Source organism: Erpetoichthys calabaricus, chromosome 13 (genome assembly GCF_900747795.2).
Source record: "Erpetoichthys calabaricus chromosome 13, fErpCal1.3, whole genome shotgun sequence".
NCBI classification, from domain to species: Eukaryota; Metazoa; Chordata; class Cladistia; order Polypteriformes; family Polypteridae; genus Erpetoichthys; species Erpetoichthys calabaricus.
This window is the reverse complement of record NC_041406.2, coordinates 267,047-327,994: the sequence shown is the minus strand read 5'-3', so window position 1 is coordinate 327,994 and position 60,948 is coordinate 267,047. Positions and strand designations below refer to the sequence as shown.

General features: G+C 56.9%; 2 protein-coding genes across 2 annotated transcripts; one reads left to right on the top strand and one right to left on the bottom strand.

Moving 5' to 3' along the window:
- Nucleotides 1-1,481: 1,481 nt before the first annotated feature.
- Nucleotides 1,482-15,371, top strand: azi2 (5-azacytidine induced 2). The gene is made up of 8 exons (XM_028817841.2): nucleotides 1,482-1,640; nucleotides 4,004-4,233; nucleotides 4,452-4,568; nucleotides 6,002-6,101; nucleotides 7,490-7,611; nucleotides 11,281-11,330; nucleotides 13,317-13,447; nucleotides 14,927-15,371. The coding sequence occupies exons 1-8, from the start codon at nucleotides 1,604-1,606 to the stop codon at nucleotides 15,214-15,216; spliced, it is 1,077 nt and encodes a 358-aa protein (XP_028673674.1). The 5' UTR covers nucleotides 1,482-1,603; the 3' UTR covers nucleotides 15,217-15,371.
- Nucleotides 15,372-15,732: 361 nt separating this feature from the next.
- Nucleotides 15,733-39,807, bottom strand: cmc1 (C-x(9)-C motif containing 1). The gene is made up of 4 exons (XM_028817842.2): nucleotides 39,727-39,807; nucleotides 28,194-28,286; nucleotides 16,427-16,517; nucleotides 15,733-15,871 (listed from the first exon to the last, which is right to left on the bottom strand). Exons 1-4 carry the CDS (start codon nucleotides 39,767-39,769, stop codon nucleotides 15,751-15,753), a joined length of 348 nt encoding a protein of 115 aa, XP_028673675.1. The 5' UTR covers nucleotides 39,770-39,807; the 3' UTR covers nucleotides 15,733-15,750.
- Between the last annotated feature and the right edge of the window lie 21,141 nt (nucleotides 39,808-60,948).

Here is a 60,948-nt window from a genome sequence, read left to right as displayed (position 1 = left end):
CTCCTTTAACTCCAGTGGTTTTCTGGGCGCCGAGGAGGAAGAGATCCGACGCCATGACACGGAGCAGTAAACGCGTTTGCCAATCCCTGCAGGTCCTTCTATTAGAAGTGCCCCCTAAGTGGGTCCTCGTCTTGTCCGTCTGCAGCAGGAGTCAAACACGACCGTGAAGCTTCAGCCGTAATCAAACGCTGACCTCCAAAATGTTCACCAGCGCCGCTTTATTTGAACCCTGGCTGTGCCCGCTGCCCAATCCAGGGGGTTCGTCGTGTGGTGGGTGCGGGCACAGACTCCCAACCTGCTACTGCTGTGCCCTCATCAGACTGGCATTTCCCAGTTTCAAACGGCCAACATGGAGCTCTACCCTCTATCATTTCATGTGAATTTCTTTGTGATGAAATGCCAAGTCCACTTTCTAACCCCTCTCGTTTGGCGCACGTCGTGCTCTTCACACACTGGCGACCCCGACTTTAAACGAAGTCGCCCGGCCCTGTCCTGGAGGCGCTTCTTCCTCTAAACGCTCCCTGGACGTGACTTCACCCCAATGTCTCCTGCTCTTCCTCCTCAACGCCCCCCCCCCCCCCAGTCCGTCCTTCGGCAGGTGATCTTCTGTTTCTAGAAGCGTCCGCTCTCCACACACACCGCCGTCCACATGTTTGCCGGTAGTTGAATTGAACGCAGTGGGTGATAAAGCCGAGTGGCGCTGCTACCCTCCTCTCTGTGTCGACCGTCTAGACAGCCCCTAATGCCACCACCCTCCCTTCCCAACTATGGCTTGCAACTGCACCTGCTCCCTGTCCTGGGACCTGAGACGAGGGCCGGGCTCCTTCATGTGTGTCACTTCGGAGGGTCCCTGGGCACCGCCGGTGTGCCTCTGTGTTGCTCATGGGGTCTTGAATGAGGCCCATTACCTACACGGGTGGCACGATTACCCGAGGGTGATCCAACTCACAGGAGCCTCGTTATTGACGCCCACCTAACACCTGGCGGCGGCAGTCATTTCCAGAGGGAGGTCTGCCTGGGAGGGTTGCCAACCGGGACCCCGAGCTGATCTGTCGTGTGGCAGGAGCGGCAATGCGCTGCTGCCCCCCCCCCCCCGGCTCATGTGACTTCCGGCTCCTCAGCACGGCTCCAGAGGTGGATGGACTCCTTTAGCCCTCGATGCTTGCGGCTACCACTTCAGCTGAATCCATCGGACAGGCTCTGTGCAAGTCTTCTATTACAGGACGGAGCAGCTGAACTCACGTGATTGTTTAATGGCTTCTTCCAATCATCGGTCCACATTTACAAACATGACGGCTGAATGTGCCACAAACGCAGCCCGTCGCTCGCACTTTTCCTGCCGCCATTTGCTTTTCCCACAAGCCGATCTGCGACCTCGTGAACTTCCTACCTCGCGCTGACGTCACTCGCGCGGCGGCGCCGAATGGCTGGGCGGGACTTCCGGCTCACTTGCCAGGGAAACTTCCGCCGATGTGCGTCGTTTACTTCCTGCTCTGTGGGGCAGAGACCAGCGAAGCCGTGTTGGTGAGGCTGTGAGGATGGCGGTTCTGCTCTGGCGATCCGCGTTAAGAACGCCTGCTGCCGATGAAGAGGTGACGAGTCGATGAAACTTCAGCAGAGCGAGAGCAGCGCGGCCGCCAGTAAGTCCCGGGCAGGGGAGGCGTGTGTGAGCTACAAAGAGCGGGAGCGGAGAGTCCGAGGCCGCGGCCGGTCGGTCGGTTAGTTAGTTAATGGACGGAGGACGAGCGCAGGGGGTGAAAGAGGAGCAGAGATTCCTTTCGCTTTCAGTTTCCTCGGCCGGAAGGACGGACGGCTGTACGGTTTGTTTTGGAGCTCTGGGGACCCGAATGAGCCACGGTATCGATGAGAGGCCGCGAGCTGCCGCGCGGGGCTTGTCTTTAAGGTTTCACCCGCCGTCTTGCTCTTTAGTGACGCGGCGTCTTTTCAGTCGGTCGGGCAGGCACAGTCCAGGGTCCTCCGTCCCGACTGTCTTTGCGCCCTCTCGGAGCTGTGTAGTCCTCTGGTCAGTTTTTAGTGGGCTTCGCCGGCTCAGTCCCGTGGAGTGTCGGGTTTTTGGCCCAGTCAGCCGTCGCTCTTCCTTGGCCTCGCCACAGCAGGTGCGCCTTTCCTGGTGTCCGTCCCGAGAAAACAGCACCAGGTTTGCGAAATGCGTGAGTGTGTGCTTTTCGTTTTCAATTCTGCCAAGCTTTCCTGATGTCACGTTGACCTTCTGGCGTTATTTGTAAGAGGTTCGTCCTGATCGAGGTGTTCGCTTTAAACCTTTCGAGGACTTTGTGTCTTTTAAACTTTTCTTAACTAGCGAGCTGTGGGCGCTGCCAGTCTAATCAAAGGAATCCACGTAACAAACAGTGTCTGCAGTGCACCATCTATTGGAAAATATTTTGTGATGCATGACATTTGTCATTTCAACAGATGGCACGTCAGACATTTACGGTAATAAACTCACCGAGTAGCTGCCTTAGCGCATAATAATTGGCGGCCTACCGGTCTGCCTGCCCCCTCAGCACAGTTAATTCAGCAGAGTGTCACTGCCACCTAAGGGCATCACCCCTGACGCGCTCACCCCAAGGGGTTTATTATGCCTTGTATGTACTAAGAACACGCAAAGCAGTTTTCAGTCTAACAGGTGACCTGTGCAGCTGGCACAGTAGCCTAAAAAAGGACAGATAGAGAAACTTGTAACCCCACTGGAGCCCACCGGCCGCTCGCTGATGGCCTGACTCTGCCCAGTTCTTATTCCCTTGGCTCATTTGTGGCTGCACCCGAGTCTGTCTGCTCTGCTTGCTGTCTGATTTTCAAAAGAAGGGGACAGAAGGGTGAATCAGTTGGAGACCACTAAACACGTGGTGGTCCATTTTCTGTAAATGCTCATCTCGCACTTCTGGCCTTCCCTGAGTGCACAAAACGAAGACCACGAGAAGGACGGCAAATTGAACAACGAGAAGTAAAGTGGCTGACCGCTGCAAGGACTGGCAGCCTCACCCTGTGACCAGACAGTGACACGCTGAAGGCTGAGGTGACAGGATTTGTGGAACTGGCTGCTGTATATAGCGCCTTTCAGTGATTAGATGGTATTTGTGGCTTGGCAGGTGACTGACGTGCTGAGAGCCATTGGGTTGTTGGCAGTGCCCTGCCTGCCTGCCAGGTTCTCTTTCTTAGCAGAACACCAGACTGCTGGCCCTGTCTGCCTGCCTGCCGTCTCCTCCTGCGTGGGCTCGTTTGGTTGGCACGTTTCCTTCTCCGTTACTCCTGCGTATTTCAGTCGTCGTCTGGGTGGCGACCGGTGAGCTACACAGATGTGCCCTCCCGGTGTCCCTGCTGCCAAGTCAGGTCACGTCAGCATCTGGCACTCAGACGATTGAAAGTGCTGCTCGTGCCTCAAGGTGGCGCTGTGGGGTTGTTGTGACAGGGACCCTCGCTCATGTGATGGCAGAGCAGAGGTCATCATCTAGCAGTGTGTGGGTATGAAAGTCCAGAGTGGCCACCAGGAGAAGCGTGCCAAGTGGTGTTCTCCCTGCCAAGTCACCTGTCAGCGGCACACTTCTGCAGGCACCCCCATAAACCGGGCGTGTGACGTCTTGTTGTGTTTATCGTGAAGCCCGCGTTCTCCTTTTTTATTATTATTATGATTTTAATGTTGCGGCGCACACTCCCTGCCAGGCCTGACTGGGCGTGACGTGTGCTTATTTTACTTGACGGTCCTTGGCACCTGTCATCGTACCTCTGTGGTGTCTGCAGCACCTGCCCTTGATAAAGAATGTAAACGGGTGACAGGTGGCCTCGCAGCAGGCTGGCAGTTCAAGGCGAGGGGCTGACGTGCAACAGAGTGGCACCTCCAGGGTAGAGGGCTGATGCCGTTGGGTGGGTCGTCGTTAACGCCGTGTTGACTCTGATCCTGTGGTCATGCCCGCCTTCAGCGGACGGCCCACCACTGGTCGTGCTGTGACCTTCCTTTCTGTGCTTTGTCTTTTGAACTCGGCAGTCATGGAGTTTCTATCGCTAGACGATGACATCTGCATCCTGAAGCACGAGACGGCAGATGGCCTGCTGGAGCCGCTGAAGGAGAGCCCGGTGTCCCGCAGCTCGGGGGACGAGTCCATCGCATCCCACTTTGCACTGGTGACGGCCTATGAGGACATCAAGAAGCGTCTCCAGGTGGCAGAGAAAGAAAACACGGCCTTGAAAAGGCGGATATGGCAGCTGGAGCACCAGGTAAAGCAGCCAGCCAGGCTGGCACTGCCCCCAGGCCACACTCTGCCCTGCACGTTGTTACTGTCACTCCTGGCTATTTGGCTGATGGCTTTACGTGAGGCCACCTGTGACATGTGACAGGCCCCGACAGGTAGAGTGGCCTGCTGGGCGTGGGGGGCGGGGTTTGTATCGGATTGCTGAGTTCTGATGTCCCCATTTTATGGTGTGTCCCCCCCCAGGTAATCCTCTCGGATCAAGCCGTCTCCGAAGGACCCGCGTATGTCAACAAGGCCTTCCTGGCATTCCAGGGAATCTACGTCGAGAAAGCTGACCTCGAAGTGGAGCTGGAGAAGGTGGTGAGCAGTGGGTACAGAGTGGGGTGGAGGGCACCGATGTGCCAGCTAGAGCCCAGAGAGCAACTGTGCCACTCGCACTGGAATTGGGTTCAAGTCCACTTTCCTGATGAATGTGCAGGGTGAGCCAAAGTGAAGCACCCCCTTTCTCAAGGTCATCGGGCGAGGTGGGTGGGGGTCCCTGTCGTTTTTAGTCGGTTGCACGCCTTGGTCCAGTGGGCACGGTGCTGTTGCTGTCGAAGCGTTCTTCAAAAACAACGAATCCATCGTCACTACGCCACTCGCCTTCCAAACGCACTTCGGCCTTCCGCCTACCGGTGACGTCCCAAATCAGAAAACCATTCTAAATGTAGACAGACGGGTACAACATTGAACAGAACATCTCCAGGCTGTCCTCAGGCCGCACCAAGCAACGAACGAGTGTCTAAAACCGTCCCGCTGTAAGGGCATCCATTCTGCAGTCGGCTGGACGTTCAGCACCTGTCTGCCTCAGGCCTTTGGTTTTTCATGAGGACCTTCATTTCCATCCATCCAAAATGGTGGCAGTGCAGGAACTCACCGAGAGACTGGGAGAGGTGTAGAGAGTTGTGTGCCAACGTTCTGCCAACCATTCATCGAGATGCCATCATTGTCATGTAACATCACATCGCCATTTGAATAGTTGTGTAAATAAGCAAAACTTTGACTACTGGGCTGAAACCGACCCTCGTGAAGTTCATCAGAGACCCCTGCACAGTGAGCACACGGGTGACAGTTTAGGGCGCCGCTGCACAATTTGCCATTGTAGGCCCACAACGGTCACCGTCACTTCAGAACGTCACATTGAAATGCCAGAGAACGGATGTGGTGGGCGCCTGGAGCAGCAGCAGCTCATATGGACAGCGTGCTGATCTCCCTCTTCTGTCATGTCGGGTGGTCTTCACGTTCGCCTGATCTTGCTAAACACCCCCCACCTCACGCGAGTCTCACTGATGATGCCCACCTCCTGGAAGGCGTCATTTGTAAATCACTCGTTCGCTTTGTGGGCCCTTTCTTGTGTCGCCGTGTGATTAAACGTTTGAGATGCGGCACCACTTGTTTTTGGCTCACCCTGTATACCCTCAGACCTCTGCGTTTGGCCAAAGCGGCCAGATAAGAGTGGCAGAGCTGGCAAAGGACCCTCAAAAGCAGCCGTTTATCGTCCGTCTTTTAAAGACGCAGTGGTGGTCTGCCAGATCTGCTCACTTGGGATGCCCATCTTGGGGTCGTGGGGCCGAATGCAAAGGCACACAAGCAGTTAGGACGGTGCGCTGTGGGGAGGCAGTGTGCGCTTTGGTTTGTTGTTGAGAAATGGCGGGCTGGGGGCCCCCCGGTATGGAACGCCCCCCGGTATGGAATGCCCCCCCAGTATGGAACGCCCCTGAACTGATGAATTTGTTTGTGTCTCCTTGTGAAAGAAAATGGAGAAGCTGGCGCTGGAGCAGAGCCTGACGGAGCAGCTGCAAGTGAAGGAAGTGGAGCTGCTGCAGCTGCGCTCGGAGGTGGACACTCATCAAGGTACAGCCATTGTGTCATTGGCTCGCAGTTTTGACCCTAATTCTTTTGGGGGGGGGGGGCTGTTCTGTGACAATCCTTCCATGTCACGGGACAGGACAGTCTGCTCTGCCCTTTTCATGCCAAGTATGGGAGCTGCACGGATGCCCCTCCCAAGACAAACACCCGAGCTGAAATCCTGAGAGTCGAGGGCTGGTGGTCTGAAGCCCACTCGGGTGGTCTCTTTGCCTTTCTTGCTCTAGTGACGTGCGTGTGGTCACTCAGTCAGGGTTCACCTGAAGCAACTGAGGACGGGTCTGTGACGGTGCGGCTTGGCTCCCTTTGAACCCGACTGGTCGTAACTGGCTGAACCGGTGGATGAGGAGACTGGCGCATGGCAAGGGGGTGGGCAAAACAAAGAGTGCCACGATTGCAGGGGCGCCATCCACAGTAAATAAAAACCAAAGGGGCCAGTGGAGATTAAAGCGTGGTGCCAGCAGTCATTGGACCTTACCACTCATTTTACTGCAGGATGGTCCCAGCCCACCTCTTCCTTCCCAAGGCTCACCCATTCAGTAACTCGCACACACAGCCGTGGGCTTCGTCACCTGAGCCCCGTCATAGCCACCCACATGGCTCTGGCCAGACGGAGAGACCCACTCCTCCGTGGCCGTGCCCGCTGCACTCAGTTATTCAGTGGGGCTAACCGGCCCCTGGAACGCCGCTCCTTGGCAAGGCCCAAGCTGGCACTTGGTTGGCACGGGGCTCCTCTCACGGGTCTTGAGGCTTCCTTCCCCTCTGACCTGAGCATGCTCTTTGTATATCTGCTCTCTGATTGGGCGCAGGTGTGAGGAGCCACTTCCTCCGTGGCAGCATACAGCCTCCTGATTGGCCCATGCGTGAAGCGCACCCACTTGAAGCCTGCAGCTACATGGGGCAGCACAGTGCCACAGACCACCCGTCACAAGGTCCCCAAAGACTTGTGATGTCTCGACACCCACGCACCTGCAGCCTATCCCACCACACACGGGCACTGGTGTTTAATTGGCTCGAGCCTGTGGCCCCGGTGCCCGTGGGTCTTCTGTGGATTTGTACCGTTAACACACCAGTTGTGGACCCCCATCAGGTGTCTTCCCATTGGAATGATTGCTGGTGCTCGTCTCCCCAAAGGGGCCTTCAGGAAAGGGTGGTCTTCCAAATAAATGGCCATAGTGACACGGAGATGGTCATTGACCGTGACAGGGTGCCTTTGAAGATGGCTCTGTGCTCCATGTTGATTGGCACACGTGACAGTGTTGGCTGTACGAGTGCGATGAATGACCGATGCCATCAGGTGACACCGGCCCCCTAATTGTAGCCTCATGGGTCTCTATGGCGGGGCTCTCCTCTCTGAACGTGTGCCTGTCTTGCAGTGATGACCAAGCTGAGTGTGGCGCCGGACCCCGAAGTGAGCAGCGAAGTGAAGGTCCACGCCCTGGAGCAGCAGCTCGACATTCTCCGAGCAGAGTGCAGCCGACTCCGGCAGAAAGCCGAGGTGAGTGGGTGGGCAGCAGGGGGGTGCATTCACTGAAGGTGCCCAAAGCAGGGTGGTGGCATGGCCTTCACCAAGGCCACGCATGCTCTTGGTCCATCACATGTGGGCCAAGGGCTCTAGCCGTTAAAGACGAGCAGGGCATCGCACCCCGTTGGCTTGTTGAGTGTGCAGGGCAGCGCGTCTGGCACTGAACAGCGGGTGATGCTGATAAATGCAGGCCCTCGAGCTGCTACTCCCTCTGTGCCCACTAGGTGGTGCCCAACTCCACACAAAAGGCCTGCATGACGATGCCTCCTCCTCATCCTCGTTTTGAGCAGATGTGACTTTCTTCTTTGATGTTTCTAGTTGTTCAGCAGTGCTGTCGTGTGCCCTCAACCCACAACGTGTGACTGGCACAGCCCGCAGCGCTGAATGCGGACCCAGTGCTAGAAGACCAATCCTGACTGAGAGAAAAAGGAGTCTGAGAAACGGCAGCATGTTAAGAACACTGGGGAGGGACCACTCAGGCAGCACAGGTGTGTGCGGGAGGTGGCAGTGCCAAGCAGGCAGACTGGCATTTGTGAGTGGCTTGTAGTGTCCACTGCCTGCATGAGGCCAGGCCCATCAGGTGTCACTGCGAGTGTTGCTCTCTTACGCAGTGCATTCTGGGTGGTGAAGTGCTGAGTGCCTGCACTGGTAGTGCCACAAAGCAGGGCAGCATTTTAAATCAAGCCTGGTGCTTGTTGTGCCCCACCTGGGCAAGATTTCTCCAGGAGGGGCTTCTCAGGCCTTGGCTTTTGCTTTACAGTCTTTGCTGTAACCGAAGCCAGTGGGGACACCGGGATCTCCGTGGTGTCCACTTGGCCGGTCAGCTGTTGGTCACTTTGCCCCTCATGATTTGGTTTTTGACTAAGAAGTTAAAGAAGCCGTTCAACAAGAAGGCAAAGGCAGACGGGCTCTGAAGGTGCCCTTTGTGCCACCTTTCCTTGGGGAGGACTGACGTGCCAGCTGGAGAAGCGCTTCGTTCTCGGCACCGACTCCCAACGTCCCTTTGCATTTCCTGTCAGGCCACTAAAGAAGGTTCCAGAAACGGTGCCCCCTGGACGCTGTCCACTTGGTTGGTCCTGCTCCAAGGACTCGGGCACAGGGCAGGCCATGATGAAGCGAGCCGTGTCTGGAGCTCCTTTTTGTCTCCGTCTCCGCCAGCAGGTTTCGGCAGCGCTCCCTGGAGACCCCCGAGTTGACGCTGGGCCCTTTAAGGCTCTTTGTCATGAAGTGTTGATTTCTTCGCTCGTTAACCGATTTACAAATGCAGCTCGAGGTGCTTATGAATGCAGCGTGAAAAGCAGCACATGGCGGCTGAATTTGTTACTTTACATAACCTGCGTGCCGCCACGGGTGGCACAGCCCTGCCCGGGTGCCGCTGAGCTCCTGCTGAGCTGTCGGAGGTTGGTGAGGAGCGGCAGGCAGCTAGGTGACCTAAATGGATCGGTCTGGCCCCCCAGGGCCCCCTGCCATTTTATTGGATGCGCTGACATCAAGAGGTTTTGCCCCCATGAATTTGTCGTCTGTAGGGCAGGTGTCTATGTCAGCAGGGTCATCACTGGCACAGTCGGTCACTTGGCACTGTGCCCAGTGGAAGGGTCTGCAGTATGAGAGCTGCCATACAGACCATTTATTACATCATGACCAGGCATGTGATGGGCATCAGTACTGGCACCATTACCACCCTGACTTGGGACTCCACTGTTTGGGTATCTTGCCACAGAAACCCAGCAGTGTGAGAAGGGCCTGACTGGGTGGCATCTTTAAGTATGGCACGAGCACAAAGAGGCTGTTTAATTCCTGTGGCAGGAGCTTGGGACGTAACTGACGTAGCCTGCTGCTGGAAGTCTTTGCCCTGCATTTACAGGTGCCAGCGGCAGCAGCGCCCAGACACACGGTGCAGGATAGTCGGAAGAGGGTGGCTCAACGTGAGCACCAGGCCTTTCAAAATGGGCACCCACTGCCCAGCTGATTCATGTCCTTGTGGCAATGCCAGGGTTTCTTGTGTGCCATTCCAGACTGACCCTCATTCACCAATTGGGCAGTTGTGCCATTTCAGAGTGGTGTGCATTTGTCTGCATCTTGTCGACAGCGCCACCATGTCGCTGATTATGGACCTCCAGCACCCACCCTTACACCAAGCGCAGGGTGGGCACTCGCCCGGATGGCATGCACTTGTTTATTTGGGCTCACTTGGCACACATCCTGTTTGGATGTCCTTTGACTGAAGTTAGAGATTAGTGTATGCCCGCAGTCATGCCTGGCCCAGTGCCTCACATCATATTTAAGTCAAGGGGCAAGGGGAGCACTGTGATGCCAGTTTGTCTGCCCGCTTCTGTCCCTTATAGATGAGCGGGTCATATCTGAGGTAGGCATCGCTGTCCACATGGTGAGCCCGTCCAGCTCTGGTGGCACAAAGTGGGCTTGCAAGCAGTAATGTTGGCACCATTGGACTGGCATTACTTGGCTGGGGATCTCCAAAATTCTTGTGTTAAGTCTGACCAATGAAAGACGGGCACATAGCTAATGAGGTGCGATCCAGCTGGCCACCCCAAGACTACAGTGCCCCCTGGTATGCCCACTGCTCCAGCCTCATACCCATATGCCAACAGTAGGCATTCAGGTTTGTGGGAGGTGCCAGCTCGTGTGCATGCTTGCTTTTGATGAAGCTGTGAAGGATGCCTGGCATTGCCCTTTTCATCTCCTTGCCCTCAGCTGCCATAGTTCAGAGCGTCTCGAGTTGCCCCCCATTTCTTCTGCTCAAGCAGGCTTTGTCTCAAGTGACCAATGCTGGCTGCTCAGTTTCATGGGTGTGCTCTGTGAATGGGTGCCCAGCTGATATTCATTAAAAAATAAGAAGAGCACACTGGCAAGAGATGCCCTGCACAGGTGGGAGAAGGAGGTGGGTGGAGAAATGCCATATATTATATCATTGCAGGGCACTTGGTATTTGCCAGGGATTTGTGCTGTAGTGAGCGGATGCAGCACCTCCAGGCTGCTAGGTGGCAGCACTTGATCACCAGATGGGCAGAGTTTTCCTGTTGTATGGCAGATTGTTGGACGACTGCTGACTCGGGGTCCCTAGGGGCTGTTGTAGCCTGGCAGGGGGGATGCTGTGCTTCTGTCCTTGTGCTCCTCCCTCTCCTGTGTCCGCGATGCAGCTCTTCGTGTGTCCTGACGTCCACCAGCGAGGCTGGTCAAGCCCCTGTGCCCTCTGGTGGACGTGCTGTGGTCGTTCTTGATCGCTGGTGTGAAATGCCCTGCCCACGGGTATAAATGGGCACCTGTGTGATGCAGGGACTGGGGCCAGGAAAATGCCAGTCCACAATCGAGCGATGGCTGCACCTCACCCAAGACACACCCTTGACGTCATGCCAAGCTCTGTCTGTTTTAACATCGCTGGGAAAAGAGAGCCCAAATAAGTAAGGGCGCCGTGACCCCTGGGCACAGGGAGATGGCATAGAGCTTACTTCAGCACCCAAGCACAGAATGACAGCGTGCCAGGAGTGCTGGCGGCTTGGTTGAGAACTGGTGGGGGCAATGAGCCTTAATGGCGTCCTGTGCCCACTAAAGGAGGGGGGCACTGCCTGGGCACATTGTGGGCTGTCCTCTGGCCTCATCTCTTATTGTTGTTCTCCTCCTCAGGTAATCCACGGAAGTGACGAGAAGCCAGAGGGCACCGTGGAGGACGCTGGGTATGTTGACTACCACCTGCGTTAAATTTATGAACGTCTGGCCAAGCTCGCTGGATGCCATATGTCTCGGGTATAGACGTTTGAGGTGGGCCCTGAGGTTCAGTCTGCCCACCTTGACTCAGTATTCTGCCATCTGCTGAATGGCATTAACGTTCATCCAGGACACTGGCACAAGGCAGGGTTCAGTTTCACAGGAGAGGTGAGCACACTGGCAGATGTGGTATCACAGGACCTAATAGGGGGTAGAAGGTGCCAAGCCATGCCAGAAAACTAGAGGGCACAGGACCTGCTAGCCAGCAGGTGGCAGCACATTTCCACTATTCGCACCCAGGTTGCCCATTCCAGGGAGAGCTTGGATGGGTGGGGGTCTCCAGAGCCCATTAATGGGGCATTCCAGTAGATGGGACCCTGGCAGGGGTTCTGGAAGTTGATGAAGTAAAGAGTTGAGCAATGCGATGCCAAGAGTTAAGTGTACCTTAGGGATGTTGGCATGGCCGTGGTACAGCTTGTTCAGCTTCAGTCATGGATATCATGTTTTGGGGTGCCCCCTTTGCTCATCCCTCACTGCCCGAGTGGCTGCATGTTGTGCTTGGTGCCCGTCTGACAGGACTTCAGAGCTGGCATAGGTCGGTACCAGTAAGTGATGCCATTGCAGAGCCTGCCAGCTTTCACGCTGGTCTTTTGTCTGTGATTTTTTGAGTGAACTGGGAGGGCAGCAGACGGACCCGCCAGACGGTGACCCTTGTCCACCAAGGCCAGTTTGACATTCTAAAGCCAGCTGGCATGACGCATGCCTGGAATCCTGTCTTTAGTGAAGACTTTTTAAAGGGTTGTGGTGGTTGCACGGGCACACGAGGGTCCAGGTTCAGGGCCTGGCCTGTTCACTGCCCTCCTCCATCCCCGAGCATCACAAGTTTGAGTGGGCAGCCCACCTGGGAACAGTGGCTGCTACAGCAGTGGCATCGCTGGTCTTTAGTCCTACCAGAGCCCCCTCGTGCCTGCAGGTACTCGCCCAAAGAAGAGCTGGATGGCAAGGGACACACGGTTGGCACGAAATGTAGGGGCAGCATTGAGGACTTGTTGTGGTCACCCCAACATCTGACCCGCATTGACAGCTGGCCTGAAGAGTCCTTCAGTTGGTGAGATGCATGTGCCTGGCAGCTTATGTGGGCACGAGGTGAGGAGAGGGCAGTGGCACCTCCTGGGTTATGGTGGTTTTACACCTCCGTTTAAGGTCAGCAGCCCAGCTGTACCCGTTTAGTCCTGGGCATTGGCAGTGAATAGTGATGGCCACTAGATGGCACTGTAGCATTTACTGTGCCCAGGGCGCTGCCCGGCTTTTTCTTTTTCCTCCTTCACTGCTCTGAATGTTTGGCGTGCCCATCTGGACATTTGGCCGGGCATCTCACTGTTTGTGTTGTTAAACCCACCTGGTGGGTGCCCGCTTTTTGTTGCCTATGCCTGACATGGCAGTTGAATTGTGGTGGGTGGCACTGGAGATGATCAGTGAGGGGGATTTGAACCAAACGTGCACTGGGGTGGACTTGGCCCCGCTCAGTGAGGACCTGCTGTGTCCACCGCCACCTGTGTCCAGGCTCACCGGGACTGCCACCCACCCAGTGTGCGGTGCCATCTTGTGCCCAGTTGTTGGTTTTTGCTGCAGAGGTGGGCTGCTGTGGCCTGGCACTGCTGTTAAGCCCCGATGGTCTAGAGGGGTCTTTGTCTAATTTGGTCACACCCTGGGGCAGTGTGGGTGCTCAACTAGGCACTCCTGCCACTCACCTGCCGTGCCCAGGCTGGCATCTCTAGATCCCTACTCACTTTACCAGAGTCAAGAGCAGAAAGCCAAAGGAGGAATGGGTGCTGTGTTTCTAGTAATGAAGTGCCAGTGAGTGTGCCACCCATGTCACCTGCCTTGAGCTCCTCATGGCACACGTGACCCCCAGCCTGTCACGTGGCACTGACATGTTTGTTTGCCTATTTCAGGATGGCATCACTGCTACAGGCCTACCGGGACCTCCGGAGTGAGATGGCACACTTGTATGCCGTGACTGAGCAGCAGTCAGCCGTGGTGAGGAAGCTGAGGGGCGAGGGGCACGGAGCAGATGGCAGCAGAGGTGAGTGGGGGCGCTGGGGGGTGAAGCGTGTGTGCCCGTTGAGCTTGTAGTTTCTGTGCTGGTTGGCTCTGCACCCTGAGGTGCCACCGTCCTGCCACTTTGGCTTTATCACAGGGTGACATGCAATAAACCGCGGTGCCCGACTTTGCATGATGCCTGTGTCACTTTCACACTTTGAAGCCGTGACCTTCCTGCACACGTCAGCTGCCACTGTGGTGACCCCGTCTGGTCACTGGCCTTTCACGTGTGTGTCATCTAGCAGCTGGGCACCACACAGCCAGCCTGCCACTGTCCTCACATGCCCAGTGCTGTGCCCATGAGAACCTCCAGCCAGGTGGGCATTGTCTAGCGGTCAATCTGCCAAAGGGCACTTCTGGCCACCTTTGCAAAGGCTGTCTGAAAAATTGACAGGTGTGTGGGAGGTGCCAGGCCATGTTGACTGGTGCCCATTTTTACCTGGCTGACGTCTGATGCCAGTGCGTTACTGCATGTCCCAAATCAGCTGATGTGTCCTCCATCACCTCACTGGTCCCCTCCTGTCAAATGGCCCTGCCTTGCTGCTTCTTGATGATGATGATGAGGCAGCCCTGATCTTGTCACATGTTGTCACTTGTCCGCAGACTGCTGTGCCCTCCGGCATCCCTGGTGTAATCCTGGCTGCCCACTGTTCCGCACAAGCAATGTGTGCCCACCGCCCCTTGGTGGCCATGCTGCATGGGTTGGGCCCTCACCGTGTGCTGCCATCTTTGGGTTGCCCCCCCCCCCCCCCTTTGTATGCCCATCATCCACAGCCTTGAATCGACTTGTGTGTCCCCTAAAGTCCAGCACAGCTGACCCTCCCAGGCCCACCCTTGCCCTGTCCTAGTGACCCCACAAGCTCCCATCCAGCCAATTAAACGGTAGAAAATGGAAGGGCGGGCAACCCACCGCCCTCGTCTTGGTGTCGCTGAGGGGCCCGCTGACTGTGTGGCACTAGCACTGGGCTTCGTGGACCCGACAGGACGAGTCTGCCAGCTGCTGACAAGGAGGGTGGGCACGGCGGTGCTGTTTTGGGTAAAACTGATTTGAGGGGCACAGCTGTCCCTGACCCCACTACCTGTCGTGTGCCCCTTTATTTTACATTATGTGGGCATCATTGGGATGGCAGCTGCCTGGGAGGGTCCTTAAGACATCAGGCTTGGGCAGTGGACCCCCTGTGGTGCAGCAGCAGGTGGAGCCTTGAAGGCTGGCGACATGAGGCCAGGTGCCATTGGAGATACGCTGCCTGGCAGGACTCTGCTTGGCCCGTGGATGAGTGGCATCATCACCATAAGCCCCAAGTATCTGCCTGGGCATCAATGGGCGCTGCTGGTCCTGTGCCCGGTCACTCCTGTAAGGTTTGCCATCTTCCTGGTGGGCGGGACGCGTTTGGATGGATGGCCGGCTGTTGGCTCCTCTTCCTCAGTAAGGTCTCGTCTCCCTTTTCTTCTCCCCCCTCAGCCTACTCGTTTCCTGTCCAGTGCCTCGACGACGTCGAAGGGGATGGCAGGCGACTCCCGACGGCCGCACTGAGACCCTTGGGCTCCTCCTTTGAGCCGCTGGCCCAGTCCGCCTGGGCCCACCGAAGGTTAAGTCCGGTGGGCAGCCCCAGTGCCCAGGAGCACCAGCCGTATGCCAGAGACGCTTTAGAGGAGAGACCACCGAGGCCCAGCGACGTGCGCTTCTGGGAGGACACGAGGGGTCTTGCGCCACGGTGTGACCATGCCACGTACCCACAGGACCCCTTCTGAAGGACGCCATTGTGTTTCCAGCTCTGGGCAGACCCCAGGGGCACCAAAGCGTCGTGCTTGAGATGCCCGCTCCTGAGGGACATTCCAGGGGTCTCCACTTGGTGACTTTCCTCCTTTCCTTCTTTTGCAGGATATAAAATTAGAGAAAGAACAAACGTGGTGGGCTTTGTTTGGGGTAAGGGGGGGGGGGGGCGCTTGAGCTGATGGGCACCCAATAGCACTGCTGCCTGCCACCTCCCATGTGACCATGATAATGCCCATCTGCACCGAGGTGACAGTTGCAGCAAAGGAGGAGGAAAAAGAAGCGCGAGGTGCGAAGCAGCAGCAGGCGGGCACAGCAACACGCTGGTGGGCCGCCTTCAGCCTGCGGGTGACAAACCACAATGACAAAGACGGCGAGAGGGGAGCACAAGCAGGAAGTCGGCCAGCCGGGGCCTGGGCACCACTCGGGTACAGCACTGAGACCCCACGCGTGCCCTCCAGGTGGACATTTTTATTGTAAACTGTGACAAACACAAACGATGCCCCGTGAGCCTACATGCTTGTGCCAATCTTTTCTCTTCTGTTCTTGGCAGGGATGCCCGTCTTCCTGTACTCCTCCCTCTCCTGCAGGTACTCCTGCTTGCATTCTTCAAAAAAGTGGGGGTCTTTGTAACTAAAATGAGAAAAAAAATAAATCAGAATGAGGCCCACGGTGGGCACAATCCCAAACTCATCATGTGGGGGGACCACCCAAGTGCCAGGGTGAGGCCCAGGGGACTGGTACAGCACCCAACTGGCATGTGTGACAAGCAGAACAGACAGCATAGTAGGGGCTGTGAAAAAGGAGGTGCCCCCTTAGTGGTGCCCCGTCTTTGACATCAGGAGTGAAGGCCCTCGAACTTCTCTGCCAGTTCCACCCCTCATGTCAAACATACAGACGGTCTTGGGGGGCAAAGACTTTCTCACAGCTGCGGACTCGCTACCAGTGCAGTAGAATACACCAAACCCACTGGGGTGGGCACTTCCCAGGGGGCTTTACGTCCATTTGTGCCATCAGCTGCAGGCTGGTAAATCCAGGAGGTGGCCAGCCAAGAACTAAACGTCTTCACTTAACCTGAATAAAGCCAGCGCAGAAGTGTCCCCTTTCTGCCGCTCTGCCACCCATCGTGTCGAAGCCAGGAAAGATGAAGGGGGGGCACATACTTTTTCTCGGGTGCGGTGGACTTACTGTGAGGTCAGGCACTCCTTGAGGGCAGCGTTCTCCTCTCGGCACTTCAAGACCATCAAAAAGCCGCTCTCCTGGCAGCAGTGGGTGAAATCTGAAAGGGCAGAGCACAGAGAGGGGGCGCCATGAGCACACGGGCACTCCACACCAAGGTGCCCAGCAGCAGAACGGGCTTAGGGCGAGTGCCAGCCATGCGTGACCAACGGGACTCGCCGTCTCCAACAAACACAAGCGTCAGAAGATGGCCATTGCAATGGGCACCATAACGCTAATGTGCCCAGCACTGCCACTTCACAACTGGCCCGCTTGGGCACATTCTCCCCATTGCCAGGTAGGTTAGCCGCATATAGCAGTGTACCCAAGGATGACTAGCACCCTACTGTGCCAGGCTAGGATGTGGCCATCACCACAGGGCCCATGCGGGCAGCTCGACTCAACGGGAAAAGGCGGCAGCCGTCGGTGGCACATATAGGGCACTGCCAGCAGAAATGTGCCAGGTGGGCGCACCTGGAAATCACCCCAGTGAAAGGCAAAACGCCGACACGACCACAAAACCAAAAAGACAAAAGCACACGTTTAGCATGCCCTCCATAGCCCTTCTATAGCGCCTTTCACACCCGAGTGTGTGCCAGCCCAGCTCGCTCCTGGCTCAGGTACCTTCATCTTGGTGTGTATTGTGCCCTGCGCTGCCTGGTCACAGCCGTCACTCTCGTTATATGTCGCGCCTTTCTCTCGCACATCTCACTCCGCTATATAGCGCCTTTCACATTTGTTCTTCGCTGCCGTCGTGCCAGGCGCTCCCGCCCTGCGCGTGCCACTCGCGTGGACTGCTAATGAGGGTCTCCCGCGCCGCATTAAGAAGCGCTCTGGTGGTCTCCCGACGCGCCGCTAATTCCACAAAGCAATTTCGAGCGCCCGACTCGGCGGCAAATCCAATTAAAACCTCCAGTGGCTTCATCAGCGCGCGGCCGGAATGACAAAACGCGCACCGCGGCCCGGGGGGGGGGGGCATCGTGCTTTGATGGTGTGAACCCGCCGGCATGCGCGCCGACGTGCCCACCGAGGTCACCGAGGCGCATTCTTGTCACTTGCACGGCTCGGCTCTGTCGTTACCTGTTGAGTTGCACGTGATCCGCGTGGCCTCCAAGTGCAGACCCGCGGGCACCTCTGCCAAGCTCAGCCCTGTCTGCGGCTCCTCCTCTCCGTCCAGCAACGGCTCTGCCACGATGACCCTCACCCGGTCACACCTGCTGCATTCATTCCCTTGCCATTGCCCGTTTCCTTGGTTGGCACCCCCTCACCAGTGTGGGTGAGCCCGTGCTGGGTACTATACGAAAGGCGGCATGGAACACAAGAGAAATTTATGCGATTTGCACCAACAGAGAAGACAAAGACGAGAAATCCGCCGCGACCCAAGGGGCATCGAGGACGCAGGGGGCTAAGGCCTTTGCACAGTATTGGGTGCCCCACACACACTTCAACTTGCATTAAAGCCGATGCCAACTTCACCCCCCATATAGACCCTTTTGAAAGTTCCAGGTCTGTGCCCCCAAGTGTCAAGCTCAGCCCTGGCGTCCCTCGGCCCCCTTGCCTCCCAGCTGACGGAGGGTGCCAGGGCTGCCCATGCCCTGACGAGCCCCCTATCTGGCAGCGCGCCACTAGGACGTGACAAAGGGGCCTCGGGCCATGCAGCCACATAATAATCGATGGCGCTGAGGGCAGCGGGCCGCGGCACATGCAGGCCCCCCGCTGCTTTAATTACTCGGCCGCTGCAGCTCCCCATTAACAGCACATCAGCTGGAGGGCCGAGGAACAATCGAGAGGAGGGCAGCAGACCCCCAGGCTCATTAGCAAGTGGTAAGTGGAGACCACCACGTCCGGCCCTTGTGAGTGGGCCCTGGCGGGACGAGGAGAGCAACAGACGCGAGAAAGTCGGGTATTGGGGGGCCGAAACAAAGAGGGATAAGAGAGTCTCCAGCCCAGAGACCCCCACAGAAGGACGATGATGGCGCGTGGATGGGGACGAGTGACCACCAGGGGTTAAAGTGGACACCTGGCCGGAGCTGCAGGCACAGAGGAGGCTGGCGAGCCTGAGTGGGCCACAGCTGGTGCCTGATGCCCACGTGAAGTGCCCCAAGAGAGAGCCAAGAAGCGGGCAATGCCTGTCCACATATGTCCTGGATCCCCAAATAAGGTCTTCCTGCCCATCAGAGAGGCCTCTCGGGCTCAAGTGGCAGGTGGGTGGACAGAGGAGGGATGTCTGAAAGATGGCGAGGTGGGCAGAGGCAGCCACCACACTCCCTTCGGGCCCTGCAGGCCACTTGGATGGAGGAGCTGCACTGCCTGGCATCTGTCAGGGCACCCAGCCGACACCGCTGGAGCCAACGCCCTGCAGAAAGTCTTGAGGACGGCCCACAGCCACACAAAACAAGTCAATGAGGTGGCACTGCCAGTCTGACCGGAAGTGTGCCAGCTTCACCCTTGCATTCGTGTGGCAGTCAGACTTTTACACTGGCAAAGGTACAAATGAGAAGCTTTCTGACACGGGAGCGTGGCACACAGGTTTGGAAATGGGGGCACATAATGCCAGCTCTAGCATCGCTCTGCCCAGTCACTTGGTGATCCTGCCCATGGACAGTGGCACACAGTGCCCTGGCATTCAACAGCTCGGGTGTTGGAGTGACCAGAAGGGGCTTTGGACCCCCAAGGTTTGACCTTTGGGCCATCCTCTCCTGGTACCTTTTTAATGTGTGCCACGGTACTGGCATCAGTTGGCACCATCAGTCATGAAGAATTTCCAGGTGGCAGCTCACCTTTTTTTTTTTTTTTTTAACCCGCTTGACCAGGTCAGGACTGACGTCACTATCTTGTGCCCACATGTGTACCACCTGCGTTAATTGCGTTAAGCCAGTATCACCCACTGGCTGCCCCTCTCTATCGGTGGTCAAACGTGTGTCTTACTTCCTGCGCTGGCATCACCCCAATGACACCCCCCCCCCCCCCAAGACACGCAGGCCCAGAGTCACTCGCCAGCCAGAACCCCCACACCGCTTCACCCCTGTCTCTTTTACTCAAACAGCAGCTGGTGCCAGAGGGCGGTGGGCATACAGAACAGACCGAGGGACGCCATGCTGCCATGTGCCAGTCAGAGCGGGTGCCCGCGCTGCACATTACTGTGCGGCGCGCTGCGCCGTGCGGCGGCCCCTTGATACCGGTGACAGTCTCTTTGGATTGCTCGCGGTTCAGTGCCCGCCGCTGCGCCTCTCGCACATCCAAGTCAATTAATTCTCACCTGATTAACGGCGGCCGACATGCCAAGGAAATCGGCTCTCCAGTCAGCTAGAAATCAGTGGTCCTGATCTGACTTGTAAATCCAACGGGCATCAGCATGTGCAGCCGCGCGCCCGCCGCCTCCAACGTCACACACGGGGACAGTGGCAGCTCAAGACACCACCAACGGCTGGCATCGCAGGGGGCCTGTAGCAGGTACAGCCACGTTCAGTGAACTGGCATGACAGGGCAGTGTTATGTCTTCTGTCCTTGCCTACCGAGTCCAAGCCTGGGCATCAATTGCACGGCTGCCCTGCCAAAGAGCGCCACAGCCTGGCAGGAAGCAGAAAAGGCAGGCACAGATGCCTCGGTTGAGCTCTGCATGTGCCAGCCTGGTGCCTCTCGCTGCCAGGACTGCTTGAACCCCATGTGCATACAAGCGATTACCGAGGTGGGCAGTTTGCTGGGTCAAGCTGTGCGCCCGCTCGACATCTACATTGCACTGTGAAGGCCAGCTGTGGGGACGATGTGCCACGCGCCTTAAGATGCCCACTCTTCTCACTGTCGGTCCGCGTACCCCACTGCCAAGGGAAGAGGAGGCCCGAGAGAAGATGACAGACGGTGACAAAGCTGGGCACACTGGCACCGGCCTGCCAGGGCTGGGAAATCCAAGTCAGCAAAATGGCAGAAAACTTGACTGCCCCCCAAATAATCACAAACAGGGTCCCCTGAAATCCAAAAGGCTGGATGTCAGCAACAGTGCGATGCCACCCTCGGGCGACAGGGCGGGAGCGACGTGAAAAAAAACATGGGCACCCCTCTCATTCCACCTGTCAAGCCCACTGTGGACTCTGGTTGTGATGGCACACAAAGGTGCCCACTATGGCTCTTAATGCCAATGAGCATGTCACAGTAAGGCAGGCCTGGCACTGTCAGAGTGTGCCAATAGGCCTTCCTCGCCATTACCCATGATGCCCCCTGTTCCCCTTTCTCGCTGCTGCCAGTCTCGTGCTACAAAGCCACAGCTGTCAACAAGCTCCGCCGCCAGCAGCCCCAGAAGTGGCACATTGTGACAAAGTCACAGATATCTGCACTGGCGCGGGACTCGGCGAGGCGGGTGTGAGATAAGCGCAGCTCAAAGAGGAAGAGGAGCACAAACGAGACCCTGTGGTTACCTTCAAAGTGCCCTGTGGCCTGGGAAACGCGCCACCCCCCGGCACACAGGATGTGTTTTAAAGTGGCAGGCGGGCGGGCGGGCAGCGGGCACGGCGACTCTCTCACGGGAAGGAGACACGCAGGACTTCCTCTGAGGCCCGGGCTGCGAACATGAGATGCGTGTGAAGAGGGAGAGTGCCCTCCGAGTAGGACGCCCACCGCTGGCATTGGGGGGGCCGGAGAGCTGCACCCTTCTCTTGGGCACACGAGTGGACCAGGAGTGGTCTGCCAAGCTGACGTTCACTCAGAGCACCAGTCTCCATACCACAGAGCCCCAGTGGGGAGGCCATGCCAGCCTGCGTCACCCTCACCTACACAGGTGCCCACACACTGACGGAACACGCAAGCGGCGCATTAAAGGCATGCCAGGCGCACAGCCAGTGAAGAAGAAGGGGGCTACGTGGCACCAACACTAGTGGGGCCGCCAAGGACTGTGTCGTGCCACCAGACGCTGCACGTGTACCACAGAAGGCTCACCGGCAAGGACAAGTGACATCAAGAGCCATCATGTGTAGCGTTTAGGGGACCCCGTCACACACACGCTGACCAAAAGGGGGAACATGGTGCACAGCACAGCCCCCTTGGCACAGACTTTCCTGCAGTGTGCCACCCTGTTAAATTCGGCAGCAGTCTACTTGGCACGCAACCTGGAGGTGGCACTGCCAAAACACCAAACACCAAGAGAGCAGGAAGGGCAGCTAAGATAAGAGGCCCACAATGCCAGGGCATCAGTCACCAGTGCCACTCCCATCACGGGCATGCTACAGACAGGAGCACCGGGGCAGGGGGCGGAGCCACAGAGCTAGATGGGAGGGGATCGGGAACCAGGAGCATATAAATGAGAGAAGGGGAGGAGCCACAGACACAGGTAGGTGGGGCCAGGAGCAAACAGCTGACAGATGAGTCGGCAAATGGTAGCGAGGGGGAGGAGCCACCGACACAGATGAACAGCCAGGATAAATGGTGTGACGGGTTCAACTGCAGCCTGCAATGCCCAAGATGTAGGTGAGATGATGCCCGCAAAATGCCCTTGGAGTCAGACTGCCCTCACGCTGCCACGCTGATCTTAACCAGGGGTGTAATGGGGCATGCGATGGGCATTCCGGGAAGTCAGAGTGTTACGTGGCTGACCTCACTGGTACGGCGGTCAGCATCAGAGTCGAGGGGCAAAGAGTCGAGGGGCAAAGCTCACCCAAAGTAAGGGGGGCCGCCACGTCAGTTCAGTCGCCCTCGAGCCCACCTGCTCAATGGCATCATCGCCTGTCACGTCCTGCTGTCACACGATGGCGACGCCTCCATGTGGCTCATGACCCACAAAATGGGGGCCAATATTAATAACAGCGAGAGACCCCCAAATACACAAAACAAGCACAAAATCTCCACAAGGCCCTCGGACCACCCACCTGTTCTCTTGGAAGGCCAGTATGGCCCCCAAGGGGACGAGCAGGGGACTGCCACCCACCTGCCCTCCGAGTGTGCCCATCTCCCCCAACCAGCCCCTGTGCTCTCAGACTGGCACGCTCCTCCTCCTGCCAGCTGGGCATCACCCCAATTTCTTTTAGCTACTGTCAGTGCTGAACTTGGATGGGCATACAGAGGAGTGTGGGCACCGTGTGCTGCAGCGGGTTAAAGTTCCGTCTCGCTCACTGTGGACGGACGTGGCATCCAATCCAAGGACAGTCGGGTGCCCGCAAGCGCTACAATCGGGGGGGCACAAGAGCTTGGCTAACGTGGGCAGCCTAATTGGCAAACAACAATTCATGGAGTTCTTGGGGGACGGCGGAGCAGGAATGGCCGTTAGCCTTTTGAGGGGCTCGCGCCATACGGCCCCTCACGACACTGCGATGCCTTCGCTGGGGCGGGGGGCTCCTTTCTTCCCCCTGAATAGGCACCATTTGGCCCCTTTTGGCCTGCCTGTGAAGCTCCAGCTGGCAGCGACTGAAGGTTAAAGCGCCCGCCTAATTAGTCCCCCCACGCCCACCGGGGGGGGCACCGAGCGTCTTAATGGCCGCGCACCTCGTTCAGAACTCATTATTGCTAACAAATGAGATCAAGTCCAGCGATCTAAGCGGCAGAACAGTGGGCTTAGCGCTCCGCCGCCGGGGGGTATAATGAGGGGCTTTCTCGGGATGAAAGCGACTTCATTTCGCTTTCTCTCGCCAGCCTCTCAAAGAAAGCGGGCAGGACAATTCAGCCTGAGATGCGCCTGCGACCGGCAGCCCCCCGCCACCGCCGCCCCCTAATACGCGCCTGGGAACCCCCGAGTCATTAACGCGCCTTGTATCTTTACTCACTCAAGCAGGCTTCAAAACTGGCGGGGTGGCGGGCGGACGGCCGGAGACTGAGCCCATGCCCGCCGGCCCCGTCCTTCTGTTCTGAAAGGGAGAGGACGACGTGCCTGGCGTTCAGAAAGGAGCCTTTGTGCTCCGCGCCATCAGCGACAGCGCGGCGGGCAAACGGGCGCAAGTTAATCGCTCGACGCCAGGAGAGGCAGACCAGCGTAGAAGGCCACCACTGACCACCGCACAGACGTCCCCGAGCTGTGCGTCAGCCATATTGTCACCAAAGGCACACCCTGGGCAATCGCCTCTGGCGGCTCGCTGGACCGGGTTCAGCACTTGCATCCGTACTCCTGGTGGCTGGATGGCACAGTGACTGGTGCTTATGGCTCCAAGGATTAGGGCACAGATCCTGGACTAGCCGTTACCCGCGTACCACCGCCGAATATTAACAATCGAAAAACTCGGATACAGTGAAGGGGCATTCAGCCGCGTCTGATGGCAGAGCCAAGGGGGTGGTGGGCACGAAAATGAGACCCAAACAAGCATGGAAGTCACCTGGTGTCACCAACGGTGACACACCGGGACTGTGAGGACCTTCAATGAACGCACTGAAAACACAATGACAGGGCACAGGAACAGCCAGGCTGCCAGGGTCAGCAAACCCAAACTCACTTCACTGCCACGTTGGGCACACTAAGTGGGCAGCGCCACTGTCTTCACATTGCTGGCCCTAAAACAGGAGTACGACAGGACATTGTCACAGAGGGGCTGAGGACACCTGCCTGGCAGCCTGGATAAGATGGGCACCTCCAGCAGGCAGAGCCACCTCTCTCGTAACACTTGGCCCCGAGTTTGTCCCTTTAAGGTCCTCAAGCTTTGTCACCATGCGCCCCCTACTGGCTGAAGCACTGAATGGTCACCAGCATCCTAAACGCCCCTTTTGGTGGAGACGTGGGGTGCTGCTGGGTACCTCTGTGGCGTGGCACACCCTCCCGAGCCTTTAATGTTGGCATTGTCCCCCACCAGTTGCACATGTGTAGTATTCGAGACCCCCAAGAGCTTCAAGCACCAGTGCTAAGTGCTTGATGATGACGGGCCAAATGAAGCTGGGGCCAGACTAGGGTGGCATGGCCAGGGCACACTGCCAGCTGGGGCACCAAACGAGGGGTGTGTGGTGACACAGCAAGTGCCCAGATGACGTGTGCCACTCTAAAGCCGAGGGCTTGAAAACAGAAACGCGGGCACAAGAAGACAGCAGCCACTTGTCTAAGGCCCGATGTCGTCACGCGCTCCCCTCAACGTCACCTGCAGACCACAAGAAAAGGAAAGCGAAGGCCGAGCTGCACCCGCGAGTGAAGCAGGGCAGCGAAAGGAGTAGATGATGATGATGATGATGACGAACATCTCCACGTACTGCGTTTACATCAACACTGGCGCAACTTTCACACTGGCAGAGGAGTCCCCAGAGAGCCACAGATGGCACAACGGAGACGTGATGTCCCTCCATGGGCTCGGCTGGTCTGACCCTAGCAGATCTGCAGCGGGCCAGTGGGCCAGTGGTCCTGTGTGTGTGTGTGTGTGTGTGTGTGTGTGAGTGGTGCCAGGCTCTTGGAGGCGTCGAGTACGTATAAGCTTTGCCCGTTTGCCTCCCACCTGATGTTTCTGTTCCGCTGGCACACTCGGGCACTCCCAGGGCACAAGCACTCGATGGCGCCAATGGAGGAATGCCAAGAAGCGGCACTTGTAGCCCCAGGCGGCGTGGCAGGAGGGGTGCGGGCACGCACTCCAAAGCGGGCCTTTCACACTCGCTGCGCTGCGTGGGGCGATTATCACAACTTTCTCTGAAACTGCAAGGGCTGCTGTTTCCATAAAGTGCCAAAGTGGCAAAGCGGCAGAAGACGACGACGACATCATCAGAAATAGAAAAGGGGGGGGGGGCAGCACTTTCACTCCACTTGCTGGCTGGCTGTGCCAGGCTCGGAGGGGCCACAGGACGGGCACCATGCCAGCTTTGCTCCTCCTCTATTTTCCACCTGCTTGTCACCCCCTCTCGTGTTAACATGACTCTCGATGCCATCCCCAAGTGTTACCTCGGGCACTGCCAGGTACCCTCAGACCTCCACGCCCTCCTAACTCTTTGTCACATATGCCCCCACAGGAGATGCCCGGGGCTGCCCACCCTTCATGGGCAAACTACCTCAAGGGTCTCCCAGGCTGTCCCAGAGTGCAGGGGCTCCTTTGTCCCTGGTCCTCCTGGCATGGCAGGGCACAAAGCACAACAAGCAATCGAAAACAAACACCAAGACTCGTGGGACGCACACAAAGCAACGGGCACACGCAATACAAATACAAGATTGCAGATGAACTCTGCAGCAGCACCCACTCTGAGTCCTGGCACCCATCTTTCACGGACCACGGGCGTCTGCCAATCCACTCAGACCACCAAGTGCGCATCCCATGGTATTCTCTACTAGGGTATGGAGGTCGGGGGCCAATGCAGGGGGCCCTTACACTGAGCAAACCTGACGTGCCAAGGGGTGAAAGTGTGGGCATCTCATTTCCACAGTGATGCCCTGAGATTGTGACAGGCAGCGTGCCCTAAAGGGGCTCACGGTGACTGAGATGGCGTTGGCACGAGAATCGACACCTCCAAATCAGAGGGCATGGTCTTTTCCCACAAATCGTGGCTTAACCGCTACAAGATAGTGCCAGGCACTAAACCAAGTCTTCACCCAGCGGTGAGCCCTGGCAAGTCTGCCACATTGCCAACTAGCGGCGTCTCGCTTGCAGCTCCCCCACAAGACCTGGCACGGCCCATAGGCACAAGCTCCAGGACGTGCTGGAGATACATCTCGGCTGGCGTGGGACTGGCAAGATGTGAATGCCCCTCAGATTGGGTGCAGTCAGAGCGAGCGAGGCCTTTTCATGGGTATAAGTGGGCACCGCGCGGTTTTGTTGTCCTCCCTTCACGTTTGGTATTTGCCCCTCTGCATAAACAAATGGAGCAGACCACTGAGGAAGACAACCTGCAGTGACCGCAGATGAAGACCGCGCCAGGCCACCAGGACTCCTGAAATGATGGCCTAGCCCAAGAGCTCAGGGGGTGAAGGCTGGTGCCCAGACACTCACGCCCCTCAAGGGCACTGGTCTTCCATTTTGGCCTGGCAGCAATAAGCAGCAGGCCGAGTGTCAGTATGCTGCCTGTGATGAGCTCAAGATGGCACTGTGCCCCTTCATAGGACACTCCTTGGACGTTTTCAATGCTGGGGGTCCACTTCTGGCACTGCAATCGGCCACCAAAGAGACACGGGTGAAGAGGCCACATTGCCCTGCCTGCTTGGGTGAAGAGGAGCGTGCTTACCGGCTGGGCATGCGTTTTCGGTGCTCTCTCGTCCCGTCTCCTCAGGGGTCTACAGGCAAAAGAGACTCGCATGGCAAGAATGGGGTGAAGCAAATGACCTGCCTGTCTTGTGGGCACAGAGGCCTGGCACTACACCTCTGTAAAGTGACCAAACAAACAGAACAGAGCTGGCATCTAACAGCCAACACCCCAGTTGTTCATGGGTGTTTCTCCTACACAGGGACGGAGGGAGTTGGCACAGCGGTTGGCACGACTGACTCCCACCCAAGTGAATGAGTATGGGGGTCCGAGTGAATGTGTGCTACCACCCAGCAGCAGCAGTAGATGACGAGGATCCCCACACGATGTCTCACCGAGTATCCGGAGTGCAGCGGTGCTGTTTCTATTTGCCCGCAGATGGCACATGCTTGAGCCTACCCAGATAGCATATGGCAGAAGTTCACCACAGAAGGCACGCGGGCACCCATTCACACCAGGGCACTAATCAAGCTAAAACATGCGTCTCTCAGCATGCAGGAGGTAAACAGCAGGATTGGGGGCGTGGGGGTGGGGGTTTGCTCACAGGTGACGCTGACTGGCATTGGTCTGTGCCACCATGTCACGCCAGGCCAGTCACAAGCCTTCTTAGTTTTGTTTTCACATGGTTTTGATGTGGCTCCCCCTAAACCTACCTGCCATCCTCCAAGGGCCACACACTCGTCCACGTCAAGCCCCCCTCCAGTAAGTGCTGCCTGGGGGCTCCTCCATTACCCCCCCGGCTGTCCCAGGCACCGTTCTGCCCTCTTGTCTGCACATCTCGCCTCTTACTGGTGGGCCCTTCACCCTGCCCGAGACCACCACCAACCAGAGATGCCGCACCCCTCCTATGGCAGCACTTTTAATCAGCTGCACTGCAAGGAGTCGCCAAAACGACGGAGATGAGGAAGGGTGAACATGCCAACGACACTGGTGGGAATGGGCATTCCACGTGGCGTGAGGAGCTGCCAAGGACAAAAGGAAACGTCAAATGAGACGCAGAAAACAGCTGGCATCTCCCACTTTTGGCCCGTCACGAAGTACGCGGCTCTAATCAGACGGCGTGGTCCGGTGGGATCTCTGCTGCCATGCTAAAGGACGCCCCCTTCAGGCAGTGGCCAAGATGGACGCCTGGCCGGTGACACGGCTTTGAAAGCCCCCAATAGCAGGCCAGCTGACCACAGCCCTGAGATGAGAGACACACAGCGCAGATCGCTTTCTGAAAGCCCGGGGTCGATGCCACCATGCCAGGGACTGGGCAAACAGAGTCAGATGAACAGGGTGGCGCTCTGACCCCTCGTTCGGCCCATTTTCGTGGGCTTCTTCTTCTTTGGGATGGAACTGAAGATGTGAAGTGCCCGCCCTTTTAATTTCGGGGTCCCTCTTGTCCATTATGGTGGCACACACCCCCACAAATCGGGGGCTTCATGGAGTTGATCAACTAAAGTGGGCACCTCTGGGATGTGAAAGGAAAGCAAAGGCAGCCACGGGCACCGGCGGATTTCTAGAGTCCTCCGCACCACTGAGTCCCGCGCTTGAAGGAGGCGGAGGTGACACAGGGGAGTGTGTCACACCCAAACCTGCCTCAAGGACCCCCGGACAGGCCCCTCGGGCACACACCACTGACCTCGCACCTTCTCAGAACACCGCTGCCTGGCTTTCTCTCGCATGAGCTTGGGAATCAGCACGTCCTTCTCCACATGTCGCAGGGTGGGCTCCTCTGGAAAAGCAAAGAAGAAAAGTCGGCCAGTTAGAAGACCACCCTACTAAGGACTGGCAAAATGACCTCTCCCCCCAACAGGAATGAGCTGAACGTCACAGATGTGTCACGGCAGACCTCCGAGCACACTTTCCGGCACCATCGCCAGGGGGAGCTCTGCAAAAGGCAAGGCTGGCAGACTGGCAAAGGGGCGGCCCACCGGCTCAGACCTCGCGCCCAAACCTCCCCCCACCCCCCGGCGTCTCAACTCGCGCACCGGCCCCTCAGTAAACTCCGTTCCGTCTGGCGCTGGCACAGAAGCACTTTGCATGCATTTCCACCTGATTATGGAGTGCAAATTGAGTACGAAGTGGTCAGGAACACCGAAGGTGACACAGCAGGCGGGGCGGGCAGGCGGGCGGGGGGCTTCACCGCCGTTTTCGAGGTGTAAGCAGAATTGGAGCAAACTCGCTACACTGGCATTTTAACCCGAGCTGTCCCAAGCACTCGCCCTCTCTATGTCACCATCAGGCTGCCATCCCAGGGACGCGGGCACCGCACCGTCACCAACGTGCCCTGCACCTGTCACCTCCGACGTCACACAAACAACCACCTGGATGCCAAGCTCACCGACTCATCTGCCCGACTGTACGAGACGGGGCCACCACGACCAGTTAAGGGAGTGCAGTGCAGGGTGGTCACCCCGAAGACCCCAGCCAGGGGACGTGAGCCCCCCCTTCATCTCAGTCGCTGTGGTCCCTTGTCTTGGAGGCTCCTTTAGCTATGCCGAGGGTGACCGTCACTAATTGTCACCGTCCATGACTGCCAGGCCACTGCCTATGAACGTCCCCGTCCCCAACCCCCCAGGCGTGTTCACTTTTTACTGCCACTGGCATTTGACTCCTTGATGTCACCTCAGCAAAGGGGTCCACATTAGTGACAAACACAACGCGATTGACCTCCTAAGTGCCCCCCCACTCCCCCATTTGTATCTGATGGTGGCCTGACCTGCACAATGAAGACCAAACAACACAACAAGCAGGGGACGAAGACCACAGGACCCCCGAGTCACAGAATGTCCAGGTCATAAAGGAGTGCAGCTGGAAATCTGAATACTCAAGATGACAAGTGGGGGGCCACCAAGAGACCTCCGACAGTGTCACAAGCTACAGAACTGTGCCCACCCGAGAGGACGCTAAGGAGGGACAGACCCGACACCAAAGACAAGATGACGAGGGGGACAAACCAAAGCTGCTGCCTCATCACATGACTGCCCCGTTTCACCATTTTTTCCCCTGCCACGCTGGCACCCCAGGACCACATGCTGGCCTCTGTGCCGTCTCCAGGTGGGCTTCAGTCAACATTCAAAGACCCCTCATGTAATGTCGCCCACTGCTTGTTATTTTAAGAGCTGGCGCCCCCAGCTGCACTCAAGGAGAGACGGCACTGACGGCACAGCATGGGGGGTGGGGCCTGGCCAAGTGAAGTTTCTAGAAACAGAGGGGCACGGTGGGGCTACGGCCGAGGTGACCGCCAGTGTGAAGGGGTGGCGGAGTAGTGCCAAAGGAGGTCCGAGGACCACCTCGCTGCCGCCATCCGCTTATTCAGCCAGCTGTAACCCCACCGAGTCGAGTCGCTGTGTGACGTCTCAGAGCGGCACACGCCAACCCGGACGTCCTGGAGAGGGACCCGTGATGCCCCCGGTACATATGCCACCTCACAGATGGGCACTTGGAAGCTCAAATCAGTAGCAGCACAGGCGGGCCGCTAAATGCCCTGACTAACGGGTCTGTGCAGTGCCCACCGCCGCCTCGCATCTAGTGCACGTAATCTGGCTAAACTGATGTCATGCCGGCCTGCGTACCCTGGAGGGCTCGAGTGACATTAGCAAGTGCGCCCGGCTACGGATGAAGCCCACCGGTCCGCGGTTCACAAGCATCAAAAATTAGCGTGCCGTCCCCGGGCACGACGAGACACCTGTTGTACTCCATACCCGATGCCATCTTAAAAGGCGAGTGGTCCGCCACAGCTCATCACCCACCCTAAAGTACTCGGCCCACCCGCTTACTGCCGTCACGTCTGAGCAGGAAAACAAAGCTGACGGGCGCAAGTCACTCGCTGCAATGGCAGACGGGAGCGTAACCGACACTGGCATCCACTGATCTCATTTACTGCCTGCCAGTCGTCGAGGGTCTCGGCCCTCGTTGTACGTCACGCCGGCTCCGTCTTCCCGGGTATCTCGCTGTCACGCTCAAGGTCACACCGCCACAGAGCGCCTGCACGAGACCCCAGTTGCTGCTGTCACCAGTGCCAAGCATTGGCTGCAAGCCCCTCGCTCTCTGAATGTATTTGTTTCCAAAGGTGTGAAGTCTCCTGCAGGCCTCGTGGGGGGGGGGCTTTATGACGGTTCAGTGCCCGCAAAACGAGGGCAGCCGCTCCCCGATGAGAGCACCAGGCAGCACAAAGGAAGCTGACGGCGGGGAGACGACAAGGAGGGCGAGGGTCGGGGCCTGCTGGCGCGCGGGCATTCAGCTCAGTTTGTGTATGGCACCTCTCACTGACTGCACTCCATTTACTTAAACAGACCGCTTAACACCAGTGCAGAGGAGGGCACCGTCAATGGAGGGGGTCCACGATCACCAAAGTCCATCTGTACAGCCACCCTGCTTGGTAAAAAGACAGATTTACAAATGGCAGGGAGCGGGCACAGGACTGGCAGCCCAGAGGTGAGCACGACATTCAACCAGCACACGCACCTGGAATAAGTGGGCATGGGAGACCAGGACGGGCACTGGCACACCCGGTGCCACCCTGCTTTCAAATCCCATCCAAAGTCCTTTCACGTCCCTTTAAGTTGGGGTCCCTGCTGAATCTGAATTGAACTGGCACCCCACTGCAGTCGGCCCACTGGTTCAAGTGGGTCTGAGAGAAAGCAGAGAAGGGGAAGAGCGAGTGACAAGACTCAGGTGGGGAAGGGCACAGATGGCAGCTCCTCTGCTGCCACCTCATCTCTCCGTGACTGTCACACAGGGGGAGCAAAGACCCCAGGCCAACAACAGAGACAAGCCCTCATAAAACTAGCACCTCCTAAACCCACTGATGCCATCTGAGGGTGGCATGGCCTCAGAGCTAACCCCATGCAGAGTGGCATGCCAACTGCCCGGTGGACAGAGTAGCAGACCTCTGCCAGGCTCTCCACAACCACCTGCCCGGGCCTTTGCCTGACGAGGGATTGTCCTCACACGGGGTGCCCGCCTGTCACCATGCCTCTACACCGGACATTCATCCTGAGCAGGGCCACGGGAAGTTGGAGGCCATCCCAGCAAGGACTGGGCACACGGCAGGAACACCACCTGGACGGGGTGCCAGTCAGTTACACACACAGATTAGGGCCACCTAAACTCGCACGTCCTCAGACTGGGGGGGAGACACCCAGGCAATGCCACACAGACACGGGGCCAGCGTGCCACATCACCCGCCAACTCAGGGCGACTCCCAGTACCTCTTTACTGCGCGGCTCAACCTGATTGGCCCGGCCCCGCCTCAACTCTGCATGGGATTGGGTGGATCGGAAGACGTGGGAGGGAGGAGGATTTGGAGGGAGTGTGGGGGGCCGTTATTCATTAACACATGGGATGTGCCCACCTTAATGCATATACAAATACATCACGACGCCAACAGTCGGAATGCTCAGGGTCTCATTTCTTGATATGGATTTTTGGCCAGAGTGCCCACTTCTGCCGTGGGCATGACAAGACGGGCCTCTCATACAGCTCATTATATTCTCACGGTTACAGATGGCACAGCACCCTTAAACCCACAACACCCCTGCTGGAAAGCCCCCCGATTCAGACAGACTAAGGGCTGCTAATAAAAAGGCCGGCCCAGTGCACCCCTCGACAGGACCAGCGAATCACGCCCATTCACGGCACTGTGGCACCCGGAGGGACTTCTGTTTATTAAACTGCCAGAGATGGGTGGCATGGGCCAGCGTGTAAATCCAACATGGAGTCTCATTCAGAAAGTAAAGACAGAAGTGCAGCACAACCAATCATCAGGCCTGAGCGAAGTCGAGGCGCCATTTATGAAGGTGCCCAGAATCGCGTTGGCACTCGATAATCGCTATGACGTGACATCACAATGTGCCAACTTGTCACATTGGGCCTGGACTTCAGGGTTCGGGTTTAGCTAAATGTCACCAAATAAACGCAATCAGAACATCAGGCCGTCCCCAACAATCACATCGTGGTGTCCAAAACCCTCCGTTTGTCATCACACTGGGGGGACACCCCTATGCCACCTGTGAAATTCATGCCCAGCGTACATTTGCATCTGCATTTGTTGCTGGCCATTGCCCCGACAACTAACTCGAGTTGAATTCTGCCACCCATGTAGCCAGCAGCCACCCTGCAGTCCTCCCGGGTCACAAATGAAGTGCCAGCGTGCAGGGACTCATCAAGCCACCAGCTCAGACGAGAAGGAGTGCCCGTTGCCACCCTTGCCCTGAAGCCACCCAGCAAGTTAAACCCCAGCAGGTGCTGCATATCACTGATGTGCCACTGTCTGATTTCAGGAGGTCTGGGTGCCTGAGGATGGGCACCTGGGTACAAATAAGAAAAGCCATTTTTGGAGAGCATGTGCCCTCCTTCAAATCACGTGGGCACAGAATGAAAGTCAGAGTGAGCAGGCGGTCCTAAACGGGGGACGATGAGAGGTCGGCCCCCTCGCTCCGTCACGTCAGAAGGACTCTGTGGCCTCCCCGGAAGTTGGCACGCCTGCCGAGGCCTGCCAAGGCCACAGTCCCACCCAAGCGTGCCACCTTGTCAGCGTCGACGTCAGAAATAGCAGAGCAGCACTTTGATGGTCAGGGGGGTCCGGCTGTCGAGAGCGAGCAGCAGCTCAGTCAGCTTTGAAGACCACCAGGCAGGGCTGTGGATTGGCGTGTCATGAAGCGAATGTGGCTACAGACCCGAGTGACAGGAGGTGACAACTGAGTAAGTGCACAAGTGACAAGCTCCTTTTTTTTGTTTTTCTGGTTTGGTTATACAGGCGGCGGTCTCGAGAACGTTTTAAAGCGGGCACTTTGCGCCCGCCTGCCTCTCCTAGCGCGTGGGCTTCTCGTCCGTCTCTGACGGCTGAAGGAGGACCACCGTCGCTACGGTTACCCTCATGGATGTGGTCACAGGCAAGCCCCTGCTGCTGTGACATGACATGTCATGAATGCTCCCCCTGGCCACGCCGATCATTCAGCTCTCGGACCCCGAAGTGAGGGGGGCACCACAGTGCTTGCCTGATTTCTTAGTGACGGGGGGCACACGGGTAGAGCTGCTGCCATTCATTCACTTGCTGCTGGCTTCTGTCTCCTTACTGACGAGCCCCTCTGACCGTCCCAGGAGCCGCGGGGGTCACCTGTCATTCGCTGCTCTTCCTCAAGAAAACACAAAGAGCTGAGAGAGCCAACCCGTGTCACATGTGCCACTAAGGACTCCTGTGAGCCACCACTGCTTGTCCCCAGCCGGACTGGACACTGTTCTGATCGGTAAGGGTGGGCCATAGGAAACGAGGGGTTACCATACCACTGGGCTGCCCTTAGTGGCTGGGCACGACACCCTCCATGCTCAGAACGGAGGGGTCCGAGCTCAGATGCCAGCTGGATGCACAGGGCGCACATAGAACTGCTACTGCAGATGAGATGACACAATCTGCCTTCCGGTGTCCCCTTGGCCCTTGAGGGTGTCTTACCAAACCACACTGTGTTGCCACCAGTCGCAGCACTCAGTGGAGAACGACGAGGGTCTGACACCCAAGGGTCACAGCCTGCTCTTGTGACAATGGTGATGTGACACTTTTCATTCTTATTTTAGTTTAATTGCTCGGCGTGACAACAGCAGAGCTCATTCACATGCTGGGTGGTCTCCGTCCTTCAGAGCGAGCGGGCAGCACTGGCACCCTTGGGCCACTACAAAGTCACAAGAATGAAGACTCTGACCGATGCTAATGCCAGCTGCCCATGAAAACGGAGACGAAGACGAGCCCCCCGAATTTAAGAAGCCGTCGCTGAAGGCTTTTGTTTTCTTAATGTGACCACCTCTTGGGGACGGCTGGCCAGCAACGGGCAAGCAAAGGCCGAGGCCCCAGTGACATCTCGTCCCATGAAACCAACAGAAACGTCCTTCGCCAAGCCCACGGGTTACCCCCTGGAGGTGGATGCCAGCTTTCTTGCTAAAGCAGCCTGGGAGTGGTCAGCTCTCGGGACGATCGACTCAAAGGGGCACCTCGTGGTCAGCGTATCGTCACACGTCTCAGAACAGTGACAATCAATTAAAATACACAGGTGACTCAGAAGAGGCGGTGCTGCCAGGGGTCTGGCACACATTCAGTGAGAGGTGCCCGCATACCTTCACTTGGATGGCTGCTCTCCCCTGCTGTGCCCAATTTCTTCTTTTATGTTCTGTGAGGCTGACAGGTGGGGGGGTACCAACTTCCTGCTTCAGGTGCTCTTGAGCCTGGCAGTGCCCGGAGAGACACGGGTGTCCCGTTACCTTTGCCATAACGTGGCATGTGGTGGCACAACTGTGCAGATGGAAAAAGGAGGCAAAGAGTGAACCGCTGGACTGGGGGCTTGGCTGTCAATGGGGGGGCTACGCGCCGGAAACCCCGTTGAAATGCCGCTGCATGACGTCTATGGCAGACGCAAACACAAGCCCAGCTTCTGCATACATTGTTGGGTGTGCCACATCCGCACACACGTGACCTGCGCTCCTGGCACAACACGCCATCTTGCGTCTCCCCTCGCGTCAGACTGGCCGTGTACTTCGTATGCCGACAGCACTGGGGACTGTGTGACAACGTTACTGGCCAGGTGGCACCTTGTGGACGTTGCGTTTGGCGCCAGTGACAGACTGGTGCCATCCTTTGTTTGTTTAGTTTCTGTCCAAACATCAACACAATCTACCATCTCAAGTGCCATCTCAGGTTCAAGAAGGCCCAGAAGTGAAGTCCGACAGCGTTGGATCTGAACGGTGACACAAACTGTCACCACACTCACTTGTCTGAATATCACGTTATGTCACTTACAGCCCACCAGTCACTTTGTCAGGTCAGGTGGGGGGCACTGGTACAGCACATTGCAGTACCCACCACACGACAAAACAGCTTGGGGTCCTGGTTGGCAACCCCCCAGGCAGACACGTGGTCCAGTGCCACCCATCTATCTGGCGCTGCCAGGTGTTAGGTGGGCGCCCCCTTGGCCTGGTCCTCAACAATGGGGGTCCTACAAGCCAGACCACCCTCAGGCAATCGCGCCACATGGCTGTAGTGCCCGAAGTGACCGTGCAGGTCATGTGCCTCATTCGGGACCCCCAAGGACCCACTGAAGAGCCAGTCGTCACATCAGGTCCCCGGAGAGCCTCCATGTGTCACAAACTGGGAGCACCAGGGCTCTAAAGACTTGGACTTTCATCCTTTGGCAGATATTGGGGGCACCACGCACCCCACCATGCTCTCCCAATCTGTCCCCAGACACGTGAATGTCACTGCCCAGGTCACTAAGGTTGTTTGGTACTCTGAAAAAGCAGACAGACGGACAACAGCAAGTAGTGGGGGGGGGGGGGGGGGGCGGCTGAACCCACTGGAGTGCCAACAAGTCATCCAAAAAGTGCCAACATGAGTGCCCACTTAAAAGAGAGAAAGGAGCAAACCCGCTACAAACTCAAGTGACTGGTGAAGACTGGCAGTGGGCAAACACCCCCCCATGACTGGTCCAAGCCGAGTGTATGTGACATCAACCAAAGATGAGACGGGGGCCCATCTGCCCAGTACAGGCCTACTGGCGGAAGCCCCACAAATGCCCGACGTGCCAAGTGGGCCAATGCCAAAGCTGGGGCTTCCCAACTTAGACAAACAAAAGGAACTTCAAGCTGGCAGGATCCTCACAGTGAAGGACCTGAACAAAAGGTCATCGTGGGGGGGGGGGTACAACGGTTTGTGGTCTCCTCACTGCTCTTGATGTCCATTATGAGACCACCAGGATGTTGGGCTAATGAGCCCCCCGGGGTGCCCAGCCTGAGTGTTTCAGTACCTTTGTGGCATTGGCACCTACTCTGGGCCACTTACTGCATGGCTCTCAACTGGCCTGGCATTGCAACTTCACGCCCACCCCAATGCCAACACCGTTTCAGACAGGCTGGCATTCTGCCCGTTGCTGTTGGCACCAGAGAGGCAGGTGCAGGCTGTTTAGCACAAGCAAGTAAGAATTTCTAAGGACCCCATAAAGCCACCTGTCACCAATATAGCGCCTTTCAGAGTGGCAATGTGTGACATTTCTAGATGGGACAAGAAGTCCTTGTGAAGACTGTCACCACAGTATGTCCCTCTAGCCTGAAAGAGCCTCCGCATCACACTCGGGACCACCTGGTACAGCAAGGCCAGGGGTGGGTGACCGGTGACACCAGCAGAGACATCTCGGCCATTGGGGTGCAGCGATTACAATCCCCGCTCTCCACTGCCAGCAGAATAAGAGGACAGAACAGCTGGCAATTGAGATTCAACGAGCCAAAGAGCAAACTCGGGAAGACCACCAGCAGTCACAAGAAGTCACACGAGCAGGGTGATACACACTCATACCCGTAGAGCACGGCGAGACTTGCCAAAAGTCCCCTCTGGTGACACTTTCTCACCCAGCCTTGTGCTGCGCAGCCCACACGCTCTTCACACGTTGCCCACCCGCCTGGCCGCCCACCCACCCCAACGGTTTCATCTGCAGCAAGATGACAAACAGCATGACGACTTGAGCCAGACGGCCATCTCTGAGAAGATGAAGGTTCGAGCTGCTCACTCGTGTGCCCGCGTCTAGAGCACTGGTGCCAGGCCAGACCTCCAGGCGGACCCCTCAGCGAAGTGTGAATCAGAGAGCCTCCTTGGGCGTCAGCTTTGACAGCCACCGGGCAGTCAATCGTCACGTAGACCGCAGAAAGAGCCAGAAACCCCCTGGGAGCGACTGATCACATGACTCCAGCGTGGAGGCCAAAGGGGGTCTTTGCACAGTAAGAGCAGCGGACCCCTTCACTTTCTGCCCACTTTGCCCATCAGCCGGCACCCAGGATCCCCTGCTGCCCAAAAGGTTTGCAAATTTCTTAAAAAAAAAAAATGACAAACTACAGTCTCCCAAGACCCCCAATCCAATGCTTTGTACTCAGATGGGCCAACTCTAGGAAGAGTCCTGGTGGTCCCAAACGTCTTGCATTTCACTCCAAGCTTTAGAAATGACTTGGTCTCCACAGTGTCGCCATGGGGGGGCCACAGAGAGTTCCTTGGACTTTGTGGCTCGGTTTCTATCCTGACACGCAGGGTGAATCGTGGGACCCCCTGTGCCTTTCTAAAGGACGTCCAATCGAGTTCTAGAAAGATCTCAAGGAGCAGCAAAGCCCCAGGACGGTCACAGCAAGGGGTCTGCGAAGGAATCAGGGGCTTCAGGTGGGTTTAATTTGTAAGACCTTTGCAAACCTGATTGAGAACACGTTGTCACTTTGTCATCGTAGGTTGCCGAGTGCAGACTGAGGGGCAAATCTACGACTCAATCATGCGTGCAGAGAATGCGGGGGTCCGAATACACAAATATCAAAGAAAACGTTTCCAGCACACCAATACGAGAATTTCTGTCACCATCTCCAGTCCCATCTGTGCCTGTCTTCTTCAACCTGGCTAAGCCACACATGGCAGCCGTAGGCCACTCAGAAGGCACTTGGGCACAAAGAAAGATGGCAGACCCCCTGATGTGCTCCTCCTTGGACCTCCTCCCCCAAACACTCGTCGTCTTACACCAAAGTCCCTCGCGGTGCCTTGGGTGGGTCACTGCAGCAGGAATCTGATACCTGAGCTGCCAGCTCTGTGCCCAACGGTGCCCCTTGTGGAAGTACCCAGACCTCTGCAGGGGTTTGTTTTTCGTGACTGAATTACTCAGCAAAGGCCCCACAAGTGTCACCACTGCCAGCAGCAGCCCCCGCGCCCACCTCTGTCGACACTGGCAGCCTTTTGTAATGAAGCTGTTTTGCCACCAGTGTGTGTGTGTGTGTGGGTGACCTCCATAAACATTTCCATTGTGCAGAGTGTTACAGCCCACCTAAAAAACAAAGCCTGCAAAACAAGAGCGCCAGACAGGGGCTGCAGGTCTCGGTGACAGAAGGGCGCCACCAAACTCCACTGGGCTTCACTGGGTTACAAAGGGCTACGAGACTGGAGGTCTCATCCAAGGGGGCTGTCGGCGTCACCAGGTCAGCTCGTAAAGGGCACACTGCTGCTGTCTACACCCTGAACGGAGGGGTGGGGGTGGGGGGGCATTCACAGTCATGTGACAAAGAAAGCACCCCCCCCCCCCCCAACATATCAGGACATCACCAAAAAAAAAGTCACGTGGTCCTTAAAATGAGGGGCATACGAGCTCAGGTGCACAACAACACGTGACGTGTGACACCGCGCACCTGACAAACACAAACACAGAGGGTGAAGAGTGAAGCCCACCCTTACTGCGCCCGATTAGCGGACCACCCTGTCTACTCTACAGAAGCACAAGTGCTGGCCAGCGCTGACCTCTGCCAAGCCACTGCCGCCGGGCCATCTCTGAAGGGTCACACAATTTGAAGACCACCATTGTGGTCGAAGAACTAAACACAGAAAGAGCGCAAATGAAGACCCGCAGGAAACGGAAACGCACAACGTGATGAACGCAAATGGCAGTCCGGTAACCGACATTTGTAAAAGTGACGTTGGGGTCACAGACTTTCTCAGACATCCTCAACTGTTTAGCAATCCGACATTTTAAAGGCCGCCACTTGCGCTAAGGAACTTGGGGTCGTCCGGGGGTCTCAGGACCTGGACACGCAGAGCCGTCAAAGCGGAGCGCCTCATGTCTGCTGCTCAGCCGCTGCCCGCTGTGTTCGCTATTAGAGGGTTATTCAAGGGGGCTGTGGGGTATGCTGGGCCCGGTGGTTTGGACTCTCCAGTGAAGTGAAGTGTCTCGCTCAGGGTCGCACTGTGTCCTCAAACCAGTAAGGGCACAGCTGAGCTGTTCTGACCTTCAATTCAAACCACAACGTAAAACACATCGTGTAAAAGATGAAGTGTCAGACTGCGATCTCACCTTGGAGGTCTTTTCACCCACAAGCGCTCTGTGAGACCCGGGGTTGGGGGGGGGGGGGTGGTTAGCGGTGACTTGGGAACATCTGAGCCTGCACAGACGACAGGCACCTTGTCACCTTGTCACACGAACACAGCGAAACCAGCCTGGCGGTAACTGCGCTCATTGCGGACTCAAAGCCTCCTCCCGAAGACGCCGAATTACGTTTGGTTTCGTTTCGATTTCTCGTCTTCGTGTTCCGGGTCACCGCGACTCCAAGTGAAGGAATTGTGCGAAAAACCTCGAAACGGACAGCAGCCCCCGCCTGTCCTCGGCTGGCGAGCGTACCTGCGTTTGAAGACTCCATGCCGAGCGTCACGCGAACGTCCATGCGCGCCTTCCCATCCGACTTCGTGCCGCCCCTTCCGCCTCGCAGTAGACGCGCAGCCCGGGCTGTCACTGCGCAGTGAATTGTGGGAAAGGCAGCGCTGCAGAGCGGGAGAGAGCTGAGGGCGTGGTCTGGGCAGTGCACATGGACAGCACGGCTCGTTCATTCGCTCGTCGGTGGCGAGGGGCGTGTGCAGCGTGACTTGGACACAGGCAGACACTTAAAGCCAGCCGTGCCGCGGCGGTGGACGTCTTGCTTTCGCGATGCGCGTCTTAAATTAGGGCCCAAGCCCAGGATGTACGCGGCCCCCTGAGCATCGCACCTATTCGAGCTGCTTGTGCGTCCTACACCAGGGCTATAATATGGAGTGCCCCCCCCATGCCAGCCTCCACTCTTCTTTCTGGGGGGGTTTGTGCCCATCTGCTGCTGGATGGGAAGACACGGGCCACAGACAGGGCTGAGCCTCTTTATGTCCTACAGTAGTTTTAGCAGCACTTTGCCCAAGCCCTGGCATGATCCCTCCTCCACCAGACGTCACAGTCTGTCCTCCTGGCACGTACCAGACCCTTCAGCTGCTCGAGACCACGCTTGGCATGAGCGACCCACTTCAGGAATCTGCCACTGCACAGAGCGGAGGCCATTTTAATGCACTTGATCGCTCACTCGGTGGCCCTGCTCTGTGAGTCTGGGTGGTCTACCACTTGGTGGCTGAGCTGTTGTTGCTTCTCAGCGCTTCCACATCACAATGATAACACTTGGAGTTGACAGGTCTAATCGCGGATATTTCACTTGCTGGCTTGTGGCAAAGGTGGCATCCTGTGACTGTGCTACTACTACGCTGGAAGTCACCGAGCTCTTCAGTAAGCCCCTCTGTTTGATTTGAGGCAAAGGCGTCCTCAGACTTTCGGCCTCATCGTGTAAAGCGGCCGTTGTGGACCGGAGGGGCCGACGCATTCATCTGCTGTTTGTATTTGATCTCATGAAGACGCCCTTCACCCCTCCAGTCCCCCCCTGTCTCTTGGGGGCTTTCTGAACTGCAGGGCAGACCTGCGTGGACCCCCTCATTCCCAGTGTTCATCCAGCCCTTATCTGTCCAGCTCAGTGAGCCCAACCCAGTGGGCATGGAGTCCACCCAGCAGAGCTCCCTCAGTCAGATGGCACCGCTTCAGGGTCACCTCCTAGCCCACTCGTGCTTTGTGTGCCATCTTGCGTGTCCTCCCTGTGTCTGCTCGTGTTTTCCTTCAGGTCCACTTCCCAGAGTCAGGGGGCCCAGTAGAGTGAGTGGGCACAGGCATCTCATCCAGGGTTGGTTCTCGCCTTGTGCCCATCTCTGCACGACCCTATGCAGGATGAGCGGCTCATAAAACATGATGGAGTGGACATGATGGACACGGGTGCAAATCAAGATGGACACCAGGAAGTGCCAAGGGACACGCAACTGCATGATGGGCTTGAGGCGGAAGACCCCCAGCGTCCAGTTTCTTCCCCCCCTCCTTGTTTTCACGTGCTTTTGGATCTTTGGGGGTTTCTAATTCTGCTGTCGCTGCCTTTCTGTTTCATTTTCATTTTCCGCATCATACATTTTGAGTGGCGGTTGTTATGGCGGGTTGCTAGGGGGCGTGTCCCAGAAGTCCCGTGCCATGATTCATGCCGTCTCCATCTTGGTGTTCGCTTCTCTTCGCCCCCTGCTGGCCCGACGTTTGTCCCTTCCTTCACTGCCATTGTGGTCGGCCATTTTGTGGTGCCCCTCTGGCTGAGCTGCTGTTGGGTTCGACTGAAGTTTCTGAGACGGAATCTGTAATGCCGCCCCGACGCCATTTTGTTTTGTTCACAGCTGGCGCCGTTTGGCCAGGGCAAGTTATGCAGCAGCAGCTATGCGGCGTGTGGCATCATTGACGTGGCCATCTAAAGGCTGGCACACGCCTTCTCAGACGTTTATTCTCTTCTGGTTTTTGGGTCTTTGCCTTCTTTGCCGCCATCTCTTGAGTTCCGTCTTAGCGTCTCAGTCTGAGCTGAGGAGACGAGCCTCACGGATTTATCGCTTGGTGCCCCTCTGACAGGCGGGGTACAGAAGGTGACCCGGCCCAGGACGAGCCGTCCGGCGGGATCTGACAGACGGAGCGAGAAATGTGACACCGCTGTGACGAGTGACGTTCGTAAGCCGAGGGCACTCAGGACCTAAACTGTGGAGAGGATGAGGAAACCAAGGGCAAAGCCCACGAAGCAGTCCAGTCTTGGGGTGCCCAGTCAGTAGCCATAGCAACGAGGAGGGTGTCACGGTGGGCTTCTTGGACGCAGCAGCCGGTGATACTCTAAAGCATCTCCGCCCAAGGCAGTGGCACAGCATAGCATGCCAGGGGGGCATCCGGCTGCGCCCGCTGGGCCATCTGCAGACCCGCCAGGTTCGTTTCTTCTCGGTTCTCGTGTATTGGGCGTCTCTGTCCCCTTCATCTTTGTGGTGGACGTGCAGTTGTCACTTGCTTATTGTTCTCAGATTGGTGGCAGAGAGCAGACTCTTCTCGGCAGTCGCGCCCTCCGCGCCAAGCTCAGATGAAGCCGAGAGCTTCTGGAAGCACGTGTGAAATGAAAGGTCACTGCTGGTGCCGCTGCAGACGCGTGAGATGAAAGTGGGACGACCGCAGGCCGGGGTGTGCAGAGGCCCATGGCCCTCATCTGGCACCGCACTTTCACTTTCGGCCCGCTCTCCTGCACCTTCCCATCGGAGCGCCCCCCATTGTCACGGCCGCAGGGGCCGCCTTTCATGTCGAAGCTGCCGTGGTGACAATGGAGGGTGTGAGGGGCTACAGACACAGCAATGTGAGAAACGTCTCCAGCGAGGGTCCGGGATGCCAGGCCACGTGGGCGCTTTGGAGTGTCGTGAGCGCCCGGCCTTTTTGATCTCTTGGAGTAGCACTTGACGCTTTGTCCTGTTGAAGGCGCCTTTGTCGTCGGTGTCACTCCGCTTATGACTTCTCTTTTATGATTTATGTTGTGCCCACCTCTCGTACTTTGTATGTTGAAGCCCCCTGGGGCCCACAGGGTGTCCTGCCGCCTCCAGGAGAGGCGGACAAAGTCAAGTCAGGACAAGTCAGGTGGCTTCGTTGTCATCCCATCCATACACCACATTGCAGCGTACGAAATGTCAGGACCACCGCAGTGCAAGACGGGTGAAGAATTAAACGGAATTATGAAAAAGAAAGACAACAGCAGTAACTACTGGGGGCAGAGCTGAGAGTTCGGGGTCCGGACCCCCAAGGGGCTGCACAACTGGTTCAGATGGATGCTGCTCCCTGGTCTGAGTGCCACAAGTGTGCCAGTCTGCGTGATGAAGAACTGGCAGGCCACAGGGAGTGAAGGGAAAAAAAGGAGTAAAATCCTAGCGGGGGGCCGAAGGAGGAAGTCGACACGAGCGAGACGACACATCATCGACCAGGAAAGAGCAAAGTCACCTAGAAGGGTCACCTAGCAGGGTCACCTTGAGGACTTGCAGGCCATCTCTTTTTGCCACTTTGGGCCAAAGCCGGCGGGTGGCTGTCCGGGGTGAGGTCTCTTCTGGGCCGGCCCCCCACTGCCATGTTCAAGTCTCCGTCTCACATCAGACCACCGCAGGAGCTGGAGGCCGTGACGTCTGTTTGGTCGAGTCTGTCACCTCTGGTCACCTCGCCGATTGTCCCTTCTCTGTTGGTTTACCACTCGTTTCGATTGGCCGATTACCTTTTCTGTCCATTTTGATTTCTTGGATCATCTGAAATGTTGATTTGAATTTTTCCGTTTTGTTCAAGAAAAGGAAAAGGAGAAAAACAAAACGAGAACACCTGAGACAAACAGCGAGGAAGATGACGGGCCGACAGAGTCGGTAACAAGAAGAAGAACAGTAACAGCGTTACCACCAGGGGGCACCAGGGAGCAGCAGCAGAAGGGAACTGCCACAAAGTCCCCGGCGTACCTGTGATGGCCGCTCAGCCGCGTAACGTCACCTGTGGAGGGGAGAGGGGAGCCATGAGACACGCTGGCCACTTAATTAATTAAAGTGACGGGCAACTGAGGAAGGGGGCAAAGCAGAAAGTGAGAGGGCAAACCTGAAACCCAAGGCAGAGGATCAGAGGGACAAGAGCAGCAGAGCTGAGGCCACCAGCACTACAAGTGACACGAGAAACGGGAACAAAGGACAAACCGGGTGGGCATGACTTCCAAAGCAGACCCCGAGAGCCCCCTGAATGTCCGACTTGGACTCGCCTTGTTCTCCTGTGGCCGCTGTTTTGTCAGGGTGCCATCTTTGACCGCTCCCTGATACGTTTTCTGGATATAGCGCCGTTCCTATGCTCACGCAGAGAGTGTGGCCATGAGGGCCTGTCATGTGGTGCTCCTTAGACAAGTAGAGGGCGGGGTCAAAGGGCAGGGCAGGAGCCGCCGCTCGGGTCACGCCTGACCGCCTCCGTCTCTGGGGGTCTTTCGAGTGTCGCAAATGAGTCTGCTGAGCGGGCCTCCCAGAAAGGGCGTCGGCTCCGGCCAAACCTCCGCCTGTGATGCCCGTTCAACAGCATGATGTCGCCAGAGGGCTGAGAGGTGGCGGTGGCATTGGGGGTCTTTGGGGTCTTTTAGTCAGGCAGTCATCCACCTCGGCGATCTGCCATTGGTCCGTCACGAGAGCTGCACACGGGACACCTCAGGGGCACAGGCAGAGACAGAGGGAGCAACGGGCAAAGTATAAAGGTGGGCATCGCCATCAGGTGTGCTGAGATCCAAAGTGGATCCCAAGGTGGAGGCCCAGGTTGTGAGGCAGAAGGCGCAAAGTGGCCCGCGTCCCAGGGTCTGATGGCCTTCCTTATGACCTTTAGCATCGTGTGATATGGCGCCTGTCACGGCTGTTTCTCTACGTGGGCCCCCTCATTTCGACTCATCTATCATGACAGCCTGCGCTCCTGTCTAAATGGTATATAGCGCCTGTCACGGCTGTCAGTGAAAGCCCTTGATATTTATATAGCGCCTTTCACATCCGTCTCTCTGTCCCATGTGCCTCTCTCAGCTGTCTTTCATACTCCATTTGACATCGGCCCACCCATCCATCTGCTTTATATAGCGCCCTTCACGTGGGTCGCCAGTGGCACTCCTCACACCCCTCATGTAGCGCCTTGTCTGTCCAGTGCCACTAATGTGTCGTGAAATTCTTCCTTGTTTGTCCCACCGACATGACAGACAAGAACACATTGAAGTCCCTCTGAGAGAAGTGTGACAGACCTGGGGGTCTCACAGGGGCTTCCTCCTCATCTCACTTTCCTCTTTTGGATTTTCTTGTGATGTTTTTGTGACAGACTGGTGTCCCGTTCAGAGCCACTGTGCCCATGGCACCTCATGCTGGCACAGCCATTCACGACATGACAGAAACAGCAAAAGTGCAGGAGACGAATGAAGGACACGAGCAGAAGGGGAGAAGGACTGCGGTCACCACCAGGATCACCCATTTGGGCTACTGCAGGTTCAAATCAAGTCACTTAGGGGATTGGGGGTCCGCCGCTTCCTCTGCATCCCTAGGAGTGACTGCCAGGCTCTCACAACGCCAGGCTGACGCTTTGCCTGGGCACAAGGCCTCAAGGTGAGCCTCAGCCCAAACTCAAGAATCAGGCTTCTGGCCTGCATGGGCCCAACCAGCAGGGGCAGGCTCTTTGAATTCAAAGCTCGGACCCCACCATAATAAATTCAATAAAAGTGTTTTATTGGCAAAAGGGACAACAGCTGGATTTGGGGTCATTGGCTGGGGTGAGGTTGTGGCCCTGACTTTACAGTCCTCTTAGGCAGCCTGACACCCCTTGTGTTATGTGTGGAAATGGACGTGAGACCCCCAAATTACTCCATAACAGGCAGGCCCAGGGGAGGCCCACCACAATCCTGCTGGGTTCCAGTCAAGCTGTTCCATAAAAGGAAGAGGGTGACCGTAAACCCCCGGCCAAGGAGTCCTAATAAATGGAAGATCAGTTTATCAAATTAGAAAAACAAAACAAGAATGAACAAAAGAACAAAAATCAGTTGAGTAAACAAGGGGGAGGGGCGTCCTGGGGCTCCACCCTCAAAACACACGGGGGGGGGGGCTGAGTACGAATAACAGAAGACACACAAACAGCTCGACAGCTTAAGTGGAAAGCCCCCGAGAAACGGCTTCTCTGCGAGGCCAGTGGTCCGTCAGTGGTCACCATGGCGACAGACTGGATGGTAGGGAGGGTCACAGGGAGCTGTGGTCTCCTCTCTCATCCTCCCCTTTTGGAGCCCACAGCGGTCACTTTGGGCACTCAGGCTCTGGGAGACCTCTAGGAGGTGCGGCCCACACTGGACTAGGGTGAAGGGCACGGCGCGCGGGCGCTCTTGGCAGTCGCCATCCGAGAGCAGGTGTGAAGCCGAGGTCAAGCCGAGACGAGGCCGTGCGTCTCATTTAGAAATTCTCATTTTCAGCTCAGCCCGGTAACCCTCAGGATTTGAGGCTCCGAAATCGAAGCTGTGAGAAGCCTTCAGGCCGAATGTGGCAGCGTGAGTGCGGCTCTTCATTAAAGACAGCAGCGGTGGGCATTGGGAGGGCGGCGCACGCACACACGCACAGACAGTGCAGCCCGGTGCCCGTCGTACTCTTGGCAGCCCTGCTTCGCTCTGCCTGGTGCTAGGGTGTGCCCTGCGCCCATCCTGCTCTTGGCAGGCTTGTCATGAATATGGCAGCCCTCCTTCAGTTTACCCAGTGCCCATTGTGCTGCCAGCAACCTCACTTTAGCTTACTTGGTGTCTGAGTGTACCTGGTGGGTAAGCTGCCTGGCGCCCCACTTCAGCTTACTCAGTGTCCGTCATGCCCCCTGGCAGTGCCATCAGCAGCCCTGCTTCAGCTTACTCTGTACCCGAGTATGCCCATCATGCTGCCTGGTGCCGAGCTGTTCCTGCTGAGGCCTCCATCTTCCTGCTTATGTTTCCTCTGAGTTTGTGGTGCCCAATCCTGCCCACCTGAGGATGCCCGACAGACTGACAGATCTCATTGTGTGTTTTCTGATTTGCTTGTTTTTATCAACTTGAAGTTCCTCACAGGCCTGTCCTCATGGGGGGGGGGGCATTTTCAAAAACCCCGGCCCACCACAACAACCAGAACTGCAAGAGGAGCCCAGATGAGGACCCCACAGGGGGCAAGGAAAGTGAAGCAAAGCCGAGTCACAAAAACATGAAGACCAAGAAGAAGACGTCAAAATCCAAAAGCCAACACCACAGCGTCACTTCCTGTCCCCGCGCTCCGGACCCCCTGTGCTCTACGATGTCACACTGCACGCTGTTTCTAATTCAGTGTCACTTTGTTGGGTCTCCTCTCTTTGTTCTTGGTGACGTCTCCTTGAGGTTTCATTTGGTGCTTTCATCGTTAGTCTCGTCTAACGTGTGGACCCTGGGGGACCACTGGAGGACAAGTCAGCCAGAACAGCTGAGCACGACAAAGACCCCACTGGAAGGGGAAAGGGGTGGGGGGGGGGGGGGGTGGGAGTGCCGGGAAGAGCGTGACCTCATGGAAATGACCTCATCAACCGGAAAAAAATAAAATAAATAATAATAATAATTTAGAGGGTCCTCGACTTTGATGCGTGCGCAAGAGAGAGATGGATGTGAAAGGCGCTATATATTAATTAGTCCAGAGTCATGCCCTCCCCCACATGCCACACGTCACCCCTTACGTTTGCGAGGCGGACCACCTAACCTCACATCGTCCTCACCTTAAGGTCTCAGATCAGGTCTGTCGTGACATGGCAGATGTTGGTGGCGATGCTGGTGGTGACCGTGATGCTGCCAGGGCGCCCCACAATTGTGATGTACCCCCATAAGTGACCAGAGAGGACAAAGGGCCGGGGACACTCGGCAGCCCTGATTGAGGTCCGTGTGGGTGGCCAGTCAAGGGGCCCATCAACGTCCCTTGGGCACCCCTCTTGTCCTCACATCGTGACTGTCAGGCTGCCACCGCTTTCCTTCTCCCTGGGTGACCTTCTGCCCCCTCTTCTTGTTTTGTGCCAGCTGCAGGTGGCTCTGCTGATGCCACGTCCACCTACCAGGGACCTGGGGGCGCGCCACTGACACTGACCTCCTTCCGCGCCAGGTGTGACGGCCGGTCGCTGAGAGGCCCGCGCCCGGGCTGCGGCCGGCAGACTCACCTGTCACCTCCAATCAGGCCGTGAAGCTTCTCGCCGGCCGTGGCGGCTCGTGGCTGGAGGCTGACGCCTGCTGCTCTCGTCATGACAAGTGACACGCGCTGCCAGGCCTCATCGGCGGAGCAGAATCCTAATAGAAAGTAACACCTCTAATGAAAGCCGAGGCCGAGGGGGAATCCACAGAGGAGCCGCGCGGGCCAGAGCCGGCAGCCGGAGCGGAGGCCGAGCCGCGCCACTCCACGCGGGGATCGCTGGGAATATCGTGCTGGTGCGGGCCGCGTCCCTGCCGGAATTCAAGCTTTAGTGAGCAGAGCACTGAAAAGCATCAGCCAAAGTCGTGCGCTGCCACAGGAGATCACGGCTGAGCATTTAGAGGCGGCCTGAACAGAGAATTGCACTAAGCTGCCCGCCCGCCGCTCGCCCACCGCAGTAAATGCGCCACTTTGTTCGCATTAGCCGGCAGCCGAGTCCACCGCTGAGATTTACTCCAGAAATCTGCTGGACGCCTGGCTGGTCGTGTCCGCCGGTCAGCGCCTCTGAGGCCCACTGGCTTTGTGCACTTTGGGGGGATGTGGGGGGGGGCCGCCGGAGTGCCTGGTCGGAGATTTACGTCCTTCTCGTCTCGACGTCTTGCCCCCTTGGTGTGCTCTCCTCTAGGGGGCGCCCTGGCGAGAAGTGTGCCACACTCACCCGCTTGTCCAGGGTTCTCCTCTCGCTCAGGCGCCAAGCTGGATGGCCACCATTCTTGTCATTGTCCTTGCCTATCTGCACCACGGCATCACAAGAGTTCCACTTTGTCACCTCTTGGAGGCGAAGCTCAGTCATGAGGTGCCCTGCCAGTCGTGATGCCCGTGCACTGCCCACCTTCAGCTTCTAGACCACAAAGAGGAGAAGGGCCCCCTCCACCACCATGTGCCCCTTATTGTCTGACAGGAGCCGCACCCCACCCCACCCCCCCCCGCGACCCACATGCAGAATTTAATAAGGGAGCGCCACTTATGAGGACAGCGCTCGCCCAGCAGCGAGCCCGAGGAGGCTGCCAGAAGCCCAGGCCTACAAGACCAATATAACGGAGCAGCGGGACGCTGGCAGGAAAGCTTAGCGAAGTTAAAGCCTCTTACCGCACGCCTGAACGAGCGCGCCAACTGTGGCAGCTTGTGCGACTTAAAGGGGCCATGGGCGCAGTGGGCTGGGCTGGGCTGGGCCGGGCCGTCGAGCATGAGCCACTGGTGACGGCAGACGGGGCTGTGTGTTGGTGCCAGGCCCTGAGTTGCAGTCTGAATGCAGAAGTGAGTCCACCGTTCTTCGGCCTCCCCTTGTCTTGTTCAAGATGGCATCCTACTGCCCGGGAGAGCAGGCACACCCATTTGGGGTCACTTCAGTGTAACCAGGAAGAGGAGGAGCCTAGTCGTGTGGCGAGGTGGGGTTGTCCTATAGGGGGCACCAGGCAAACACATAAAGACCAAGACTCCCCACAGCCCCACTGGGTACTGCCAGCCTGGTCAGAGAGACTAAAAATAGGCGGCCATGTGCTTCATCTTTTAGCACGCTGCCTTTTGTTCCTCTCTGAAATGATTGTTGCCATCAAAGGAATAAGGCGGGCAGTGCCAGCAGGAGGAGCGTGCACAATCAGGTTCAAGGAAAAAGGAAGTGACATCCTAGCAGGGCACCTCTCAAGCCACTGTAAAGTCCCAGCTAGCGCCCCAGTCTTTGGGCTCTGTGATACGTGCCGCCTGCCTACTTCAGACTGTCCCTGGCATGGATCTCAGTCACCTTTTGATTGACAGTACAGGCTGTGAAAGGCGCTATATAGCGTAAAGCAGAGTAAAAGGTGGCGTTACACAGGACCACAGGCTGATGCCAGGTGCCAGTTTGTGTGCCCTTCCTGTGACCCGTGGCCGCTGGGCTGTAAGCAGATGAGGGCTCGATCAGCTGACCTGTCACTTGGTCATGTTGTTGTCATTTTGTGTGGCAGACACCCCGCCATTGTCATCTTCGCTCCTCTGCTCAGTTGTTTTGTACAAAGGCTATCTGGGTGGGCACAGTCCAACTGGGTGGCATACCCGCGCTCTTTCCTCCTCAGCTTTCTCTCCGAATTTCCTTCGGTCTGCCCAGTCGACGTGGCCTCGTCCCCTCCGTCCTCACTTTGTCACCTCTCGTTGACAGGCACACTTTCTTCTCCTCCTTTACAGTTTTTTGTGTGGACTGCGGACCCCAAAGATCCTGATGGCTTAGCTGTGCACCTTGCAGGACGAGGGTCCAACTGAGATGAAAGGAAAAAGAAAAGAGGGGCTCAGCTGAGTGGGGTGGGGGGGCTCACCAGTGAAGAACTGGGGGCCCTGGCCCCCCCCCTAATAATAGTCCATGAAGACAGCAGGCGATTGCTTAATACATCACATGTTAGAGTGTCTGAGCAGCTGGGCGGGGCGAGATGTGTGAGTGGCAGTAGGATGGGTGGGGTTAGAAGATTGAGCAAAAAAGGGATGGGCGGGGTATTAAAGTTGAGTTATAATGGGTGGGCGTGGCTACATGCATGCATGGTGGGGTGGTGGGCGGGGTAATCTGGGTGAGTGGGTGTGGACAAGGTGGGGTTCACGTGTGGGCGTGGCTATATGTTTGAGTGGCAGCAGGGTATCTGGCACTTCCTTTTTATGAACGAGGACAGGTGTTGGTCCTCACCTGTGGTGGCTGTCACTTGCTGCCACCGTGGCACCACCAGGGTCCAGGCCCGTCTTCACATTTGTTGTTTTGTTGTTTCCAGTGGATCATAAAATGGGGGGCTGAAGTCTTTGATCCTGTTGGGCTGTTGTTGTATTGAGACAAACTCATGGCCAGTGATCAGCAGGGGCACCTGGGGGGCTTGGCCAGCATGAACTTTAGAAAGGGCAGAGCGGAGCTGCGGTGCTCTGTCATGAACAGTGGCCATTCATATGACACTGTAAGCAGTACGGACCCCCAACCACCAAGGTTCTGCACACAGATGCAACAGGCTGGCACATGCCTGGCACATACACCTTATTGGAACATGGGACAGGGCAGGAGAGAGGGATACTCGTAAGTCACCTCAAATGGGGACTGTCACTCATGTGTATGTGCCACTCAAATGGAGACAGATGGACGCAATCAGCAGAGCTCAGGACCCCTGAGAAGAATCAGACAGCAGAATGAGTGAAGAGGGGGTAAATGTCTGAGGGGCTGCCACCCGGGCACTTAAAGAGGGGTGCGCAGAATTGAATGCCAAAGGCATCTGTCCTGTAATATGTGGCCAGTGGGCATCTAGGAAGGACGCCTCCTGACCAGAAGAGCACCAGTCACAGCCAGCTGGGAGGATTGACAGAGCCAGGCCCACCCACTTGGAAGGACAAGACCCCAGAGTGGCAATCACAGGGACTACAAGAAATGCCCACAAGATACTGAGATGTGAGGCTGGTCATCCACGGGACTCAGGTAATTGTGTGTCACCTCGTGTGACGTCAGGTAGTGGCGCCTGCCACCGTGTTCTCCCCGAAGACCCACTGCTTAATAATAATAATAATAATAATAATAATAATAATTCTTTACATTTATATAGTGTTTTTCTCTCTACTCAAAGCGCTCAGCAATTGCAGGTTAATGGCCTTCCTTGCTGAAGGGCCCAACAGAGCAGAGTCCCTATTGGCATTTACAGGATTCGAACCGGCGACCTTCCAATTGCCAGTGCAGATCCCTAGCCTCAGAGCCACCATGCCACCACTCCTTATGGGTCTCTTATATAGTGCCTTTCTCTCTTTCTCTCGGGAGGTCCACAGGGTGCCTCTTCTTTTGCCCACGTTGGCGCTTGCATTGACGAGCCCCCAGCCGTGCCTTGAGGTCACTTTTCACATTTGCCGTTCTCCTTCCACAAGTCTGCGGGGTCCTCTGAGGTACATCGCCCGTCTGTCATGGCACATGAGTGAGTCACATGTGGAACAATAAAAAGCCCGGCGCCTTACTGGTACCCACGCATTCATCTGCCCATTAGCACAAGCTGCTCAAAGCCACAGAGGCAGGCAGTTAATAGATGACCGCTGCATATAGCGCCTTACAGGTGGCACTTTGCCACTTTCACCTTCCCATCGAGAATTCTGGAGGGGGCAGACACGACATCTAAAGGGTTAAAGGTCAGATGTGAGTGAAAGGCGCTATATAGCCCTCACCCCACCGCCCCTGCTTGCGAGGACTTTTGGCCAGCCTGGCAGTGCCAGGATGCACTTCCTGCGCCGAGCGCGGGCCGCCGCTGTGCCACAATCTGTGCTCATTTCTCAGACAGCTCACCCCTTTGACACTGCGGTTTTTAATTAAAATTACATTAAGATTAATCAGCCGGAAGGGGATGCTGCATGAGGAGGTTTGATTACAACCTGTGACGGGCGCTACGCCTGCCAACTTGCTAAACATGTGCTGGCAGACGCGCCGTGCCAAGCAGAGCGGCAATGCAAGGATTCGGGGGGGGGGGCGGGGTTAGGTGGGCTTTCCGGCACTCCGCTCTGGTGCCATGTCGTGCCAGGGGCAGCACTGGTTCACGTGTGTCAGGCTGGACAAGGCGTGTGACATCCCCGTGCCTGTGTGTGCAGGTCGAAAGATGGCAGCGGGCGTACGGGGCTGGCTCTGTATTGTTTGGCAAGGGTGCCGAGAGTCACACACTCGCTGACTCCGCATTTGCCCACCTGCATCTGCTCAGAGTGTTGCCCCATGCCAGCCCTGCTCACACAGATGCCAATGTGGCCACCATTAGAGGCACTGTGTGCCACAAATCAAGGGATGGGTATTGTGCCAGCCTCAGACCTTCTCTGCACAGGCTACAGCACAGGTACCAGCTTTAGAGAGAAGGAGGCTGAAAGGAAGGGGGGCATGGCCACAGGGTATAGTGCCCTGGTGCCCGCTAGTAGTAGGAAGGAGCTCAACTGCCCTCTGGGAGTCCGTAGTGGTACCCTAATCCAGGGGGGCTGGTACGTAGCATTTTGGGGGAGGCAATGCACTATTCAAATTGTCCTTCCGTGCCATGCCACCGGTGTCCCGGCCGGGCAAGGACCCCAGAACAGCTCCGGCTGAGATGCCAGTCCCCATGTGGCGTCTCTCCCAAGCCATTTTGCAAATTTGCTAATCCGTGGTGGTCAACATGCAGGATCTTCTGAGAGGGCAGCCATGGTACTAGGTGAGACTGCGGTGCCAGTCTGAACAAGGTCTGCTCAGCAGCCCGATTAGCAGTGATGACGAAGGACGTCCTAATGTGGTCCAGTAGCCTGCCACCCAGTGGCTTTCCGCTCCTTCTTTTAGGTTTCCATCTCTCATCTTCTCAAATTCCCAGAATCCTTTGCCACAAAAGGTGCCTAAGCCTTTATTACTTTGGTGTGGCCCACCACTACCCCAGTGTGCCTGGCACTTGAACGTCGTAAACATGGCCACCCAGGAGCGACGTTCTTGCAGTCCTCCTGCTTCACCTTGTAACTCGTGAACATAGTGGCCACATCCGGAGGTCACCCTGAGTTTCAGTTCTCCCTCCAAGGCTGGCAAGGACCACCAGATTTTGAGATTCGTGCCAAGGTTGCTAACAGGGCATCAAACCAACGAGACTCAAAAACTCAAACATTCAAACATGGCCGCTGAGCCCCCTTTGAGACCCCTGACCTGATGAGATAAGGGTCATGACCTCCGTTAACATATGCCCTACCCCCATTCACAAGAGCGCACTTCATAGCAACGGGATCCACCAAACGGCACCACCTGTGGGAAAAGACAAAGTGGCATTTTTGAACTTTGTTAAAGGACATGAAACATAAAAACAAATGTCCCCTTGCAGTCCCCGCGTCTCCAAACACCACCATTGAGACGTCATTGGCCAGGAAGGCTGCTGGCATCTGCAGAATGAATTCTTCAAATTCACAAATCAGCCCCACAAGCCCCTCATTCACCTGGGCGGGGTGAGATGACATCACATATCATGTGATTAGCAACAGCCGTGCAACAGAGAAACATCAACAAGAAGATCAGCAGTGGGGGCACACACCACCAGGGGGCAGCACTTTATTCACGGCGCCTTATGGCCTGTTGGAGTCCATTTTGCTTTTTGTGGGCGCCGTCATTTTGTGTCACCCTATGATGACACAATGATGTCATGATGCTACAGCAGGTTGCTGGGGACGTGTCCCAGAAGTAGCACCATTTGTTTCACTGGCGTTGGGCATAAAGGAGGTGATCGAGTGGCACCTAGCTGTACAGAGGCTGGCTCGTGCCAAGGCCTGTGGATCCAATGCCCTCAATCACTGCCAACATTTCCCAGTTCAGAGACTGGCACCCCTCATTGGACCTGAACACGCCAGCCCAGATGGACCTCAGAGGCCCAGTGACCATGTCCAGTGTCTATTGGCACCAATCACAGCACTTCGATGGTGCCAGGGTCTGGAGGAGCTTATCACCTGGGTACTGGAATGTCCGGATTCTTCTTTTTCACATCTTTCTCACAAAGGGCCCCTGGCTGCACCCTAATTTGCCAACAGGTGCCTCCTGCCCACTTGTGAGGTCTGAGAGCTTCAAGTGGAGGATCAACCTAGACATCCTCACTTGCCCTGAGTGGCATCGCTGAAGCTCCCTGCCAGCGGAGTCACCTCCAGTCTGAGAAAGCAGTGGAACTGGCCAGGGCACAGTGGCATCACAGCATGGCGGTGTAGCTGGTGACATCAGGGAAAGCAGGGCACGTTGGGATGGTGAGAGCCACGCTAGACAAGGTGCGCACCAGTAGGGCAGCAGACCATGCAGACAAGATGGCAGTGAAATCACTTGGGTGGCCGGGGTCGATGATGCCCTCGCCAGTCCGTCCAAACTCCAGCAAGTTCATGTGTGGTCGAATGGCCAGAGGACATATGGGAGCCGGTGCCCTGGAGGAAGGTGCCATGATCATTGTCTCAGGGCATTTCCAGTACCTTCTGCCAATACAGGCACTAGTGCCCAGTGTGACTGGATGTGAGCTCAGAAGGGTGGCAGCTGACCTGGGCAGGGCAATGCCAGATGGACCATGAAAGCAAGAGAGCTGGGTGCCAGGCGTGATAAGTATAGTGTCCTATGTGTGGCACCACTGACAAGATGAAGAGTGCAGAGTGGGCTCGAGGTGGCTATGGCTGAATAGGGGTGCCCCATGGACTATGCCCACTTAGACCCCAGCTGAGTGAGGGCATGAGATGACCCCAGACACATCATGACCCCAGGTAAAGCTGGTCAGTCAAGCGTGCTGCTGTCTGTGTACAGTTGGCATCCTACCCACATCCCAAAGATGGTCTGACAGGTGTGTGCTTGTGCCCTGCTACGAACTGGCATCAAATTCATGGTAATTTCCTGCATTGTGCCAATGCTGACAGGCACACCAGCTCACTGTGATCCAAAAGAATCCCTCAGCTGAAAAGAAAAGCAACGTTGTCACATTGGCATCTCTTAGCCCACAACCAAAAAGAACAAAAGCGGGCTGCTGGTGAAAATTAGCACTCAGGTTAGGCGTCTCGAGTGCCCGCGCACATCATCTTGTTAACCCCTGTCACCTCCGATTAGCCGTCTCTCGCCTCCTCCTGGCCCGACGGGTGCAGCCTGCTGGTGGAGCGGAGCAGACGTCTCGGCCGCCGGGATCAGTGGAGTCAAGGCCCGGAGCGGCAGGCGGCACTCACTGACCTCGCGGCCGCCTGTCATGCAGAAGAAGCTACTAGAATTGGCGTGTATGAACCCAGGCGTGCACGCCAACCATCTGACTTGCCAATTTGCCCGAGTGCTTCACACGTTTATGGCGAACTGCGCTGCCTCGGCCTGCGCCGCACCTTCGTCGTGACCTCGGGGGCCCTGCTGCCAGCCTGTGCTTCAGAGCCCAGCATGTCCTCCGCCCTGTCACTGCCACTGTGGCTCCCCTGTGACACCAAGTCCAGAAACCCAAGAAATTCAGCAGGGAGTGGGCAGATGGTAGCAGATGTTGTATGAAGGGGCGCATGGTGCCTGGGCAAACATATACTCTTGAAATGTAGCCCGGTGCACCTCACCCACCCAGACTGGCAAAGGCTAGAAATATGGTACCACCAAGTTCTGGAGAGCATGCCAGGGTAAGGGGGCACCTGCAGACAAATCAGTCACTCAAAAGATAAGGCGCTATATCATAGATAGATAGGAAAGGCTCTATATAACAGATGGGGACACCACCTCTACCCTAAAAGGGGGCGCGGCTTCCACTACCCAACTTGTCTGCTCTTTAGCCAGGGCAACTAACTCCGCCCCTTCTGCTCCTTGGGCTATAAAGTCGAGACCACCCTGAAGAAAGATGTCACTTAGAGCTTAAACAACCAAGGAGAGGGGCTCCACCTGCGGACCTAAAGAGCCCAACACAGAGCAGCCCTGCCCACCCGACTGCTGACGGACCACCTTCTCCTCTTTAAATAACTGCTGATGCCAGCGCCCCTTGTTTTAGTTGTACATTTTCAACAAACAAACAGAGACCCACCTGTCACTCCTCAGATGACTACAGTAGGTAGATAGACACACATGTGAAAGGCACAATATAACAGATAGGCGGGCAGATGCGAAAGGCACAATTCAACAGATAGGTGGGCAGATGCCTGGGGTTTGTCTTACAATGAATCCTGCCATCTGCAGGTTGGTCCACCGTCTTAGAGATGGGCACACAAAAGGCGGGTCAGGACGAGTCTGCAGAGCCACACGGAGACAAAGCCACTGGAAGGCCTAAAGAGAGATGGTCATATTAGGGTCTCCCCTCAGCTGCCCACCCAGCAGGGCCTGACCAGGTGTGAATGCCACTTGGGTCCCACTGTACTTGATGCGATGCTGGGGTCCTGGTCCCATCCCAGCAGCTCCAGACATCACAGCAGGGTCCCCGAAGGTGGAGGGTGTTTGGCACCCCTGCCACGCGCCTCCTGCTGAACTCTCCTCACCTTCACTCCATTTGAAGCGCTTGGCACCTATTGGCTGCTAAACGCTCTCCCCCCGACTCCACGAGCCCACCGTCGTGCTTCTCCTTTGCTTTTTCCCAGGGCCATATTGACAGCTGGAATGAGAGCTCGGTCCTTGTCACAGCGTGTAAGGCCACTTTAAGTGACGCACGACTAACCGTGATTGCCCGTCACATGTGCCTCAGCAAGGGGAACGAGAGACAGAGCCTGGGTGGCATCAGACTGGCACTGAGCAAACAAGATCAGCTAAAAATCCTCTAGGACCCAAGTCCAGTGGGAGTCCAAGCAAACATGGAGCTGTCACTACAGGGTGAGCGTCAACTGAGAATGACAGCGAGGGACAGCCAGCTTTTCATGACACATGGCCACCTCCATCTCAGGTGGCACAGAGAAAGACATTGACGGGGGTGTGTGGCCAAAGAGACCCTGACTCTTCAGAATGCCAGCAGGGAGCACCCTTACTACTGGACTCAAGCACTGCTGATGCCATGTGGTACCTGGGCCTGGTGGGAGGTGCCATCCCTGCCCAAACAGCCCACCCACCCCATCAGTCTCTGCCACTTTCCATTCCTCTAGTGACGTTGTGGTCACTTCAGTTTGGGAGGAAAGCAGAATGTCCAGGGGTCAGCTCATGCCCAGAGGGTGCCGATGCTTGGTCATACCCGGCTGATCAGCACCACACTCCTAAGTGTACTGGAGTCGTGCTGTGTGTGTGGTGCCCTAATGTTTGGTGAAGATGGCACGGGCACCAGGTGTGAAGGCCACAACCAGAAGACAAAAGGGCAGTACTGGAAGCCAATGACTTGGGACTGGCCAAACGGGCATCCATCACATGAGCACAGTGTGGAGACCTTGATGTCCAACAGGGCGGTCACAGGGTCCACTTGACTGGACAGCACGGGGTGAAACGCCAGCCAAAGAAGCCCACCAGGTATGGAAAGGAGGGCTGACCTGAAAGGCCAAGTGCCAGTCTGGTGATCTCCTGGCTCTTCCTGCGTCACCTTGTAATGCGCCATCATGGGGCAGAGCAAAGAGCTGGGGGGATGGGGGTCTCTGAATTTGGGTCCCATCAAGTTGAGTGCCCATTAGGCAGTCAAGGTGCCAGCCACTTCTCCAGCCCCAGTATGTTCTCTGAGGTCCTCGCCCACCTGCTGCCCTGCCATCTTCATACCACCAAGGTGCTCAGCTGGCTTCTGCATAACAGGGTGCCCGCCAGGGCACACCTAGAAGGTGCTCTGGTGGTCAGCTATGGCATTGACTCACGGTGCCCCCCAGTATCCCTGATATATCTGCCCTCTCCTGTTGCCCGCTCAGCTGGCATGCCTATTGAATGTCCTATCTTGTGTGGGGGCTAAGCTTTATATACCCGTGGCACCTCTGTGCCCACCTGATGGGCATTTTGACCTGAGGCATAGCAGCAGGACCTGAGTGGCCCATGCCAATCCGGAGGAGCCCGCAGATTCAACAGGGATGCCAGCCACCTCTGTCGGTGGCCCTCTGGGACGCTCGCTTTGCGTCTCGTCTCTTCCACGAGGCAGGGGTCATTGGCGCCCCACCGGGTGATCGATCCCTCATGTGAGCAGACGAGTAGCCGGGTGGGCGGGCGGGCAGCACATCTGAGCGCAGCGCTGACTAAATGGCAAATCAATGGCTGACCCCTCCGTGACCGGTGCCCCACCAGGTATCCATGTCACCAGCACTAATGGCTCGACGGCACGGAGGCGCCCAGTCCTCGTGTGCCACCCTGCCTCCTTTGCACTCCCCAGAATAGCCTAACCGTTCCTCTTCTGCAGCCCCCTTGGCAGTTAGGGTGACCACTTCCCCATTCGGTGGCAGCTTCCTCTTTTCTTGCCCTCCTTTCTGTTTCCCCCCTCGGATGCCTTTTTTAATTTCGTGAGGTTTAAATGAAGCACAAAAAAAAAGAGCACCCCGTCTCTCATGCCAGCCAATGGGATCCTGAGTGAGCCTAGATGGATGGGACAGCGGTCGGCGGGTAAGACCTTCTGCCACTGGGAGGGCCAGGGATAGAAACACAAACTCAGGGGCATAGCGGGCACAGGCTCACCCAGCTGTGCCAAGTCCACTCGGACACCCATAGGACAGTCAGACCCCACACAGACTAGGAGCAGCTGGGAGACTTGAACCATGTGCCATGCACTGTGCCACTGTGCCACCCAGCCTCAAAGGTACAAACACAAAACATGGAGCTGAGGAGGTGGGCGAGGGGGTACCTGGTGGGCGAGCAGAACAATAAGGGGGGGGGGGGGAGGCTGCCTGCCACCAGCAATTAAACTGGGAGCAACGGTGTCAGTGGTGGGAGGACCACCAAGAATGAGAGCACGAAAGCAGGATGGAGGGACAGCGAGGGCACTGGAAGATGGGAAGAAGGAAGACCACCAAGAAAAGAAGGGATGGAGAAGGACGAGCCTGACTGGCAGCTGATAGCGAGAAGCAGAGAATGATGGGATAGGAAGAATCAGGAGGACCACTGAGAGCAGGGGATGATGGGAAAAAGAGGGGCCCCTGTACTGTAATGAAGAGGAAGGAGAGAAGGAAAGGTAGGAAGAGACCATCATACCAACATGGAGGGCAGCAGCCACCAAGAACAAGAGAGAGCAGAGAATGATGGGATAGCAAGGACCACCAGGGACCAAAACGACCAAACTGGACCAGACTGGTAGGCCATCGTGGTTAGGAAGAGGACATGAACTCCGCCCGCAGCAACCCCCAAAAGAGCATCCGCCATCCCATAATAACACAGCGCTGGCACTGAGGGGGTCCGGCATGGAGATATGGAGGACCACCTGTGATGGAGCAAGATGAGCCCCTGGGAGGGTGACAGGCCAACACGGAGGAGCACCGAGAGGGGCAGGCGGTGGGCCGAGAGTGAGGGGATCAAGGGACTGAAACATGAAGAGGCGCGCCAGGGCGACCAGTCCTGCAGATGGCAGTCACGCTGGCGGTTGGATGGTCTCAGCAAAGTCGCCTCGGATGTCCAGGGTGGGCGTGATCTCAAGAGTGGTCTCTGCTCCATTCATTAAAGAGCGAGGCCCCTCACCCTCGGCGACCCTCCCGGGCCAGCCCACCCGAGCACCCAGCGCCCCCGGCCGCTCTGAAGCGTCTCGTCGCTAATGAAGCGCCTCTCCCATAATGCCCCGGCGGTGCCAGGCACTCGAGGCGCACTTCAGAACTTTAATGGCTTCATTTACTTAAACCGGCCGCCCGACCACAATGTCCTCATTAGGCGGGTATTGAAAGCCTCGGCGGCCGCAGCCGCGCCGCTCCGCTCCGTGCCGCTCTCTTTTGTTGCCTCGGCGGCTCCGACTCAAAGAGCCCGGGCGGCCGGGACGAGCGCCGAGTAATTAACCTCATTCAGGCGCAGAAAGGCAAGGAGCCTGGCAAACGTCTGAAAAAGTCTCGAACAAAAGCCGCGCCGTTCTCTGGCAAGGCGGCCTCGAGAGGCCACGCGAGTCTCATTAATTCTCGCTGCCGTTGCCGTTGCCGCCGCCGCCGCCGCTGCCGCCTTTCTCTGGCGGCCCAACTCTTTCAACTTAACTTTTCGTCGCTAATGAGCAGCTCTCGGCGGCCTTTTGCCGGCTTCACTTTGTTTTGTTGCACGCGTTCGGTTTTCCGAAATGGAAGGGCCGCTCGCTTTCTGCGCCTGGTCGTTGGCGGCCGCCCCTCACTTAGCCGCCTGGCTTTCCGGAGGCTTCGAGAAAAGTCATTAGGGTGGCTCTGAGTGCCCGTCATTACCGCGGCTCCAACTGGGGTCCTTGGCAATAGAGCGCCTTTCGCATTTCCCAGCGCAACTGATGGCATTATGGTGCTCTGCTCTGCCCCACTGCCCGACCTGGCCTCTAGGTGGCAGTCTCGGCTTTGGTCATTTTAACGATTGGCTCCCGTGCCACTGAGGTCTCCTAATGTCGCCCACCACCGTCCGCGGACGACTGGCCCTGGAGCTGTGCCGTGCCAGCTGTCTGGATGAATATAAGGACTGACCAGTAGGGGCAGCAAAGTGCGCCCCCCCCCCCTGCCAACCAGTCCACGGCATGAAGTGGGCCTGCTGTCAGAA

Bases quoted from the DNA above. Each gene is read 5' to 3' on its own strand.
- azi2 (XM_028817841.2), top strand. From the start codon at position 1,604: ATGAAACTTCAGCAGAGCGAGAGCAGCGCGGCCGCCA. The intron at 1,641-4,003 runs GTAAGTCCCGGG...TGAACTCGGCAG, and splicing joins CGAGAGCAGCGCGGCCGCCA to TCATGGAGTTTCTATCGCTA. The intron at 13,448-14,926 runs GTGAGTGGGGGC...CTCCCCCCTCAG, and splicing joins CGGAGCAGATGGCAGCAGAG to CCTACTCGTTTCCTGTCCAG.
- cmc1 (XM_028817842.2), bottom strand. From the start codon at position 39,769: ATGGACGTTCGCGTGACGCTCGGCATGGAGTCTTCAAACGCAG. The intron at 28,287-39,726 runs GTACGCTCGCCA...TTGCTTTTCCAG, and splicing joins CATGGAGTCTTCAAACGCAG to AGGAGCCCACCCTGCGACAT. The intron at 16,518-28,193 runs GTCAGTGGTGTG...CTGCCCTTTCAG, and splicing joins GTGTTCTGAGAAGGTGCGAG to ATTTCACCCACTGCTGCCAG.